Here is a 72,089-nt window from a genome sequence, read left to right on the forward strand (position 1 = left end):
GCACCAAAACAGAGTATGGGTCGAGCCAGGTTCGGTTGCGACACATACTAGTACACAATAAGGAATGCCAAAGTGAGATGAGCCGTACCAGATGTGGCTGCAGTGCCCAAACAGCACAGGTGATAATCAGGGGGAGGAGGCAAAGCTGACAGGGGAACGTGGGCTCCCCTGCTGGACAACTACTTCCATTGGAAAGCGTGAGTCGGGATGGGGGCAGATCAGACTAGGCAGGGCTGTAACACCTGTGGGCCTCATGTGGGCTAGATAAGGGAAGGGCCACGGTGGGCTGACTGTTCCAACTGGTGCAAGCAAAAACTAGAGTGGGTGAGGGTTGGTTGGGCTAGCCACAGTACTAGCTGGTAGAGGCTGGCACTTGGAGCTAATTCTGTCAAGTCAAATGCCAGAACTACCTGGAGAGTGCATAATCTGGGAGTGAGTGTGGCCTAGAAGGGAAATAGTGGGCACCTCCCTTGGGGCCACCACTCTCATTGGACAGCACGAGCACCAGGACAGGGGCAGGGGTGGCTGTACAGAAGGGCACCTGCCAGTAGGTGTGTGGCCTGGATAGTAGATTGGTTGGGTTGAGCTGGGCTTCAATGCCCATCGACATGTACGAGAGCTAAATGGGAGGTGGGACAGACTTGACAAGCCTGCGGTGCATGCTGGCAAGTATGGGAACCAGGGTAGGGGGCAGAACTGGTGGGGGTTATGGAGAGTCGCCCCAACTAGGCTGCAGCTCCAACCGGTTTGCGTGAGGACTGAGTATGAAGTGGGCAGGATCGAACTGGACTACAACACCCGTTGGTTCACGAGGAAGACAGGGCTGGAAGCAGAACGAACCCAGCGATCCCAACGACCAGCATGTGCATAAATTGATTGGTGTGACAGTGTCGGACTCTGTACTAGCAAACTCGCGCCAGAATCAGGCCTGGGATCATCTCAGATGAAGTTTCTTTGGAGATCCCTCCAACTTAACTGCTGATCTCAGAACCCCAACCATGAAGAGACTGTCAGCCAGTGGATTCTGAATAGGTTTCATTGCGATTGGAACTGAGAGATTGGCAGCAATCCAGAATTGATGAACTATCAAAACTGTATGAGCAGGACCCTCAGAGCGCGCCTCCCGTTGGGGATCTGGGATGGGTGGGAGGCTGGGTGGGGCTTTTCCCTTTGTTTTTTTCCCTGACCCCAGATACAGGGAAAAATGATATTGGTGTGGAAACAATGGTATTACCCACTTTCAAAAAAAAAATTCTTCCACAATGAAGAAAATTTAAAAGAATTTGCCTCCTCCAAACTTGTCCTACAAATGATACTTAAAGATGTTCTCTTGATAGAGAAAAGGAATAGCACCCACCAAAACCAAATCTAAATATGAAGAACATTCCAGGAAAATAACAACAGAAGACTAAATCAATGAACAACCCATTGCTAAAATGACAGGACCAAATTACCACCTATTTGTGTTAATCCTGAATGTAAATGGCTTAAACTCATCAATCGAATGTCATAGATTAGTAGACTGGATTAAAAAGCAAAACCCATCTATTTCACCAACAGAGATCAGTGGAAACTATATCTCATGGATTTTGATATTTTTTGCTTCTTTTAGTTTCATCTCTTCAAAACAGTTTTGTTCCCATTAAATTCTTTACTGACTCATAGATCATACAGTAATATCATTTTCTTCAAAAAGGTTGAGTTTTTTTTCATTTCTTCAGTGACACATTAATTATTCAGTAGCATGTTGTTTAACTTCATGGCATTGTGAATTTCTATTTTTCTTCCTGTTATTGATTTTGTATTGTGGCTTTTCATTTAAGGGGATGTATAGTAGCTGTGTAATATCTAGATGTGGGGAGACAATGTAGTATGCATCTCTACTTGCAGAACAAAGATGAACTCCCAATGAAACTGTTTACTGTATCTTAACAATAGGATGCTGGACTCTGCCATTGTCCATGCCCACATGATGGACATCTGACTGTGTCTGAAGAGCTATACTATAGTAATGGTATAGGGGAACTCAGTGAGAGGGCAGGGAATTGGGGAGGGGATAAGGGAAATCCCAGGGCCTACGGAATTGTATCATGACATAATAACATTCATAATAATATAAAGAAGTTACAAATAAAAAGTGTACATATTTAAAATTATATACATGAGTTAGCTTGTTTATTATTATAAAATGTTCCTTATTGTTTCTGTTGCAATGTGTTTTTCTGAGGTCTGCTTTATCTGGTATTAATAGAGTATTGTGGATTTGTCCTGAGTATGTTTACATGGCATAATTTTGTCTTTAACTAATTTTTGTTTTTTACTTAAGACACATTCTTTTTCATAACTAAAATTTTGGACCAGAGTTGCATCATAATGGGTTAAGCTGCCACATATACAATGATCAATGCATCATAGGAGCAATGATTTGAGTCCCAGATATTCATTTCCTATCCATCCCCCAGCGAATCTGCTCAGGAAATAGATGGCTGAGTATTCAGGTCCTTGCTACCGATATGAGAGACCTGGATGCAGCTCCTGGCCCTGGTTTGGACTGACCCAACTCTGGCTGCTGTGGCCATCTGGGGAGTGAACAAGTTCACGGAAGATATTGTCCCTCTCTTCTTCATTTCGTCCTTTTAGGTGAATAAGATAAACCTCTAAAATGATTAAAAATTATTTTTATTCAATCTGCCAATATTTGCCTTTCAGTATTTCCAGTTAGAAATTTCAAATGCAGTTTTAAAATGTTAGAACAGTTTTTGTTTTACAGAAAATTTATTAGGATTGTTCAGAGAGTGTATACATTTTCTTATTTTTAACATGTCATGCTAGGTGTGGATACATTTGCCACATTTTAAAAAAAGATTTATTTATTTTTATTGCAAAGTCAGAGATGTACAGAGAAGAGGAGAGACAGAGAGGAAGATCTTCCGTCTGATGATTCACTCCCAAGGTGACCGCAACGGCTGGTGCGCCAATCCGAAGCCAGGAGCCAGGAACTTCTTCCAGGTCTCCCACATGGGTGCAGGGAGTCACTCATATCAAATTCTGATAAAAATAAATCTGTGTGATGTGGGGACAGAAAAGGACATCCAATGACAGGAAACACATAGAACTCCTAATAGGCATGATCAGAAATGACCTCCTCTATGACACATTTCTGCCAAACAGTCAATAATAAAACATAAAGATTCTAAAATCACAAACACAGGGTTACCTTCAGGTGATTTTCAGACAAATAGTTTATTTCTCATTGGAAATCCTAAAGGTTCAGAGGGAATGGAAAGACACAGTCCATGTCCTAAAGGAAGAAGCTGCTAATCCAGAATATTATATTCAGTGGGGTTGTCATGAAGTTCTTAGACATGAAGACAAAATAAAAACCTCCCAAAACAGACATTTAAAGAATTCCCCACCACCCATTCAGCATTACTAATAATGCTTAAGTTTGTGCTACATACAGAAGTAGAGAATGATAGTCACCACAATGAAAGAATGTTATGGTAGACACTCTCCTAGTAGTAAAGGCACCAAGGAAAGCCAAAGCAAGCAGTGAGAATAGTTACGGAAAAACAGTGGGACAAAGTTGTGGCTTTTTAAGAATAGCCTTGAAATTATATAACCCAACTCTCCTATCAAAAGATACAGACTAGCTGAATGGATGAAAATGGATTAATAAGCCCTTGTTAATCAATATTGTTTCCAAACAAATTATATGTAAGTCTCTTTATTGCCTTTAAAATCTGCCCCTGCCTCATCCTTCTGAAATATATTCTTGGTTTATCATAATCCAGGACATATATATAATCCTTCTGCTCATTTATGATTAATGCATTGGTTTTGAAGAATCTCTTTATTGTTATCCAGATTGATAGCCTAAATTGCTCCTTTATTGGTGATCTTTTATCTCTTTTTACTTGAGTATATGTAAGGCCAAGTGGGAATATATGAAGAGTTTTCTAGCAATTTCCTGTTTCTAACTCCAATGCAAGGTAAAAATAAGATATTATATAAGAAAAATAAATGGGGCCCGGCGGCGTGGCCTAGTGGCTAAAGCCCTTGCCTTGCATGCCCCGGGATCCCATATGAGCGCCGGTTCTAATCCTGGCAGCTCCACTTCCCATCCAGCTCCCTGCTTGTGGCCTGGGAAGGCAGTTGAGGACGGCCCAAGGCTTTGGGACCCTGCACCCGCGTGGGAGACCTGGAAGAGGTTCCTGGTTCCCGGCATCGGACCGGCGCACACTGGCCCGTTGCGGCTCACTTGGGGAGTGAATCATCGGATGGAAGATCTTCCTGTCTGTCTCTCCTCCTCTCTGTATATCCGGCTTTCCAATAATAATAAAAAATCTTAAAAAAAAAAAAAAAAGAAAAAAGAAAAATAAATGAAAGCCTCAGTTAAATGGGAGAAAAAATTATTTCAGCTTCCTTAATTTTGAATATATTAGATAGGAGAAACTACAACTGGTTCCTGACTTACAATGATTTCATTTTTGATTTTTAGCATTATTATGATATAAAAGTGACCCCACATTTAATGGAAATATACTTTAGATTTCAAATATTGATCTTTATTAACAATAATGATGTGTTATGCCAGTCCTTCATGCTCATGCTGCTGTCAGCAGCAGCAGTGAGCCATAGCTCCTGGTCAGTTCTATCATCATTAGGGCCAACAGTTGCCCTAAAGTGTGCTGTGTTGCAAGGCTATGAGACTGGATAGGTTAGGCTTATTAAATGCTCTTTAATTTATGATGAATTTATGACTATGAGTGTCTGGTGGTAACCCTGTTACAAGCAAGAAGCATCTGAAGTGTGTGTGTACAATGTGCTAAGCACAGTACATGGCTTGCTCAATTAATTTTGTTTTCATCAGTGAGAACAGTGAGGCTTGATGATGTAGAAGTGACTTGTGCAAGGTCACTGCTACAGGTAGGGAAGGCTTGCTGGGAGGGAAGGGCGGTGTTCCTGACATTCCCTGAGGAGGCTGGCGTGCGTAGCAATGCAGGACAAGGAAGTGTTGAGTCAGGGTACTGCAAGATCTAGGATGTCATGGAAAGCAGAGTAGGAAGTGAAAAAACTGAGAAAAGAAGAAAGAAATTTCGTGAATTTCAAATTCATTCTCTCTTCAGTGTCAATTTCATATAATAGTATCATTTGAACAAGCTTATGTGCCCATTACTATTAAGCTAACGGAGAGAGCTTTATAACAAAGCTTCCTGTCTCATCAACAAGTAACTCAGAAAAAAAAATCTATCATCTATCTACCTATCCATCCATTCATATCTGTTATGCTTTTTTTTAAAGGATTCATTTATTTTTATTGGAAAGTCAGATAATTCAAAGAGGAGGAAGAGAGACAGAGAGGAAGATCTTCTGTCCGATGATTCATTCCCCAGGCGGCCAAAATGGCTGGAACTGAGCCTATCTGAAGCCAGGAGCAAGGAGCTCCTATAGGTCTCTCTCTTCTGTTGGAAGACGCGACGGATCTCAAAGGCCATGGAAGTCCAAGGAATTACACTTCCATGTTTCTATCATTGTGTCCCTGCCTCCTGTTTTAACCCCTCAGTTCCAGGCATAATATGAGCCTAGCAAAGGACTGCTCTTGCACAAGTAATCTGAATTAGGTAGCTTGTTACAGAGGTAGTAATGGAATTCCAGGGGGGCATTTGTTAAAATATTGCTAATACAGCTGTGAATATACATACATATATATATATATATTCATGTATTCACATATTCACATTTATATGTGATTAGAGGTTTAAAAAGCTCTATTTAGGAAAAAGTAGGTTGATTACTGACCACTGTCCAGGTTATTCAATGGTAAGAGGGAAAATGTTTCCCCTTACCTGCATCTCAGCAAATTTTTTGTTAAAACATGTCCTACAGTGTGTATAAATTATTTCCAAGGTCAATTTTCGTGGCAAAAAACCAACCTGTAAGATACTGTATATTTGAATATGTCACCTGGACTAGAGTGTCAAGGGACTAGAAGCAGAGAGCAGAGCTCAAGCACTTCCTTTCAGCATTGCTTCACTGTCTCATCTGGAAGAGAACAGTTACTGCTCCCCAAAGCTGAAGGTCTACACATTCAGTCCTTCATAGATTTCAATTAAAAACGGACATTTGTTGATCATTTCCCACTGTTTTAACAATATGACATGTTTTACTTTGGTGAGAGCTTTGTAGAACTAAGTTTACATGTATTTTACATAGTTGATAAAACCATTCACCTAATAGCAACTGCTGCTTTGTACTAACTTAGTTTATTCATCTGCAGAATAGGAACATGTGGCTAAGTCCCAGCCGGTGAAGGGGGATCTTTTATTGTTGCTGTTTCGAGGGTCATGAATTCTGGCTCTCAAGATCCTGATTGATTGAATAAACTCTTGGCTGCACCCTTTCTGTCTGCATCATTAAATACAATCTCTCTATTTTTCTAAGGATTTTTTTAAATTGGAAAGACAAATACACAGAGAGAAAGAGATACAGAGAGAAAAATCTTCCATCTGCTGATTCACTTCCCAGGTGGCCACAATGGTTGGAGCTCAGCTGATTTGAAGCCAGGAGCCAGAAGCTCCTTCCTTGTCTCCCAAATTGGTGTAGGGTCCCAAGCTTTGAGTCTTCATCAACTGCTTTCCCAGGCCACAAACAGGGAGCTGGATGGGAGGTGGAGGAGCTGGGACATGAATGGGCACCCAAATGGGATTCTGGTGCATGTAGGTGAGGATCTAGCTACTAGGCTATTCTGCTGGGTCCAATTAAATATAACCTTAAATTTAAAGCAATTGAGGGCCCAGTGCAATAGCGTAGTGGTTAAGGTCCTTGCCTTGAACGCGCCGGGATCCCATATGGGTGCTGGTTCTAATCCCGGCAGCTCCACTTTCCATCCAGCTTCCTGCTTGTGGCCTGGGAAAGCAGTGGAGGATGGCCCAAAGCTTTGGGACCCTGCACCCACATGGGAGACCTGGAAGAGGTTCCTGGTTCCTGGCTTCGGATTGGCTCAGCACCGGCCCGTTGCGGCTCACTTGGGGAGTGAATCATCAGGCGGAAGATCTTCCTTTCTGTCCCTCCTCCTCTCTGTACATCTGCCTTTCCAATAAAAATAAATAAATCTTAAAAAAATTAAAGCAATTGATACAAAGAAAGGAACAAGACCTATACATGGAAGGTACAAATATGTCATTACTGAAAATGTTATAGTTTATTGGTGGTTCCAAAATATGTAAAGGCTCTAAGCATAGAAATATTCAATACACAGAGAAATTGAGAGGAGTCAACATATATGATCCTTTGTGTGTGTGAATCTTGAGTAGTTGATAGTCTGTGTATGGACGAGTCACAATGTTTGATAGCTAATATTGGAAGAAAAGAATTCAGTTATATGTTTTCACCTTAATCCATAATCAGTCATGAGGCTATCTTCCTTCAGAAAGCGTGAGTCTTTTTTTCAGTCTTCTCATGGCGGACTTCATCTCCTGGTTTCTCAGGGTGTAAATCAGGGGGTTCAGGACTGGGATGATGATAGTGAAGGTGACAGATATAACTCTGTCCGTGGGAAGGGCGGTGAAGGGCCTGGCATAGACATAGATGCAGGGAACGAAGTGCAGGGTCACTACAGTGATATGGGCAGTGCAAGTAGACAGGGCTTTTTTCTTGGCCTCCCCAGTGTGTGACCTCAGCATCATTAAGATGACTGTATAAGAGACAAGAATAAGGAAAAACCACAGAGTAGTGACCAAGCCATTGTTGGAAATCATTAGGAGTTCCAGAGTGAAAGTATCAGTGCAGGCAAGTTTGAGGACCTGGGGGACATCACAATAGAATCCATCAACAACATTGGGTCCACAGAAGGGGAGTGGGAGCAACAGACTGATTTGTACAATAGAGTGGACAAAGCCTCCCACCCAGGAGGCCACAATGAGGGCAGTGCATCGTCCCTTACTCATGATAGTAACATAGTGCAAGGGCTTAGAGATTGCCATGTACCGATCAAATGCCATCACCGAGAGAGAAAAAATGTCTGCCCCACCCAGCAGGTGGAAGAAAAACATCTGTGTCATGCAACTGTTGAATGAGATGGTCTTTCTCTTTGAAAGAAGATCGACCAGGACCTTTGGGGCAGTGATAGAGGAGAAGCAGATGTCCAGGACCGAGAGATTGCGAAGCAAGAAGTACATGGGCGTGTGAAGGCGAGACTCAGACGTCACTGTGACCATGATGGCAACATTGGATAGGACAGTTGCTACATAAACCATCGATAAGACAACAAACAAGAGTAAGCTCAGCTCTTGAGACTGAGTAAGTCCACAAAAAATAAATTCAGTCACTTTGGTATAATTTTCCAGGGCCATTGGGTGATGTTTCTTTCTTCATGCACACCTTTGAAGGGAATATTCAATTACCAAGGCAGTGACATCAAGTGAAGGTTGATCTCTTACACAGAAGTTATCGCAAACATGTTTATACCTTGCTGTATAACTCAGGAAATCAATTGATTCTACTTGCCTTAATTCTCTCCCTATTACAAGCTGCGGTTTAGATCATTCATTCTCTTCCTCAGCAGGAGCTCAATGTTCACCTTTAAGAATTTGCTAGGGCCCGGTGGCGTGGCCTAGCGGCCAAAGTCCTCGCCTTGAACGCCCGGGATCCCATATGGGCGCCGGTTCTAATCCCGGCAGCTCCACTTCCCATCCAGCTCCCTGCTTGTGGCCTGGGAAAGCAGTTGAGGACGGCCCAATGCATTGGGACCCTGCACCCTGCGTGGGATCTCCGGAAGGGGTTCCAGGTTCCTGGCTTTGGATTGGCTCAGCACCGGTCCATTGCGGCTCACTTGGGGAGTGAATCATCGGATGGAAGATCTTCCTCTCTGTCTCTCCTCCTCTCTGTATATCTGACTTTGCAATAAAATAAATAAATCTTTAAAAAAAAAAAAGAATTTGCTGAAAAAGAGAGCCTTAAGATATCATGGATGGAGTTCTGGGTTCTTCATTCCGTTTGCATCAAGCCAGCTCTCATTTTATTGATGTTCCTATTTGTTTCTGTGACTTAAAAGCATTGGAATAAACTCATTAGCAACATGATAGGGATCCATTTGTACAGCCTATCACAGTTTTAAAATCTACAGCACATTTATAATAATATGTGTCTTGACATTCTCTGAGGCTAGAGGGGAATGTATTATCATTCTCAATTAATCAATAAATTTAAGAGTAAACTACATTTCCAAACTTATATAAAAAGTCAGTGACAGAGGGAAAGTACAACTATTTCCTTCTGGCAACTCTTACTAGCACTCGTAGCCTCATTTCGCCTGCCAGTTTCAGAATATATAATTCCAAGAATAATTTGTATAAGTGACTTTGTATTGATTTTTTTCAACACTTTAGTTGTGGCTTTCATCATCTCCTCAGCTTCATTTCTATATCAAAATGGAATTTTAGGTAATTGCCCTTCTTTTGCAATTCACTTAAAATGTGTGTGTGTGTTTCATTGCATGGATACTGATAATTGGGGATAAATGATAAGGTTCAATACAAAGAAGATAAGGGAGGAGTCAAAATCACATCATAGAAAATCACATCATAGAAAATAATAATAACAATAAAACAAAACAAAGAGATGACCAAGATGGAAATGGCCCTACTCAGGAAGAAAACAACTGAACTTTGGATTTGTACTTTTAGGGACAGGTCACAAGAGGCCAGGTTACCACAGTGACGTGGGCAGTACAGGTGAAGATGAATATCTTCCCGATTTCTTCCTGTAAATGTCAGCCCGTGCCTGTTCCATTTGGGTCTCACACTTCCCAGCAATGCATAAATCAGCATGTTCACATTCAATCAACTCAATATGGAACTAATGACGATTACTCTCTTCCTCCCTGTAGATGGTAGATTTTCTTACAAAAATTATGATGATGATGAAGTCCTGGTCAAGGAGGAAAGGGAATATCCCAAGAAAAGAATTCTTAATTCATTGCATTTTCCCTGTTAGAGTCAAGTGTGAGATATCTTTGGATGTATGAATGTTAAAGAAAAGTTCCCTCTGTGCTTAAGCTATGTGTAGAAGGCCACACTGCAAGCTTGTGGTCAAGGAGGTCATTGACAGTCCCCACACGTTTTCCATAAGTCATTTCAATAATTTCTGGGAAGACTTACAATGGTGGTAGTGTGACAAAATTAGCTCTCAGAAAAATTCCTCCAGGGCTACGCATCTGTGAGTCGTCTGGCACCATTGCATAGTTATGTGGTCTGCACTTCAGGGTGCAGCTGGGAGGCACTGTGCTGGGGCTGTATAAAAACAACCTTGAAAATTACATGGATAAATATACTGTAGTTGCTGACTTATTTTCACAATTCATCCTATCTCTGTGGGCACAGCTACCTCCACAGGTGGTGCATTGCATGGAAAGACCTGTTCCCAACTACCCACATTCCAAGGAAGCAGTGTCCTGTGCTCAATGAGCTTATTTGGGGGTTCCTCTTTTTCAGTCTTCTAAATTTGTTTCCTCTTTGCATCCTCAACTAAACCCTTGAGACCTCTCTTTGGACTTTGTAAGAGTTCACTAATTGGTCTCTTTTTTTCTTTAATCGACATTATTCCAAATCATCCTAAATGAAATTGTCTTATTACTTTGTTTGCAATTTTCCAAAGGTTCATTATTGCCCAGAGGCTACAAGTTAAACTCCTGCTGTGGCATCGTACTCTCCTACATTCTTGGAATACGTGTGGCCTGTTTCCTTTGGTTGTTTCAGTGGCTCCAATGTTAGGCAAGTTATTGTTGTACTATATCTTTGGATTTGTGTTCCATTTGCCCCTCAAGCTACCACATCCTTCTTGCCTCGGAGTATCCCATCTTTCTGTCTTGGCAAACACTCGTATTTATATACTCAGGTCTGGAGTGTTCATTCCTTTTGTAGGGTCATAACAATCTCTTTATCATTCCTGTTTTAGTGTATGTGTTACCAAAGTAAGCACTGGAGTATTCATTCCTATGAAACTTTGCTAACACCCCAGATAGATCCCATGTTGTGTCTCTGACATTCCCGTCACTCGCTTCTCTTCTGCACCTGTAACGGTTTATTGCACATAATTTCCCCTTTTTTTTATACATCTGCCACTCCTTAGTTCAGTATAATATCAGTACTGAATCCCAAGTTCTTCTGACCTGCTGAGTATTTCATTCAACCTAATGGAATCTTCCTTCTCATAAATAGTTGTTTATGAAGACATTTGCAAAATGTAAAATGTTACCTTGAAAAGAACAACTACTCTTTGAACCAATTGCGTCTCCTTTGCTTCAGTGAACTTGTGTGAGTTAATCAACAGGGGCAGAGGCTTGGGTACTAAGTCGGTGAGTTCCCATATCCTATCTCTGATGTTCCTGGGACATGTGGACGGCCTTCGAGACCTCTGCAGATTTTAAAGGAATTCAGGCAGAAGTCATATGTTTGGAGGCAGAGTATGTTTTATACCAAGGATAAAGCACAGCCTGAAAAATATCCCATCTACTTTTATGCAGCTCCATTTTCTGTGAAATACAAACTTCCCTCTTTTCTTTTTTATCCTACTTGACCCCATGTTTGTGACTCCTTATGATGAAATTTTCTATTTCATAATATTTAGCATTTAAATGCATTCATGCATTTTTTCCTTTCCCAAACGATTTAAATGGTTTTTCAGTGTTTCATGTACCAGTTACCAGTTACATGTTTATGCCGATTGTATTCACATATTAGCCATAATATCACACACTCTGACAGTGCGATGCCCTTTTCTTACCTCAGTCTTTCAGTGTCCGACCATGGATTTATAGTGTCTGAGATTGGGTACTGGATCTTGGTGCATACGATATCTGGGAAGTATTATGACTGAAGGTGAAATCTTTGTGAGGATGAATTGTGCCAGATTTCAGTGTCTTCTTGTCAGCCTTCACACTGGAGAGGGCAGAACCAAGAAGTCACGTTATCTTGGCTCTTCTGCATGTTCCATGGTTTTCTTGCTAGGGACACTAGTCTCTCAGGTCCATGCTTAATGCAAGAATCAGCAAAGGGGATTTTATTGGGTATGAGTGTGGAATAGAATGGACAGTCTCCTGGTAACATACCTCCAATGGGAGTTATTATGCATTTCCCAAGTCACCACTGCATCTGCGTGTGTGTGTATTTGTGTGTATATGTGTGTATAAATGCATACATGTACACACACCCACATACCCCAGTGTTCACATTTATCCCTCTCTCTTTTTTTTAATTCTTGCAAGATAACAGGATATATAACACCATCTAGTCAGTGAATCTCTAAAATTTAAGAAAACATTGAAATGTGAAAACACCTAAAATCATTCATTAATGGAGTCTGTCTATCCAAAGGAGCACCAGTTGGTTCTTGGGGGAGCCAAACATTTGTTTTATTTTAATTATTTATTTATTTTTAAGATTTATTATTATTGGAAATCCGGATATACAGAGAGGAGGAGAGACAGACAGGAAGATCGTCCATCCGATATTTCACTCCCCAAATGAACCGCAACGGGCCGGTGCACGTCGATCAGAAGCCGGGAACCTTCTACACGGGTGCAGGGTCCCAAGGCTTTGGGCCGTCCTCAACTGCTTTCCCAGGCCACAAGCAGGGAGATGGATGGGAAGTGGAGCTGCCGGGATTAGAACCGGCGCCCATATGGGATCCCGGGGCTTTCAAGGCGAGGACTTTGGCCGCTAGGCCATGGCGCCGGGCCCCAAACATTTGTTTTAGATATCATAATGTTTAGTGTCCCTTTGAAGGACCTCAGTACATAAAAAGACATACAGTATATCTTTGGCATTAAATTTTCTTGGGGGGCAGGAAGTTATGAAAAAAATGTCTAAGTAGCCTCCTTGGAGGCAATAATTTTTAAAAACGTTGAGAAGACTGTCAGGCAATCAAGAGTCTTGGCTCAGTGTCTCCTTTGCAGATGTTGATAGGTATGTGTTGCTCTAGAATCTTCTTGGCCAATTGTTAATGCATCATAGCATTAAAAAAAGATATTCAGTTGTTATTCTCTGAGTTCTCTCTCTTCAAGAAAGCCTATTTTAAGTGATTATTGAAGATTAAAAGTGGGATTTGAAGCAACACTACAGGGAAAGGAAATCCATCATCTCTCTACCTATGTACTCTCTTGGAATTCTTCCCTGGGAGAGAGGTAGATTCCAACAATGATCCAGCAGTTATTCCTAAATAATCCCCAAACCAGTTTGTTTTCTTTTCTAATAGGGGCATTGAGGGCATTAAAATATTTCTTAGAAAGTTTTAATTATGATAACTTGTTTTGAATTGGTTGCACACACCTAGACAAAAAGTATACTTTAGCTCCAGTCATAAAAACCCTGGGCATAAAATGGAATGATAAAATAAAGGGAAGAAGGAACTTCAGATTAACAGAATGTAAGTTAATTGTGGGATTTTATGCAGCTATGACCCCAAACTAAAATTCTGAAATTAATTTTAGTGGATAACTCAGGAGAATATGCCAAAGAACAGAAAGTACTTGGTCCATGTTTAGATTTGTCTATGTAGATATATGAAAACACAATTTAAAATATTCTTTGAAAAAGTAATTAGTGAAATATATTTAAGATTCTGTTTCAGTAATTAGCAAAATATACTTAAGATTCTGTAGTCAAAACATAAAATCCACAAATTGTTTTAATCATTGATTGGAGAGAGCGGAGTCACTTAATAAAAAATGAATAAATTAATATATCTATTCTGTATAAATACACTGTTAGGAATTGGGCATAGATAGCAGGAAACAGCAATTGAATAGGATGATGAATCCTAAGGGCAGTGCTAACCTTTGCAAATATCACCCTGACAGTCATGGACATACTTCTGTATGATAACCTTCTAGGAATGTAATTGTAGCTCCATGTAACAAGCGGTTGAACACGAGGTAAGTGTTGCACTAAAAGAACATTAGGTGATTGATTTTGACTTTTTAAAGAAGAAAATTTGGCTGGTTCATTAAGAGTTTTTAAATTTAATTTGAGTGATGTGAAAAAAAATAAGGGGTAGAGAAACTGGTGTTACATACCCTCTGCTTCACTTCCCAAATTCCTACAACAGCTAAGGCTTGGACCTATGAACTTAATCTAGGTCTTCATGTGGGTGGTATGACCCATATATTTGAGCCATCAGTGCTGCCTCCAGGGTATAATGCATTACCAGGAAGCAGGAATTAGAAGCAAAGCTGGGACTTGAATTCAGGCATTTCAATATGAGATGTGGTCATCCCTACTGGGACTTAACTGCTAACCCAAATTCCCACTCCAGATATCAATCTTATACTTCCAGGGGCTCATTGTTTAATTTCATCTCTTCCTTTCATTCTTATATCCCCCGTAATAGAATTGAATGGCCATGAAGATATACAATAAAATGACTGAAGGGGAAAGAGGTAGCTGTGTCTTACTCTTAGACCAGCAGTCTGGGAAAAACAAAATTTGTCTTTCGCGTCTACAGGTCATCTCACTGCTCACCCCAGCTTATTGTGGTCTAAAGGCACGAGCCTCCTCTGCAGTCTCCTCATGGATGATTTCATCTCTTGGTTCCTCAGGCTGTAGATCAGGGGGTTCAGCATTGGGGTGATGACTGTGTTATTGATGGACACGGCTGTGTCCATGGGCAGAGTGGTGAAGGGCCGGCAGTATATGTAAACACAAGGCACAAAGTGGAGTGTCACCACCAGTATGTGGGATGTGCAGGTGGAGAGGATCTTGTTTCTCCCCTCCCCGGAGTGAGAACTCAGCATCACCAGAATGGCAGCATATGAACCAAGGAGGAGGAGGAACCACACCAGTGTCACCAGTCCATTGTTGGAGATCAGCAGGAGCTCCAAAGCAAAGGTGTCAGTGCATGCCAGTTTTACCACCTGGGGTACATCACAATAGAAGGCATCCAGGATGTTGGGGCCACAGAAGGGGAGTGGAAGCATTAAAATTACCTGGACAATTGAATGCAAACCACCACCCACCCAGGAAAACACTACTAAGGCCACCCACACCTCTCTCCTCATAATGGTCACATAATGTAGGGGTTTAGCTATTGCAAGGTACCTGTCATAGGCCATCACAGAGAGGAAAAAAATATCTGCTCCTCCAGCAAAGTGGAAGAAAAAAATCTGTGTCAAACAGCCATTGTAGGAGATGGTTTTTCTCTCTGATAAAAGATCCACCAGGAACTTGGGGACAGTGATAGAAGAAAAAACAATATCCAGGACTGATTTGTTTCGTAACAGAAAGTACATGGGCGTGTGGAGGCGAGACTCAAAGGTGATTGTGATGACAATGAGTGCATTTCCCAAAATGGTTGTTATATACACAAGAAGAAAGATCACAAAGAAGAAGAACTCAAGCTCCCGAAAGTGAGTGAGTTCCAGGAATACAAACTCCCTCACATTGGTGTAGTTGGTTTGGTCCATGATGGGATGACTTCTCTGGGTCCACCTTGGGAAAAGACATGCAGAGATAAGGCATATTGATGTTGTGAGATGGTAGCATTATTTATCATGCATGACTGTTGTTATAAGGCTATGTCAACATTACAATCCAGGTCAACATGTTTACTCAGAACAAATGTGCCAAAGCCTTGCCTTTGTGTTCTGGAAAGTCTTTCCTTTTGTGAGTGCGCCAAATAAACAAGAAGAACGTTTATACTCTGTTATCTTTACTCTGACTAGGGAGAGATGAATGGACTGTGACCATTTTGCCAGTGGTTTGTTTTCTGCCTAGTCAGCCCTAATTAGTACTTTCAAATAATGCTGCATTCAGCATATTGAATAAATCTCCATATACATCTGTGATTTCTTAAAGAAGAATTTCCAGAAACAGACTTACAATATCAAATGACATGTTAGTTTTCTAATCTTTACCTGATGATTGAGGTAATTAAAAAAACAAGTCTGATTCTAAATTGCGCATGCATATTTGATTTCTTTTTATCAGCTAAAACAGGTTGCCATGCCTTTTAATTTCTTATTGAAATGGAATACTGGAGAAGATTTTATCATTCTGACAACATAAATATCAAAGTTTAATACGGTTGAATTGTTAGAATAAAATTTAAGAAATATTTTCATAACTTTTGGAGTGAAAGTGCATTATATAAAATATTTTAATGTTGGGCTTGTATACCTACTTAAAATTTGAAATAAAAGATTTTAATTATTAACTTGAACACTGCCATTACATTTATTGTATTTTTCCTTTTAGTTGCTGTAAAGTTTTCTAAGAAAGCCATTTTAATAAAAAAAAAAAAGAGGTGCATGGATATAATAATCCCAATTTTTCTTTGGTATTGGCTGTGATTTTTTAGTAGAGAGAAGGACAAACCAACTTACGTCTCCAGTAACTGAGATTGTAGCTACGTATTGCCTAGTTAATTTCTGAATTATTATTCCACCTACTCTTCCTGTCAATTACCTTAAAGGTTCTAGACTATCAAGTTCAGTGTCAGATCAGGACACTGGCCTTTCTATTTTCTAACCACTGGGCTGCGTTATTTAGCTTAGGCACAGCTTGTTCCAAAGAGCAACCTCAAAGGTCAGATTTAAGTATTTTTAATTTTCTCTTTGTGGTCCTGAGCAACTGAACTTTTTAGGAATCTCAGGATCTTCTTCTAGAAACTCCAGAATCTCCTATTAAGTGGAAAGCATATGGCTTTTTAAAATACAATTTGCTTTTTATGATCTAGTCCTGCCTTTTAAATGTTAAGCTCTCTGAAGCCAAGACTTCCATTTGTCAGCCGTGTATCTCCAGTTGTCATCTGATATAAATCATTTCCTTAATGATTCATTTGGAATAAATGAACAAATGGATATCAGAGACACTAATAATTTCCCAACAAGCTTTTTTCTCTTCTCTACCCTTAGCCTTGTGTTGATATCTAGATCAGTTTACTGAATCAACACATTGTGAGACTGTATGTCAAAGGATCATGCAAATGTTAGATATGAACTTCATCACCATGTTAACAGAATTTATGTATTTGTATCTCTCTCCCTGCTTCCAGGTAGAGTTTAATTCCTTTCAAGAAAGTGACCATGCCAGCTGATCTCCTACACATTGTAGGTGTTCAGTTAATGTTTATGCAGTGAGATTTTGTTTTTAGAAATCAAATTCTAATTTGAATGTGTATTGAAAATCCCAATATTTTAAGTCAGATGTAGAAGAATCTTAATTGACCTAAGGGTTTTTTTTTGTTGTTGTTGTTCAAATGACATATTCCTCAAGAGCTGAAATGAATAGCTTGTTTTCCAAGGACTGAAGACTGAACAGTGTTAAAATAGCACAACTCTTGGTGTCCTGAGCTCAATTTGTCTTCACCTACCTTTGTGTTAGCAAGCTGAGCCTGCCATTGCCAGTGCTCTGCCTCTCTTCATCCAAACACATGAACGACCTGCACTGTTTCCATAGACTGTGTCAGAAGTCTAATATAACAACCAGCACAGGGAATTGTGTCTGATAGTTGTAGGAAATGTAATTTTCAATGAAGAATTTGCCTGTTGCAGATGCAATGGGATTTATTAAAAAGTTAATAAGGAATGTGTCTATATATATATCTATATATATATATATATATGCCTCTCTCTCTCTTTCTGAAGGAAAGTCAGAGGAATACTCAAAGGCTACTTCCTAGACTCTCAATATGGAATTGACATGAAGTCCTTGTATCATTTGTACCCATTATGGTAGTTTTATCAACAAAATTCAAGAGCCAATTTCATGTGACAAGATTGGATGAAAGGACAAATATGATCCCCACCCTCCTGGAGTTTACTGTCAGCTCGAGAAACCAGGCATGGGTTACATCACATGAATTATGATCTTGATGAGTTCAGGGTACTTGGATTATTTTGATTAGAGGAAGTGGTATTTGATAACAAAAACCTAACATTTAGATCTTATTTTCATTTTTCTAAAATATTCATAAAGAAATTCATTATCTTTATTGGGCTGGTAATAGTATTTGAAGACCCAGGTGTTGGATATGACCTTCCTTATGCAGAGGCCTCAACTTATGCTTGGAGAGTTTCTCCCCTTCCTCCCCAGCTTGGAGATACTCACAGCAGTGTTCCACTAGAATGCACCTCCTAGTACAGAAGTCTGATTATGGAAGGGACTTCAGCTAGGAGTCTCTTAGTGGGTGAGAATTGAGGAACCTCAAATATCTCAGTAAACATGTGAGAACCCACTTCTCTTCCTATGTTTCCCAGGAAGGGCTGAAATAGAATTGACACACTTGCTTTCATGGTCCCCTCTTGCTCAATGCTTTCTAGGAACGTAGAAATGATTTAGATGGCTGGTGAATTTGGGGGAAAAATTAAAACAGCTAAATCCCTGTCTTTTTAACTCTTTCTTTCTTTCTTGTTTTCTCTTTCTTTCCTTTTTCTCTTTTTTCTTTCTTTCTCTCCTTCCTTCCTTCCTTCTTTCCTTCCTCCATTCCTTCCTTCTTTCTTAAAAAAGGTCTGTTTTTTCCCTAAAAGGATTTATTCATTTGAAAGGCAGAGTGATAGAGGGGGACAAGGAGGTAAGGAAGCATGGTGGGAGGCAGGGAGAGATAGAAAGATAAGAGATATCTGTTGGCCATAACAATTGGCTGAGTCAGGCTGAAGCCAGGGGCCAGAAACTCCATCCAGATCTCCCACAAGGTAGGGGTCCAAGTATTTCTGCCATCATCTCCTTCCTTCCTAGGTGTATTAGTAGGGAGCAGGAACATAAGCAGAGCAGATTGGGCTTGAGTAGGTGCTCATATGGGATGCTAGCTTTGCAGGAGATTCAACCTGCTGGACCACTGTGCACTATCAGTAACTAAGCTTCTGACTTTGATCTAGCTGCTCACTGCTGTTCTCTTGGTAGGTCTAAACTTTTTTTAGAGCGTAAGAGGAGATCTATTAGTTTGCTTAAACTTAAAAGATCTCATTTGTCATTATAATAGTTTATATGTGTTTTTCATCTTCATAAGAACAAATCTTCAAGGGTCAGGAACTGCATTTCACTGGCATGCATTTCTAATGATGCACCTTGTAGCCCTCAGTGAATGTAGGTAGGAGTGACGATTGACATTTGAAACCTTGGTAGGGATGTCTTAGCATTCTCTAACTCTTCTGCTTACTGCTTCACTGCAATAAAATAAGAACAGAAAAATAATCTATTTAAGCCAATTTTATTTAAGCTTTATCCTACATCACCTGTTGTTACCACCATACTCACATCCTTATGTTACTTATGTAACTCAATTAAATGACTTCATGCTTAGGTGAATGTATTATGCATTTCTAAATGTTATGTAAATGTGAAGCAGTCACCTCATTGCAATGTGAATATCTTTATATAAGTGTGGCCTCTGCTTCTTTACCTCCAATTGGTAGATGGGCACTGGGAAGACAAAGTAGTAGAGCAAAGGGGAAGGGGAATTATGAAGTGAATCTTTTTTTTTTTAAAGATTTATTTATTTTTATTGGAAAGACAGGTTTACAGAGAGGAGAGACAGAGAGAAAGATCTTCCATCTGCTTGTTCATTCCTCAAGTGACCACAATGGCTAGAACTGAGCTGACCCGAATCTAGGAACAGGAGCTTCTTCCAGCTCTCCTATGCAGGTGTAGGGTCCCAAGGTTTTGGGTCATCCTTTACTGCTTTCCTAGGCCAGTAGCAGGGAGCTGGATGGGAAGTGGAGCAACCAACCAGAACACAAACCGTTGCTCTTATAGGATCCTGGCATTTACCAGATGAGGCTTTAGCCGCTGAGCCAACATGCCAGGCCTGAAGTGAATTTCTTTAGTATTTTCTCTGGATAATATAACTGGGTTGCCACCAACATGTCCACCATTATCCTAATTATGGGCCCACTGTGAGCCAATATAAGACAAGAATGAGCAGCTTAGCTTTGGGAGCCACATGCTTGAATTGGAAGCTAGATTTCACTCACTGGCTGTGTGACTTGGGAGGCAGTGGCCTAACAATCTGAGTCTTCTACTTGGGTAGCTGGGATCCACATCTGCTGCCTTCCCAGGCACATTAACAAGGAACTGGATTCAACTGGGTCAGTTGGGACATGAACCTGCATTCATATGGGATGTAGGTTAATGTGCTGCATTCTAATACCCATCCCAAGATATTTTTCTTGATATTATTTTTGTGGCTAATATAGTTAACAACTAGCAATGTATAATTTACATTATATTAGATGTTATAAATATTCTAAAGATGATGTAAAATACACAAGAAGATGTACATAGGTTATGTACAAATACTATGTTGATTTAAGTTAGGAACATGAGCATTCAGGGATTTTGTTGTTCTTGGGAGTCATGGAATCAGTTCCTAGTGGATCCCAAGGGATGACAATGTGTTATTTTCAGGGATCATTATTCATTTTCTTGGCCTTTTCTGGGGTGTATTTAGACGACAACACAATCCAGGAGATCTGAGTAGAAATCACTCCTCCCACTGTATGCTTATACTCTTTCAGACAAGAAGGAAATAATGAACTTTTTAGTCTGAATAATGAAATAAAATAGCATCTCTGTATATTGAACAGACCTATGTTAATAGGTAAATGAGTGTGTTGGAAGTGTCCATAACCGGAAGGACTGGGAGAGAGGATTTAAGCAGGAATGTTGTGATGGACATTGCTCCATTGGTTCCTTCTGTGAAGGAGAAATGACACTCTTTCAAGATGCAGAAAATAAATAATACCTGAATATGCGGCTACCAGAGTTAACACATTCAGAAGAGGAAACTGGGGTTTTTTAATAAAAGAAATAAAGGAGAATTTTTTAGTATGCAGATCAAAGTAGGCATGCATTTATGAAATGAAGTCAGGTGACAATGAGTGAAAGAATGGGACGGATAAAATCGGATGATGCTAGCCAATTTGTTGACTAAAATTGGAAAGAGAAAGGTACGGGTGTGATCCTATTGGACATGGCCATGCCTTAGCTGAGACAGAGAGAAATGGCAGAGAGAAATGGCAGCAAAAGATAATACCGTTCAGTATTTGTTCAGGAAATGGTTTGGTCACCAAAATGAAAAAGCCCATCAGAGAGATCTTAAAACGAGTGTTTAATGGAATAGGAGGATTGTTTTCATAATTTGCCTCAACTTTATAGAGTGTCTTGTTAAACTCTGCCATATGATAGTCACGAAACTTTTTTGTGTGACTTCAGGGCTGTTTGTTGCTGTATGTGGATAGAACATGGAAATGGAGTGATGAAGATCTACATCTGAATCAGAGTTCTGCCTCCTTATTCTTGCACAGCCATGACCAAGTCAGTTTTCCTGTTGAGACCATGTTTCCTTATATATATATTTTTAACATAAAGATGGTGTAATAGACACTGTAGCAGGGCCTGCCACAGTGGACTAGTGATTAAAGTCCTCGCCTTGAATGTGCTGGGATCCCATATATGTGCCTGTTCTAACTCCCATGGCCCTACTTCCCATCCAGCTCCCTGCCTGTGCCCTGGGAAGAAGTTGAGGACGGCCCAAAGCCTTGGGACCCTGCACCCGCATGGGAGACCTGGAGGGAGTTCCTGGCTCCTGGCTTTGGATCGGTGCAGCTCTGGCCATGGCAGCTACTTAGAGAGTGATCTTCCTCTCTGTCTCTCTTCCTCTCAGTGTATCTGCCTTTGCAATAAAAATAAATAAATCTTAAAAAAAATTAGACACTGTAGCATTGCGAGGTACCTTTTAATTAAAACGCTTTTGTGCTGCTGCATAATAAGTAACCAATAAAGGCTAGTGTTTGTGATTATTATGAGAATTGGGGTATTACGGGGAGAAATTCTGTTTTTGGTTTTTATTTTTCGCTGAAGAGATTTCTTTCTGCTTTTGTTTTCTTTGGTTGGGTCAAGAGAGTGGTGACCATGAAGAACAGTAAGAGGCAGCAGGTGAGGAGTCTCCGTTTTTCAAAGATGAACCCCTCATGTCTTCCTTCTGTACAGCAGAGGTGAAGGTCGCGCCTGGCACCATTTAAGTATCCAGTAATTGGGAAGCTACAGCTCATGACCTGGGGAAATTCCTCTCCAACACCTTCCACAGGGCGTCCTTGATCTCTTTGTTCCTCAAACTGTAAATGAGAGGATTCAACATGGGGATCACGAGCGAATAGAACACAGACACCACCTTGTCCCTACCTAGTGAGTAGCTGGAGCTGGGTCTCAAGTACATGAAAAGGGCTGTCCCAAATAACAATGTCACCACCATTAGGTGTGAGGCACAGGTATTGAAGGCTTTCCATCGGCCGTCCAGGGAGCGGATCTTCAGGACAGCAGACACTATGTAACTGTATGAAATGAGGAGAATGAGGAACGATGTCCCTCCAACAGCAACCACCACCAGGAAATTGATCACTTGACTGAGGAAGATGTCAGAACAAGACAACGCCAGGACTGGTGGGAGGTCACAGAAGAAGTGGTTGATGATGTTGGGACCACAGAAATAAAGCCGGAAGATGGAACAGGTCTGGATCATGGAGCTCAGGAACCCTCCCACATAGGCACCCAGCACCATGCGTGTACAGAGGCTCTGAGACATAATGGTTGTGTAGAGCAAGGGGCTGGAGATAGCAGCATACCGGTCATAGGCCATAGATGTGAGGAGGAAGCACTCAGTCAGACCCATCCCGACAAAGAAGAAAAATTGAGCCGCACAGCCCACGAAGGATATGGTCTTCTGCTTCTGGAAGAAGTCAGCGAGCAGCTTGGGAGCCACAGCGGAAGAGTAGCAGATGTCAATGAAGGACAAGTTGCTAAGAAAGAAGTACATTGGTGAGTGCAGATGAGGGTCATTTCTGATCAGAAAGATGAGGGCCAAGTTCCAGGCCAAAGTCACAAGATAGATGCCCAGGAATGTCACAAAGAGGAAGACCTGGAGTTCTGGATGGTCTGTGAATCCCAGTAGGATGAACATGGTCACTGAGGAACTGTTGTAGGTCTTGGCTGTGTGCATGTTTCTCATGGACCACAAGGACAAGATGTAGACCTGGATAACGAGAATCCTCATGACAGGGAGTGTTAACAAATTATTCCAAATGCAGATGAGGGAGGGAGGAGAATGATAGAGGGTTGCAGTTTCACCCAGAAGCTCTATCTCTACCTTTTCTTCTCTCCTTTTGCACCCTACCCGTCGTTTCCTCAGTTTTTCTCTCTCCAAGGCAATTGCAATTCAGTGTCCCAAATATGTAGGCAGGATGGCGTAGCCAATAGAAGTCTAAATTTAGGATTTAGACTTTCTGAAATCAACTGTTTCTCCACTGTTTATTCATTACATCGTTTTGGATAGCATCTCTTGCTTTAATTAATTTATATTTAAAACTGAAAGATAGTGATTACTTCACAGATTTTTTTAAGCACTGCATTTGCATGTCTTTTTTTGAAGATTTATGTATTATTATTACAAAGTCAGATCTACAGAGAGGAGCAGAGACAGAGAGGAAGATCTTCTGCCCAGTGATTCACTCCCCAAGTGAGCACAACGGCTGGTGCTGTGCCGATCCGGAGCCAGGAGTCAGGAACCTCCTCCAGGTCTCCCACACGGGTGCAGGGTCCCAAAGCATTGGGCCGTCCTCGACTGCCTTCCCAGGCCACAAGCAGGGAGCTGGATGGGAAGTGGAGCTGCCGGGATTAGAACCGGCGCCCATATGGGATCCCGGGGCGTTCAAAGGCGAGGACTTTAGCCGCTAGGCCATGGCGCCGGGCCCCAAACATTTGTATTTCTAAAGTTAATATAAAGGGAACAGATTTCATGTTTCATATATACAATTTTAAGGATACAATGATGCTTCCCCACCCCTCTCCAGCTTTCCCCCCTTCTTTCTTTCTTATTTCTCTTGTAATTTTTTGTGATGACATACTTTCTTTTTTGTGTGTGTGCTTAATGCAGTCATTTTTTTCAAAATATAAATTACATTTACAAAGAAGTCACATTAGTGGATTGTCAAAGCAAGTTAAAGCCAAGAAACAGTATCATTGTACATTTACCACTGTACCAGAAACTTCTTTTTCACTTTCAAACCATGTCTCCTTTGCCTGAGAATATACAGACTGACAGAGTTTCCAAGAGGTACCTAAACAATTACAGGGGCATGTCTGTTCTTCGTTTTCAAATCAAATGATATTTGAAATACACACCAATCACCTAAACCAAGTGTCAATGCAAAGGACGAAGAAGTTTTCTTCGGAAGGGCTGGAACACTTTCTGAGTCACTGCACTACTGAACAAAATGATGTTTGGTAATAAGCCAAAATGACATTCATATAAGATCTGTTTTTATGCTTTTTGTTGAAAAACACAAAACTAGAAAAGCAGTAGCCAAGTGAGGAGTAAAGAACTTTGGACCTGGAATCAGAAGTTATGTAAGTGAGTTCTCGCCCAATGGCTTTGTGGGCAATTTCATGCTTTCAATTTATCTTATAATCACAAACTCAAATGGCTATAGACATAAAAAAAAAATGCTCAGGCTCCCTACCTGTTAGAAAAAAATAAAAACAAAAACAAAACCACAATGAAGTTGCAGGGAGATTGGCCTATGTGCAGAAATCTACAAAGAAAGTGGGAGGACCTGTGAAGAACTTTAGCATGATTGAGTGAAGGTGTGAAATCTCAGAGAATTGCAAGACATGCTTAAGACAGCTTTACCGCAGCTCCCACCCACAGTGTGGAGGGCCCACCTTTTAGCAAGGTCTGTGTTGTGAGTCAGGACCACCTGGCCATACCTGTTCAGGTTAGCAGAAAATAGCGTAAGGTTGAGGTCATAATTTTGACTGTGCTTCAGGCTGAGCCTGATTCTGCTGTGATTTGGCCACTTGTCAGCTGTAGGTAGCTGGACAACTCATTTAGCCTTTCTGAGTTTTAACTTAATTATTTGTAAATAAAAGAGATACTAGTGATTACTTAATTGGAGGATCGTTTATGATAATACATGAAAGATTTATGAGTTCAAGATAGTACTTATTATATGTGCTGCCAAAGCAAGCCCTCAAGATAGCACTTATAAATCTACTGACTTTTTTCCCCCAGAGGAACTGATTTATTGTTATATATAGATTTAGTTCTTACTGAGCAACATTTCCTCCTCATGTGATAGGTTGAAATGTGCTTATCTTACATAATGGGGAGTTCACTGATGTATCATGCAGGTTTATAAAACTTGTTTAGAAGTGTGGCTGAGGTATTTAATTATTTCGGATGGGGTCAATGTGTTAACTATAATCTGTTTGGAATAGTGTCCTAGAAGAAAGAGTTTGCATATTTATTTATTTATGGAAGGATTTTCATAGTTAAAGATGATATTCTAGTCCCAAAATTTAAAAAAAAATTGAAATGAAAGGAAGGAATCGAGGATTGGTGTTGTAATGCAGCAGGTTAGGTAATAACTGGTATTTGCTGATAATCATGCGCATGGACTATTCACTGATGGTCAATAGCCAAAGTTTATTAATGTAAAAGACTTTTAAAGACTGAAGGTCATGTAGGAATGCGGAAGGGGGGTTTGGGACAGGATGTGATTTGTGTGCTAGCAGCAGAGGGCATCAATCAGTAAACAATGCGTCTGGCAGGCACCTCTCTATGATCTGCTGTCTAAACTTGAGGATTAGGAAGTTCCTTTCCTGTACATTTCCCTATCAAATGTTTCAGGACCTTTGCTCTGAATTCCCAGAGCTTTCTCACAGGATTACCATGCTTATGGTTTTACACAAGTGAGATTTCCTGTTGTCCTCTCATAATTAGTTTGTCTTCCTACGACCTGGGAGGTGGGCATCCCATATGAACACTTTTTTTGATTCCTCGCTGCTCCGGTTGCAATCCAGCTTTCTGCTAATGTGCCTGAGAGAGAAGCAGAAGATGGCTCAGTATATGTACCTGTGTCACCCAAAATGGGAGACTTGAATGGAATTCCAGGCTGGCCCATCCTTTCCCGTTGCTGCCATTTTGGGAGTCAACTCTTCTCGCTTCCGCTCCATCTCTGTAACTTTACCTTTCCAATAAGTAACAAAATAAATCTAAAAAAAAAAAGTTTACCTAGAGTCTTATTTCCACATATGAATTCTCCTGACTCTTGTCCTAGAAGTTGAAAAAGAAAGCACTGTGAGTGCTGTGCATGAAGAGATAACTCCTCTTTTTCAAATAGCGAGTCAGCAAGTATTGGAGGCTCAGATTGATCTGAATCTGGGCACCCTATAGTCCTGCTTGTTTAGATGAGGACTGAGTTGCTTAAACTCCTGTTTAAACTTCTTAAAGTTGGAATATGAAGATCTTGAAGAAGAGATGAATGTCTTTTTTTTTTTTTTTTTACAAAACTGGTTGAATTCTCACAAAAAATGCATTTATTCTGATGCGAGTGGTTTGGTATAAAGCAGGCTTACTCTGTTGGCTTATTCCCCTCTGTACCTGCCTGCTTTCCTTTTGTTGTTTCCTACCATGTTATAGGGTGGCTTGAGATCCTTACCACTCACAACCATCCAGTCTTGGACTTCCAACCTCATTGTTGTAAATGACCTATTCTCAGATTTTTCTGCTATCACAACTGAAAAAGGAATAAGGCAGATCCCAGGATTTAGATATGATCAATGCAAGATTATATCAAACAGCTAAAGAAGTAGACCTCATTGATTTCATAGAGGCTGAGTTGCATTGTCATGAATACACATTTTGAAGGTTGTGTAAGATTCAGTTATTTATTAGAATAAGACATCTAGCAAAGTATCTTACATATAGAGTTGATCCGTGAGTTAGTTCACATTTCATTGTATATCTGCAACAGGGTGTTAAATTTTGGGACCAAATGTGTTCAGTTGAGTTCAGCAGACATGGAAAAAACGGTGAAAAGACTCACAGCGGACTTGTGGAGTTCAGAAGATTCTATGGTTGCCCCTGATCAGGGCGCTATCCTTTATCTCGTAGTATTTTACTCTGTCTCCCCTATAAGTACCCAGCTTCCTCAAGATCTCACTTTTCCAGATCTTTTTTCTTCTTTTAAATGAACAAATGGCTGAGAGAACTGAAATAGTCCCTCTCAACGCAAGGAGATAATTAAAAAAGGGTTCAAGGATTAAGATTCCAATGGCATCCAAAGGATCTGATGGAGTGTTTATCTTGGAGCAGGTACTCAGTAATTTAACTGTTGAGGAACCAATGCTTTAGGAACATTTGCTGAGCACCTACTATGCACAGAACCATATCCCAAGCATAAAAAGAAAGTTACCATTTTGTCCTGAGGAACTTACCATTTTCCTATTATTTCCCCTGGGTGGATGGAGGAGGGACAGAACACATTTATTATAAGACCACATATTGCTTCTGACATATAGTTGGTTTCAAAAATCTATAGTCATTTGCCTCAAATTCATTTAGGAACAAGGCATTGCATAATTAAATAAATCACAAAATAACGGGTAGTTTGTCCAGCAGGTCTGTTAAATGTGGCACAGAGCCTACCAGATCACAATTCTCTGTCCCAGCAGGGGAACTCTCACTTATTCAGCCTGCAAATTAAAAAACTGAGATGATATTATGCTAGGAAATTCCTAACACATCAAGAGGACATAATTAGTCCTTTTATAATTTTAAGAAGCTAGCTATAAAGTATAGGGGTAAATAGAGAAGTGATTATGTCTTGAAAAAAGTTGGGAAGTCTTGTCTTCTAGAGATCATTTTTAAGCTGATTGTTGGAAGAATTAGGGACTTGCCAGATGGAAAAGTCCAGGCAGAATGTAACACAAAGTGAAAAGGCCAAAATCTAGGAATGACTGAGTGTGTTCCTAGTTTGTTTGTTTGTTTGATTGTACTGCCTTTGTTTCAGGAAGAATTTAAGGTAATTTATGTTCCAGTCTTTTCATACTGGAGTGGTTAGAGATGAGACTCAAAGATGGCAGGAAGTATATTATCAAGAGTTTTGTAATTGATGCTTGAATATGAATTTTATATAATGGAAAATGAACCCAAGAGGACTGATAATCAGATTTGTTGTGAATTTTCTGTATATTGAATGAATGAAGATAGAAATTGAAGATTAATATGTACATTTACATGATTTTATTTTTGTAAAAGGCAAAAGTGCATTTATGTGTGTTTATATATACTTGTATATACAAAGGAAAATGTTTCAAAGGATATACTTTAACTTGTTCACAGTGATAACCTCTGGGGAATGGGATTAGAGGGAAGGGGATTTATGTGGCTGTCTGTATACTGGGTAGGATATTGTGCTTTTATTTCTGTATTTGAATTTTTAATAAATATGTATTATTAAAAAAGATTCCAATGGCAAAATTCATAGCATGAGTCATAAAAGATAAGGAGGGTTTTGGAGGTGAGGCAGGTTCTGTGAGATGTGGGACAACCTATGATGCAGGCTTGATACAGATCCTCCAGCTTACTTTTCAGTCCATTTATGAATAATTGGGGCTGTATTTAAGGGCACAGAAATCTCTACAGAGATTTAATTTCATCTTAACTCTCATGCTAATTGTGAAAACTCGAACATGTTTCAAGTAATCCTTAAAGGAAGTGAAGGGCAGAACCAAAATTGGGCTTTTATTCCAGCACTAAAGTAGCTTATTCTGCAACCTGTCTCAGAATATCATGATGAACAATTTCTCTATTTAGACAGTTAACTTGGTTTTTTTTTTAAAGGATTGATGTTTTGTTTGTTTTTGCTGTGTTGGTTTCTTACAAAAATTTTTAATGGAAATTCACTATATTTATGAGATGAAGAATTCAGTTCATCGTGACTTTCTGAAGACTTTAAACATGCTACTAAATATTTAATAATCAGCCAGTTGAAGAGGTTGTTTCTTTTAATTATCTGTAATATGGCTCATTTAAGACTTTATGCAGAAGACAGTCCAGATTAGAAGTACCTATCAGCAGATAAATTGTGTACTGAGTAAACTATTCAACTGACAAATCAAAAGCATTGAGATATCTGAGGCAGATAATAGTTTAGTACAAAATTCTGGATTTCTGTGCATTTTCACTTGAAGAATGCTCAATGCTTACAAAAGTATTCCATCTGTAAATCAAACTATGCCATATTCTGCTTAACTAGTTCATAACTGTCAGAAACACTTCAAGAAAATATACCTCAGAATTTTTAGTAGTCTCAAAAGGAATGAGCTATCCAACAAAAAACATTAGGATTCTTAAGTATATACTGCTAAATGAAACAACTCTCTGAAAATGCTGTATGTGTATAATTCCAAATGTATGATATTCCAGGAAAAGTGAAAACTATGGAGTCAATAAAGAGACCAATGATAATGGGGCAGGGAGGGAGAGGGATGCAGGGAGTGCAGAGGATTTTTAAGACAATGGAACTAATCTGTGTGATGCTATATTGTTGACTTCCTAATGTGAGTTATGGACTTCAAGGGATAATGATGTGTCAGTATAGGCCATCAATTTTAACAAAACATTATGGTGGAAGGTGTTGCTATCGGGCGCGGCTGATGTGTGGGGCAGAGAGCATATAGGAAATCTCTATACAATCTGCTCAATCTTGCTGTGAAGCTAAAATTGCTATAAACCATGAAGTCTAACTTTAAAAAAAGTTGAAAAAATTGGGCTGTCTTTAGTTCCTGCACTCGTGTGGGAGACCCAGATGAAGCTTCAGGCTCCTGGCTTTGGATCGGCTCAGCTCTGGTTGTTGCGGCCACTTGGGAAGTGAATCAATGGATGGACGATCTTCCTCTCTGTTTCTCCTCCTCTCTGTATCTCTGATTTTGCAATAAAAATAAATAAATCTTTAAAAAAAATTGGGCTGACTTTGAGAAAATGCAGATAGAAGAGAGAGAGGTACAAGGGTAAAAGCAAATAGAACTCCTTGTTTAACTATATGAACTTGTAGAGCTAGGTGCTCTATAAACCGACATTAATATGGACATGAAGAAAAAGAGTCAAAGAGGAGTTACTGCACTTACCCCCTGCTTCCTGGTCTGTTTGCCTTCAGCTGCCACATGGCTTGGATTGTCCTGTCTTGGAAGAGTTCGATGCTTCCAGTGCCCAAAATATTAGCAAGTTTGGAAAGAGCGTTTGAGGCTGGTATGTTCATCAAGGATCAGAATACCTGTTTGGCAAGTAAGAGTGTGTTTTTGGACACAGTGATGGAAAGGAAAGATAGAGGAGGTTGTAGTTTTTATGAAGCTCTTAAAATATCCACTACGTCTGCATTTGGGGTCATTTTAGAAGACCATTTCACAGCTGAAGTTGGGGTGAATTTGGGAGATATTTTCCTCTTTCCATGGTAGTGTATTATTACATTTGCCCACGAGGGTCTTTTTGAAAGAGCAATAAACACTTCACCCAAACTTCAGAGCTTTGTAGTTAATTGCCCTCTCGGGTTGTTTTGAAGATAAATTTATGTGCTCCAAAGACAATGCTATTAACTCTGTCCCAGTGGCCAGGTCTTCTGATCCCCCAAGAATAATCAGAATATCTTCTGCTAATACATGTTCAAAAGTAGTCCAAAAAAAGCATTGGAACTTAAGGACAAGACAAACAGCCACTCTGCAGAATAAAGGAAGATGGTTTATTTGTACATATTTAGCCTGAAGTACCTATGCTAAAAAGATGGAGCCTTAACCTTGTGGAGTTCCTACTACATGCCAAGCACCTTTCTTTGTGTCTTACATATATTAACTCATTAAATCTTCCAGAATCTCATTGCAGAAGAAGAAACTGAAAGAGCAGTTAATTAAGTCACTACAAATTGTATAGCTTTTATAGCTTTTAAGGGATTGAACCAGTATTATGTCTCATGACTATATGATATCAAACTCTTCCTATGAAGGGATGGCACAGGTATTTATTTTGATGCTTAATTGCATACAAATGTATTGTTATGGTTTCTCATCTCCCTTACATCAAAACTCCAATTTCTTTCCATGGAAATTTACCATCTTTCTCAAAACAGGAGATCTTACATATGGGGTGCTTGATATGTTTACTTTATGTGTATGTACCTGAATATTGCACTGTGCCCCACAAAGGTAAACAATTATGGTATTTTAGCAAAAAAATTCAAAGTATTAAAAACTAAACATATGGCATGATATAGATACAATAATTTTAGAGCTTGAAAATACTTTCATTTGTATTTTTTTCATGTAATTCATAGGTACAGTTTTTTAAAAGATTTATTATTTATTTTTATCGAAAAGGCAGATATACAGAGAGGAGGAAAGACAGAGAAGTAGATCTTTCATCTGATGGTTCACTCCCCAAGCAGCCGCAACAGCCAGAGCTGAGCCAATCCAAAGCCAGGAGCCTGGAGCTTCATCTGGGTCTCCCTCGTGGGTTTAGGGTCCCAAAGCTTTCGGCTGCCCTCTACTGCTTTCCCAGGCCACAAGCAGGGAGCTGGATGGGAAGTGGAACTGCTGGGATTAGAACCAGCATCCATATGGGATCCTGACACGTTCAAGGCAAGGACTTTAACTGCTAAACTATCGCGCCGAACCCCAAAGACATAATTTTAATTCATTCTATAATCACAGGCCCAATTCACCACCAACCACAATATTCAACGAGTAGAAAGTGGGGTGACCACAGTTCCACAGAAGCATAGACAAGGGATAAAAATAACAATTATTTCACGTGATGTCTACTTCATTTCTATATATTTTTTGGTATTCTATATGAATTGCCACATATCAGAGAAAACAGGACTTTTATCTTTTGGGATTGGCTTATTTTCCTAGGCATATGGTTTTAAGTTGCATCGATATTGTTGCAAAAGACAGGATTTCATCTTTTTTTTATGGCTGTCTAGTATTTTGTAGTATTTTTATAACATGTTTCATTTATCCAGGCATTATTTAATGGACATCTGTGTTGAATTTGTATCTTAGCTATTGGTGGGGGGGGGGTACAGAAAACTCTTTCATATGCTGATTTTGTTTAGTTTGGATGAATTCCTAAGAGTGGGATAGTTGAGTAATATGGCAGACCAGTTCTCAGATCTCTGTGAAATCTACATATCATCTTCTTTAATGGTTGTACTAGATTGCATTCCTAGCAGCAGTGTATTAGGGTACCTTTCCCCCTGCATCCTCACCAGCATTGATTACTTGTAGATTTTTGGATGATAGCCATTCTCATTGGGGAGGGGTAAAACCTAAGTGGTTTTTATTTGCGTCTCCCTGATGGTAGAGCCCCTGAGCACTTTTTCATGTGTCTGTTGGTCATTTGAATTTCGTCCTTTATAAAATGTCTGTGCCTGTCCTTTGCCCATTTATTAACTTGCTGGTTTTGTTGTTGACTTTCCTGAGCTTTTTGTAGATTCTGCGTAAGAATCCTTTATCAATTTTGTAGCTTGTATATATTTTCTCCCATTTTGTTGGTTGCCTTTTCACTTGTTAAAGCATTTCCTGGGTCTGGTGTGATAGCCTAGCGACTGAAGTCCTCACCTAGGATGCTCTGGGATCTTATACGGGTGCTGGACTTAACACTGGCTTCCCCACTTCCCATCCAGCTCCTTGCTTGGATGAGAAGGAGATACAAGGACAAAGGTCTTCCATCCCGGTGGTTCAGTCCCAAAGTGGCCGCAACAAACGGTGGAGATGAGCCAATCCGAAACCAGGAGCCAGGAGCTTTTTCTGAATCTTTCATGTGGGTGCAGGGTCCCAAGGCTTTGGGACGTCTCCGACTGCTTTCCCAGGCCACAGGCAGGAAGCTGGATGGGAATTCTTGAATGAGAACTCATGATTTATCTTTTTTTTTAATCATGTTATCCTATCTAAACATATTTTCTTCTTCTTTTTTTAAATCTATTTTATTGTATTGTTGTTGACAATCTTTACATAGTTAATTACATATTTTCTTCTTATTGCTGTTCATCATTTACTCTATGCTCAATACGTTTCCATCTCCTTGGTCTGGTTTCTTTCTCAGAATTGAGTTCAGCTGCTTAAGGAGCACGTGATACAGAACTTGAAACATGGTAGAAAGTGTAATGTGTCCAAGAATGATGGATCACTGTGGCAATGATGGGGTATTATGTGAATTTTAGATCCTGAAGTTCAACTGTTAAAACTGACCTGATGGATAAAGAGTAGTATTAAGATGAAAGCTTACAGCAATAAATTTCTACATTAATAAATTTCTGCATTAAACAGTTAGGAATGTCTCAAGTAAACAGCCTGAACAGTACAACTCAAGGAGCTAGCAAAGACAGGACAAACTAACCCTTAAACTAACGGAAGAAAAGCAAGAAATAACAGTAATCATGAGAGAAATAAGTGAACAGAAAAACATTAACTTTTTAAAAAGAAGATGAATAATTAATTATATACCTGAATAGCTAATGTAAATTTTGAATATTTTCATGCAAAGGCATACTACAGTATATACACATACTGAAATGTCAAAAGCAATAAGCAGGGAGCAGGATGGGAAGTGGAATAGCCAGGACAGAATCTGGTGCTCATATGTGATTTTGGTGCTTGCAGGCAGAGAATTAACCAGTTGAAGCACTGTGCTGGCCCTAAATGTACTTTTATCTTGAATTCCTATAGACTGCCTGGTGAAATGATTTTTAAATTAATACTAGGTTGAAGTTTTTACTAGTCACTAGTGGAGGAAATACTAACCAAGATTACCTTTTAAATGCTTGAGGATCAAGATAACTTCTTACTGGTAAGTACTTGTGGATTTTTTTTCTCTGTGCTTTACTTTGAGATGTTTCAAATAAGCTAATGAAAATAGCTGTGTTGAAGTATTAAATAAACATGAAAGCAAACCATATTTTAGAAGAGCCTGCTAGAGAACTCAGTCTAAGGAGAGTAAAATTCTAGCAAGATAAAATTTGAGTTGACTCTCAAAGCACTGTTTTCTACTTTTAAACATTTCTAAATCTGTGTGGAGTTTACTTACCTGTATATGTAATTTGAATTTACATTTTATGAAAAAAAATATTTTATTTAAGGAAGGTTGGAGGGTGCGCGCGTGAGAAAGAAGTGAGAGAGAGAGAGAAATTTTCTATCTACTGATTCACTCCCCAAATGGCCACATCAACTGGTCTTGCCCAGGTCCAAGCCAGGAGCTTCTTCCAGCTATGCTACATAGGCGCAGGAAGCCAAGCACTTTGATCATCCTTTGCTGTTTTCTCAGGCACATTAATAAGCAATGGAGATGGACTAAGCTAGGTGTGACCAAGGAGCCTGCCATCACTCACAGGTGAAGGGACTGACAACAGTTTGGACTGGTCAAGGCAGCAGCACCCGAATATGCATCCTGAATAGGGTGTGGGGTGGGCCGGGCTGCAATGTTCACCAGCTCATACAAGGCCAAATGGAAGGCCAGATTACACCGGGCACTGGCCTAAAATCCAATGGCATGTATGAGAACTGGGTCTGGGAGTGGATCAAGTGGAGGAACTTGGGAAACTCCCCTGGCAAGTCATAGCTCCTGCTGGTGAACAGGTGGTCCAGACCTGAGGGTCGGACAAGCTGGGCAAAGTAGCTCCAACGGCTGGCCAATGTGTCAGCTGGTAATGGAATGGAGTACACTGGGCAGGACTGAGCAAACTTAGCCCACAAGCAAAATTAGAAACCAGGATGGAGCACAGGTCATGCCAAGCTAGGCTGTTGCACCTACTGGTCTGCGTGTGCCAGGGACGCTAAGCCACAGTGTCTAAGGCAGAGGTCAGCACAGGTGAGGGGCTGAGCCAAGCTGAGTCAGAGCAACCACTGGCATGCATGCGATCTATGGCTGAGAACAGGCCTGGTTGGGGAGCTAAAGAGACACCCCAGCTGGGTTGAGGTTCCCACCAAGGGGTGCGTGGACTGGAATGGGGGCTGCATTCTGATCAGATCCGGTTGTAGTCTCCCTTGGCACAAGTGTGGACTGGGACTGGATGCACCAAGCCAGGCCAGACTCCAACACTGTCTGGTGTTCTGGAGGACTAGGGTAGATGTGGGACAGACTAGGCTAGGTCTCAGCCCCTACCGAGCCATGTGTTAGCTGTATGTGAGTATGGATGAGCCGTGGCTGGGTTGAAACATCCAACAACAAGAACCAGGTGTGGTTGAAGGCCAGGAAAAGCCACTGTTCCTGCTAGGACAGGAGGTGAACTGAATAGGACTGGCTCAAGGACCCTCTGGTATGCGCAAAATCTGGCATTGGGAGAGGTTCTGATGGAGGAGCCTGGGCAACTCCTCTGGCAGGACACAGACCCTGCAGGTAAGCACAAGAAGCATGATAGAAAATAGCCCAGAACATGCCATGGAAAGTTTCCCACTGGCATGCATTTGGCATGGGTTGGGGCAGACCAGGCTGAATCAGTTCACGTCATCCACTGGCAAATACGAGCACCAGAACAGAGTATGGATTGGGCCAGGTTCGGTTGCGACAAAAATCAGTGCACATTATGGAATGTCAAGGTGAGGTTGCCTGTACCAGATGTGACTGCAGCACCCAACCAGCACTCATGAGAACCAGGAAGGGAGGGGGCGGAGCCGGCAGGGGAAATAAGGGGTGGTTCCCCTGCTAGACAGCTACTCCCACTGTAGAGCATGAGCTGGGCTGGGAGCAGACCAGGCCAGGCAGAGCTACAACACCTGTGCGCCTCATGTGGCCTAAATCAGGGAAAAGACAGGCTGGGCTGACTGTTCCTACTGGTGCAAAGTACAATTAGAGTGGGTGAGGGTTGTTTGGGCTTAGCCACAGTATTAGCTCGCAGATGCTGGCACTGGGGGCTAATTCTGTCAAGTCAAACCACAGAACCATCTGGAGAGTGCAAAATCCTGGAGTGGGAGTGGCCTGGGAGGGAAATAGAGGGTTACCACTCCCACTGGAGAGCACGAAAACTAGGACAGGGGCTGGGGTGGCTAGATAGAGAGGCACCCAACAACATCCATGAGGGCTGGATAGTTGAGCTAGTTAGACGGAACTAAGCTTTAATACCCATTGACATGTATTAGAGCTGAATGGGATGTGGGACAGACTGGACTAGTCTGCTGTACATACTGGCAAGCACGGGAACCAGGGCATTGGGCGGGCGTGGTGAGGGTTATTGTGGGTCGCTCCGACTAGGCTGCAGCTCCCATTGGTTTAGGTGAGGGCCGAGTGTGTGCTGGGCAGAGTCAGGCTGGATTGCAAAATCACGTGGAAGTCAGGCTGGATTGCAAAATTCACGTGGAAGTCAAGGCTGGAAACAGAATGAACGCAGCAGTTGCAGCTACCAGCTGATCATGGTGATGGACTGTGCTGGGCCCTGTACTTGCTAGTACATACACGAATCTGGTTTGGGAACATCTTAGACAGTTTGTTTGGGGATCTCCCCAGTTGAACTGCTGGACTCAGAACCCTAACCATGAAAAGTCAGAGGACAGAACAAGTCAAACAACCACCTCAGCCATATGTTGGCAGTGAAAAACTGGGCAAACAGAGACTCTAAGATGGATTATGTCAATCAGTGGATTCTTCAACGACCACATTGTATTTAGAGTGGCGAGATTGGCAGCAAGTCAGAACTGGTGAACTATCAAAACCACTTGAGCAAGACCCTCAGAACATGCCCCACATCTGGGAACTGGGGTGGATGGGAGACTGGGTGGGCTTCTCCCTTAATGTCCCCTTTTACCTCAGATACATGAAGGAAACAATATGGAACTAATAGTCTTACCCATTTTCCTGTAGCCCTTGAACCTTTTTATCCTAATTAACTAGGTAAAGATTGTCAAAAATACAATTAAAAAATGGAAAAAGTTAAAAAAAAGAAGATAAAAAATTAGCAATGGATTGGAAGTGGAACGTCTAGGACTTGAACCGGTACACGTCCCATATGGGATGTCAGGGTTGCAGGCAGCCCCTTTGCCCACTATAACACAGTGCCAGCTCCAGATTCTTATCTACTGAAATTGGGGCTGAGAGGTACGTTATCAGCTCATGCACAAGTTCTTGATTGATGACTGTTTGATGGTTGTGGGTGCTGTGCTCTTTAGGGAATTTACGATGACAAAATGAGTTTCAGTAGGTCTAGGGCTGGTAACTAATACTGGCCTATATTGGCCATCTAGACTCTTATTTGTTGGAGAAGCAAATGACTTCTGGAGTGTGAAGATTAGAACCAGCTGCATCATTCCCTTAAGTCAGTGAATTCCTATTGATAAAGGACAGACAAGGAACCTAGGGCTAAGGGAGATGGATGAGAGGTCGGGTCCTGATTTCACATTTTAGAGGTTCTGTTTCAGTATCCCCATGGGCAAAATGGCAGTACCAAAATTTGAACCCAGGACTCTAGATTGGAGATCTGTTTCTAAGCACTTCATTTTAAGATTTTGTCAGTTTGGATGTGTGGTTTATATACAGCAACAGTTCTCTTAAAGCAGGAGAAAGGTCACTGATACGAAAGGAGGTCTTCCTACACCAAATCGGAAGAAAGCTCAGAGGAGAGGGGGCAGGGGATTGGAAAGAAGCTTCTGGTAATGGGTGAGTCGCTGGCCATTTTCAACATCTCTCCAGAGAATAATTAGCACTTAGAATGGTTGCAAGGTTTTGTACCTTGAATTCTAGAGTAAGTCACAGAAGACAGTCTCTGCCCACAAAAATAATGAACTCCCACGGGCCGTTTTTGAACATGTGTTAACAAAGGAACAGCAACTCCAGAAGCAGATGTTACTATTTATATGAGGCAAAGTATACAAAATTCACTGAACCAGAGTCAGTCATTAGGCAGCAGAAAAAGAAGATGACCTGAAGTTTGCAAAAGGTGTTGTCAGAACAAAGCAACCAGTATTTTTTCTCTTGAAGAACAAGATCTCAGGACCCTTCTGCCTAATGTAGCTCAGTAAGTCCAGTCCACTCCCTCTGACTTCTTCCAGCCAGAAAATGATAACTATAAGCTTGTAGCTTATCCATCCTTTTATCTGTAAAAAGAGGAAGATTACACTACCACTTAGTGAGACTATTAGGAGAATGATACAGGTTTAGAGCAGTATGTGATATACAACATATGCTCGATAAATACTTGTGATTACATTATTTGATGGTGATTATTATTATATTTTAGTTTAATATTTATAATTATACTAAATTATTATGATGTTAAAATAGACCTAATAAAACATTTTAGCAGGCCAAAATTCTGCTAAACACTGAAGATGAAAAATGGAAGCAATTTCATTCTTTTAATAAGTATTGCCTGGGAGGTGCATAGCATGCAGTGTTCTAGGTACTCAGGATACACAAGCAAACAGAACTGACGGAACCCCGACTGTCTGAGGCATTTACATTCTCACAGGGAAGTCTTAGTACGGTAAGAACACCAAATTTATTTTATTTATTTATTTCTAATTTTTTTTTTTGCTGAATTTAATAGATGAACATTATTGTGAAAAGTAGTTTTGGCCCTTCTTGGCTTTCCCTGCCTGATCAGCGACTTAGGATAATTTGTGATTTTTAGAAAGCACATAACCAGGAGCAGTTTTAATTAATTAATTTATTTTTAAAAATTTGAGATGGAGAGAGAGAGAAAGTGATTCATCTCTCAGGTACTTCCAATGGCTGTGGCTGGGACAGGAAATCAGTTCTCCCGAGTGGCGGCAGGGGCCCAACTACTTGATTTATCAACCTATTCCTTCCAGGATGCAATTAGCAAGAAGCTAGAATTAGGAGCCAAAGCCAGGAAACAAACTCCAGCATAGGATACGAGCATCTTAACCACGAGGATAAATGCCTAACTTAGTCTGTCTTTTAAAACTTTTTTTGGTTTATTATTTGTTTTAAAGGATGAGAAACAGTGAGAGAAACAGAGATGCATAGGGAGCGATATCCATTTCTGATTTATTCCCCAAAGCCCACCACAGCCAGGACTGGGTCAGGCTGAAACTAGGGATCCTGAGCTCAATTAGAGTGTCACTTAGGTTCTCATGTGTACATGACAGAGGGAACCAAGTACTTAGATCGTTCTCTGCTACCTCCCGGGGTGTCAATGAACAAGAAGGCATGTGCCAGGATTTAACCAGAACTCACTGATGGGACATGGGTGTCCCATGGTATCTCAAACACTCCACCCAATATAGTCTACCCTCTGTTCTTTCTTAGTCGCCAAATGTGTTCAGACATGTCTGCAAAATGATCACCTGACCTGGCCTGATGACATCAGAGTTGTCCCTGTTGACCTTTGTCTTTAACTCTCCAGGGAACTCACTGTATCCTTGTGCTTTTCTTGTCAGGAAATACTTGTTCTGCCAACCAGTGTCAGTCAACTTTGGTATCGCCCCTCTAACCTCCATTACAGAAGCATAGGACTGCCCTGGTACTCCCATAAGAGTGCTGGCTGGTCTAGTCCAAATTTTTATCTTTCTGAGAATGTTATATGGGGGCTCATATAAAAAATACATCATTAGAAAAATAATTCTAGCATTAAGCATACATATATATACACATTTCTCTTAGTCTTACCACCTAAAAGAATGGATGGTCAGGCTGTGGTTTCAATTTCCTCCCACAAAATGGTATGTCACACTTATATTACATTCAGTTTTCTTTGAATGAGTTTTTATATTCAAGATACATAAAATATAAAAATACCTAATTTTATTCTTGTTAATTAGGTTCATATTTTCAAGTCGGAAAGTCTAAAAAATCAGTTCCAAAGGGACCTTGAACATCTGCTGATTCAGCATTCTCATTTTACATTCGAGAAAATGAGAGGTAATGTGACTTATCCATAGTCCTTCAAGTCAGGAATGAAGCTGAAGCAGGAATCAGGCTTCTTATTCTAACTGGCTGGCTCCTCTGTTAGACTGAATCTACTTTAGTCAACAAGGTAGGTGGCATGCAGATCTCAGAGTGTCAAAAAATGATCACAAGTTGATAAAAACCTTCCTCTGAGGAGGTTTTGCATAGAACGTGGCTGACATTTTAATTGGGTGTTAACTATTAGTATGATCTAATGTCCACTCCTATGATAATAATGCGATCTGTTTGACCACAGGATTGCTTCTTCTTTCTATGCTGCGAGCAGTTCTATGGCTGTAGGAAGGAATAACACAGTTGTGACAAAATTCATCCTTCTGGGATTTTCAGATCATCCTCAAATGAAGATTCTCCTTTTTGCGTTTTTTCTGGGGATCTACCTCCTGACTCTAGCTTGGAACCTGAGCCTGATCATCCTTATCAGGATGGACTGTCACCTGCACACACCCATGTATTTCTTTCTCAGTAATCTTTCCTTCTTGGACATCTGCTATGCCTCCTCCACCACCCCCAAGATGCTTTCTGACATCATCACAGAGCAGAAGGTGATTTCCTTTACTGGGTGTGCCACACAGTACTTTGTGTTCTGTGGAATGGGGTTGACTGAGTGCCTCCTCTTGGCGGCCATGGCCTATGACCGATATGCTGCCATCTGCAACCCATTGTTATATGCAACCCTGATGTCCCAGGCACTTTGTTTAAAGATGGTGGCAGGTGCCTATGCAGGGGGGTTCCTTAGTTCTTTGATTGAAACATTCTCCATCTATCAGCATGACTTTTGTGGGCCCAACATAATCAATCACTTCTTTTGTGACCTGCCACCCATCTTGGCTTTATCATGCTCTGATACCTCCAGCAGCCAGGTGGTAACCTTTCTTGTGGGTGTTGCTGTCGGAGTGGTGTCTGTCCTGGTAATCCTTATCTCTTATGGTTACATTGTTGCTGCTGTTCTGAAGATCAGGTCAGCTCCAGGAAGGAACAAGGCCTTTAACACCTGTGCCACTCATCTGACAGCTGTGACCCTCTTCTATGGTTCTGGCCTCTTCATGTACATGAGACCTAGTTCCAGCTACTCCCTAAACCGGGACAAAGTAGTGTCTATATTCTATGCTGTGTTGATCCCCATGGTAAATCCCATCATCTACAGTTTTAGGAATAAGGAGATTAAAAATTCCCTGTGGAAAGTGATGCGAAAGGACACAGGCTTTCTTGTGGGCATTCCTTTGAGTTGACCCTAGGCAGATGCTCACGTGAAGCTGTGGGCTGGGTCAGTGACACCGACATTCACGTGGGTCTGGATTAATTGATGTATCTGATGATCTCTATGGATCAGAATCACTCCCCCTCTATAAGATTCCATTCGCCAGTTTATTTCTTGGTGAAATAAAACAATGTGACTGTTGTAGGCTTCTAGATTAAATAGTACTATATAGATTGAGATTTTGCAAAATTTAGCACAAAATTTCATTATGTTAAAAAGAAATCCTAGAACATGAAAACAAGATTTAGTATCCATATGAGGAAACTCATTGGATAAGTTAGTTTAACATTTGGGGTGCTGATTCTGAAGGCACCACCCAGCATTTTAACTTTAAGACTGAGATGCTTTCTCTAGACACAGTTGCCTTTCTCTCGTCTGAAGTTCTCGAATAGTTTCTTTGAATGCATAAGGACCCTGCTCTGTTTGAGAATTTTGGCAGGAATTCTGATTTTGTCCTCAATGAAAGAATAACTCTAGACCAGTTAAATTAGATATACTGAAAGTTACTCTGAAGACATTTATATAAAACTAAAGAAGTATTGATTAAGTCCAAAGAAACATTTGTGTAGCCAATACTCAGATTTTCTTTTTTAGCAATCTAAAGAGGAGCAAATTCTCATTTGGGAGGAAAGATCCTGCATTTGTTAGATTTGTGGTGAGTACAGAGTCAGCCAAGCCAAGGAATCGAAGTTGGTGTTTTAAATATTTGGCAAATAGGAAAATCTGAGCGGTAAGCTCACTGACATTAGGGTCTAAGTTTAGGTATTTTCAAAAAATCGTTAAAACCTGTCTTATTCAGTGGCTTTGTCTGTCCTTTGTCTAGAAGACTGAAGACTTTAGGCAATATTTACAGATTTGTGGTGATCCTACATAACCGATACGAAGGCTGCCTTACCCTGACAGCCTCATTGAACCAAAAATGAGTTGAAATCATTGTCCTTGCTATCACCTCCAATGTGATGCCAGGGAGCAAATATTCAGACTATTCAATGTGTCTGGAAATCAAAGTTCCAACTCTCTTTAGCTACTTACTCTTTTTTATCCTTCAGAAGTCTATTGGCAATATAAGAAGAAAATTATGCAATTGAACAATTTAATTTGTTTTAAGTTGAAGTTTTTGGTGAACTGCATCTGTGTACATGAATGATATGTATTTTTTAATATGTTTTTATTTTTTCCACATGTTTAACACTCTAGAAGGTGATGATATAAAAAATGACAAGTAGAAAAGAATAATAACAGAAAAAAATCAACAGAAAAGTTGCAAAACATACTCTTCTTCAGATTTTATATAAGCAAAGGCTGTACATAATAATCAAATTCCAGACTGTCACTTTTGTACCTATATATTACACTTTTTTGTACTGTGAATTATTTGTCACGGATTAAGGAAAACATATGCTGTTTGTCTTTTTGGTTCTCACGTATCTCACTGAGCATAGTGGTTTCCAAATACACCTACTTTGTTGCAAAAAAAGAGTTTTCATTCCTTTTAATGGCTGAGTAGTATTCCATAGTGTATATGTATATTTTCTGTATCCAGTCATCCATTGATGGACTTCTGGGTTGATTCCATTTCTTAGCTGTTGTGAATTGAGCTGCTATAAACATGGGAGTATGGGTAATTTTCTCATATGCTTGTTTCATTCCCACTGGATGAAGCCCCAGAGGTCAGATGGCAGAATCCAGTGGTAGATCTATTTTCAGATATCTTGGGAATCTCCATACTGTCTTCCATTATGGTTACACTATTTTATGTTCCTACCAAAAGTAGATTAGGGTCCTTTCCTCCCACATTCTTTCTGACATTTGTTGTTATTTGATTTTTGGATGATAGCCATTCTAACTAAAGAGAGGTGAAATCTCAGTATGTTTTTTTTTTAAGATTTATTTATTTTTATTACAAAGTCAGATATACAGAGAGGAGGAGAGGCAGAGAGGAAGATCTTCTGTCTGATGATTCACTCCCCAAGTAGCAGCAATGGCCAGTGCGTGCCGATCCAAAACCGGGAACCAGGAAACTTTTCCGAGTCTCTCACGTGGGTGCAGGGTCCCAAAGCTTTGGGCCATCCTCGGAGCTGGATGGGAAGTGGAGCAGCCAGGATTAGAACCGGTGCCCATATGGGGTCCTGGGGCGTTCAAGGCGAGGACTTAAGCCGCTAGGCCATGCCCCATTTCTTAAATTGACTGTTTATTTTGTTGTTGAGTTTCTTGAGCTCGATATAGATCCTGAGTATTAATCCTCTATTAGCTGCACAGTTTGCAAATGTTTTCTTGCATTCTGCTAGTTTCTTCTTCACTTTGTTGGCACTTTCTCTGTGATGAAGAAACTTCCTAGCTTGATAAAATCCCATTTTTAATTTTTGTTCTGATTGCTTTGCTCCTGGGGTCTTTCTGAAGAAGTCTTTGCCTATGTCTATGTCTTGCAGAATGTCCCCAATATTTTCCTCAAGTAATTTGATAGTGTCACATCATAAATATAGATCTTTGATCCATTTAGAGTTGATTTTTGTAGGAGGTGTATGGTAGGATGATGAAGACCAGCTCCAGCTGAGTTGGGAGCTCTGGAAGGATGTGCAGTGTCAGTCAGAAAGGAGACATGGACACAATGACTTGGGGATCATCATTGACATCTCAAGAAGGTTTATTTATATCATCACAAGCTTTTGCACAAGCAATTTTATTTTGGGGTCAAGTGGGCGTTTTCAAAGATAATTCTACAAACCATTTCATGTTTAAAGCAGGCCATTATTCATTCTGATCTTGCAGCCAGGAATTCCTTGTCTGGTAGCACTTGTTAGTAAAACACTCCTGCTACCTTTTTCTTTCTACAACTTATTTTACATTTAGATGAGACAATATGTCATAAAGGGAAAAACATAAAGATCAGAAACAACTTCAAACACAAATCCCCACTACAAATAAGGGCTTTACAACCCCTTAATCAGTTAGAAATTATGTATTTATGTTAGTACAAACATGCTTGAGTTTCTCTAGCCATAGGGGTCATGGGAGTGGCCAAGATAGATACATTTTGTATGCTCAAACAGGTTAATTCTTAAAGTCAATTGTATTCCTGTGTGCATTAATTCTTATAAATTGTTAAAGGCCCACTCACCAAGATGTTATTAATGACTTTAGTTTCCAAGCTCATATCAGTTACAGAGACCATCTCATAAGGGCAAACAACAATGCCTCAACAGATTTCAGAACTTGTTGAAGGGGTGGTTAAGTGTCCATGCAAAGGGGGTGAAACCGAGCTAAGTGGTTTGGAGAGATATCTGCCAGGCCTTGCCCTACAGGTGGGGACTCCTTGCAGCCTTGCCAACAGGGGAGATGTTCTCTTCACACCTTTGTGTAGTTCACTCCAACTTCATAGGCCTCAGCAGTAGGATCTTATTTCGTATTCCTGCAGCTCCACTTTCCAGAGACTGCCCTTTCTCCAAGTATTGATTACATTTTGCTTATCAAAAATTGGTTGGATGTAACTGTGTGCATTAATTTCTCGGATTTCTGCTCTGCTTCACTGATTTCCAGGTCTGTTACTTGTGACAGTTACTGGTTATTTGGATCACAATTGCCTTGTAATACATCTTGAAGTCTGGCGTTGTGTTTTGTTGTTTCAGGTTGCTTTAGCTCTACCAAGTTTCTTGTGTTTTCATATGAAATTTAGCATCCTTTTTCTAGATCTGAGAATGCCATAACTGAGATGATCACATTGAATCTGTGAATTCCTTTTGGCAGTATGGATATTTTGATGACATTAATTCTATTCATCATCCATGAAAATGAATTTTTTCCCATGTTTTTAGGTGTTCTTCTAAATCTTTAATGTTTTGTAATTTTTATCATAGGAGTCCCTCACACCCCTGGTTAAGCTGATTTCAAGAGATTCTTTCTCTCTATATCTGGGGTAAGTGAGGAGAGGAGGGGCGAGAGTCACTCCCAGCAGTTGGTAAAGTCCACGTGTGCAGATGCTCACTGTCAAAGCTTGGATGGGAGAGCTGTCCAATTTGTTCTGCCTTCCATGGTTCCAGATGTCCTCTGCAGGCCTCAACGAACTGGTTGTCATGTGAGTTTTGATATGCATCTTGACATACTGTCCACTGCACAGGGCTGGGCAATTGAGGATACCCAGTTCTGACACGTGTGCTCCATGGTCAAACCACAGAATCTGTAATTTTTCCCCGTGGTTGGAGTTCCAAGTCCAGTGGTCCAGTTGGGAGTGGAGGTCTCCAATAAAACCTCACCAGAGGTGATCTCAGACCTGACTCCTGTGCATGCCAGCCAGTTCAGGGTCTGGCTCAGTCCATTACCCATATAGGCCTATACCCATATAGGCCTATACTGGTGTTTGCAGTCACCTGGTCATTTCTGATCCCAGCTGCATCTCATATGCAAACCAATGGATACTGCAGTCCAGCCCAACCTGCCCACCACACACTCAGCTTCACACACACCAGTGGGAACTGCAGCCTAGTTGGAGTGACCCCAAGGAACTCCCCACAGGTCTGCCCCCAGCCCTGGTTCCTGTGCATGCTGGTATGTGCAGCAGACTGACCCAGTCAGTCCTGCATTGCACTCAGTTCTTACATATGTCCTTATGGAATTGGGAGGAGCTCAGGTTTGGAGGTGTCCACATTTAGAAAATGCTGTGCCAGTTTTACCAGCTACGTAGACTCCCTTCCTTTTCCTTACAGATATTTTAATCTCAACTTTAAAAACATCTATAATAATGCTCACCACTTATCCTTTTATTTATCATATTAAAAATGATAGGTAGTCTTAAGTTCTCCCAATGGCAAAAATAAGCATAGCCTCATAATAATAAATGGACTGGAAAATGCCTTATATTTGGATTTGCATAGCAGGGCAAGATACAGATGTCTCTGGGCAGGGCTTCCTTGCTGGAGAAGGAATTCTCTCTGCTAAAACTTCTGCAGTCCAAGGAATAGCACTCATTTCTGCAAACTCAAAATATCTTTTCCAGATGGACAGAAATTAACCAAGTTTAGAATAGCTAACAGCACCAGCTGGAATGCCATTTTTAGTTTTCAGTGAGGAACAAAACTGCCAAGCTTGTACTTGTGCCAGTGACACAATTCTCCATCTGTTGAGGAAACCACACAGAAAGCCACTCTACAATAGAAAGTTTATTTGGAGAGACAGAGACCATGTGAGAGTGGATGATCTGTGACTGGCTCCTCTGTGCCAGCTACAGGGTCCAGATGGGCTGGACACTACCTAGTTTCTCCTTAAGCATTCCTTTTCCTCTCTTCCAACACAATTATTCTCCCTTTAAAAAAAATCTAAAAATTTTATTTGAAAGGGAAAGAGTGAGGGGGAGAAAGAAGAAGACAGGGAGATTGAGCATGTTAGCACTTCCACTCTCAGGTTCACTTCCCAAATGCTTGCATTTGCTAGGACTAGGCTAGGCTGAAACCATAACCTAGTGCTGCAACCAGCCTCCTCCATGGCTGGGATGGAACCAGCTATTTAAGGCATTATATAATGTTGCTTCAGGTGCACATTATCAGAAAGCTAGATCAGAATCTGAGGAACTGGGCATGAACCAGGCATTGTAGTTTGTGATGTGGGCATCTTAACTGGCAACCTAACCACTGTGCCAAATGCCTCATCTAACCTACCTTCTAACCCATGTTTTAATAGTGTGCTGAATCAATATATCACGTATAGATTGATAAATTGACCATGTTTCTGTTTTTGGTATTACAGTTTTTAACTAATCTATGAGGGCTGCTTGGGTGTTGCTTCAGTATTAGCAAACACTTCCCTGTTCTTTTTATAGGTATATATGCTTATACACATCTAAAATGAGTTAGTGATGTGTTCAATGGGTCCTGATGAAATTTTTGGCTTTTTTTCCTATGGATTATTCATCTTGAAATTCCTTTCTGAAACCCAGACAAACCTAGAATTAATTTGTTCTGTGATCATCAACTTAAGTGAGGAGCCACTTGCATTTCACTTGCTCATGTCCAGACAGCAATGACCGAGCAAGATTTTCTTGCACATTATGAGCTACATCGTGTACCTCGGCATTCCCCTATCAGTTTCAGCTTCGAACTACCTTCCCTAAATTCCTGATGTTTCATCTTCAGGCCTGCAACATTTCCACACCCACTGGAAAAGATGAACCACACTTTTACATCTGACTTTCATTTCTCTCACGTCAGCCTGCTTTTTCTCATGCTTCCTTTCCGTTCCCCTTCTAAGGCTACTCAGGATCTTCTGTGTGCAAATACTGCATGTGGGCTTGGCCAGAGATAGATTTTCCCTTTTGCAAGTAAAGGAGTAGCTATGGCAATTTGTTGCAATCATGGCTTGGGACTTTTGCAAGCTAGATGGCAGCATTTCCCTTAAGAGTTGCCAAGTCAGATGGCTGGCACTGTCTAGTTGGAAGAGGCATGACCTCACACTTCAGAGTGACCATACTTTAGAAATAAATAGGGAACTAATTTCTTTGGAAATAGAACTGTCATATCAGACTGGATTTAAATGTCAGGGTACCCAGGAAAGTCAGCTTGCCAAAGTTATCAGTTTGAGGATGTATAGCATATTGTTGTTTATTCTAATGACGGTCCATGATTGGGAAAACAGAGGATCGATTGCTTGCCTCTGAAGAAATCCTTAAGGCTCAGAAATGATTCCATTTCAGCATGCATTGGAATGAGCAATCCATTTTCTAACAGCTGTACGATAAGTAGGTAGCAAGGCAGGAATCATTTCATCCCACATGTTGATCTTCAACGTGCAATCAGATTGGCAATACGATTCTAGCAGGGGCTGAACAGCAGCTGGGACATATCCCAGGAGCCTAACCAAGAACACAGGAGTTCTGAGGAGCCTCTCCCAGTTGGCCTTGCAACAGGTATCTAAGAACAGAACAGACGTTGGTTATTGCTTGTTGTAATCCTTCTTTTGACCAGAAGGAAAATCAAACCTTTTTTTTTTCTCTGCTGAGTAGCTTTTTTTTTTTTTTTAAATCTAGTTTATTTATACAAAGGGAATGAGTTTCACGTATTTCACAACACAGATTTAAGAGCATAGTGTTACCTCCCACTCTCTCCTTCCTCTTTCCCAATGTCTTTGACTTTCTGGAAGATTCTGGAATTATTTTTCAAGTCATATGTGGCAGATTTCAAACAGAAGCTCATGCATATTTTCCTGCTTTGACCAGTTAGGCAGCTCTTACTGGGACTTTGGTCTTCCCTATTCATTTGATTTATTTATTTTATAATTAGCTATAATTTATTATACTTTTTTTCAGGTAATATTATTTTAAATTGTTGTTTTTATGTAGTACAATCAGATACATATGGTGTAATGTGCCGAGTAAATATTATTTCTTTAAGCGTTTAGCATTCCTGCATGATAAAAACAGCCAATGTCCTATGTTCTAGTTATTTTTATAGATAAGCCCATATTATATGCAATTTAATTCTAAAAACTATGTTCTAATTTTAATTTTGGAATGAAGACAAGATTTTTTTCTCCATTTGTAAGTAAAAAGTTTATATCTGGGTAATTAATTTGATAGTGAAGCCCATTTTCCATACAGTGTGAATAATTTCCTCCTCTACATGACAAGATATTTTTATGTGTTAAATATATACATAAATATATGTGAAGTATATGTATAAATACAAAACAGATGGATATTTAGATAAACAAGTATAGACATATACTCTGATAAATGAACCATATAGTGAATATAGGTTGCATATACATTTCTATTCCTGACTAAAAAAGGACTCCCTGTGAGAGAGTTAAATATAGCTTAATAATATGATCCTGGACTTTCTACCTTTGTCTATACCTAAAGTTCCCTGGTGCACTTAAATAGCAGAATGTTAAACTTATAACTATTAGTAAAGCACTATGCTACTGTAATAATATGGGAGAAAATGGTGGGAGAGGGAAAGGGAGGGAGAGGAGTGAGGGATTCCTATACCTTTAAGGCTGTATCATGGAAAATAGTAAAAAATATTGTTAAACAGAAAACAAAAGACTTGGCTATAATGTATGTGGGGGGGAGTGATTATATATTGTTGACCAGCATATAAATTAGCGCAAAGTAGTAAAGAAAGCTTTCAAAAAACTAAAAATAGAATTAGCATATGAGCTTACTCTTCCATTTTTGGGTATATACTCAAAGAAATTAAAATCAGTGAGTCACAGATTTCCACAATACAGCATTATTCATGATAACCCGAGTCATTATAACCTATGGCTGCAAAAGTGTGGTGTACATACACAATGGGATACTGGTAAATCACTTTGAAGAATGAAATTCTGTCATTTTTGACAATGAACCTTGTGAAAGTTATGTTACGCAAAATAAGCCAGACACAGTAAGTTAAATTGCATGATTTCACTTACGGATGAACTTTTAAAAAATACTTGTTTTTCATTTTACAGTTTTGCTGGCATAGGGCTTCTTTCCTCTCCCCCACCCCATCCCCTTCTTTCTCCCCTCCACCCACATTGTCCCCTGTGTTTTGTAGTAAAATAGTCTATCAGGTGTAGTCTTGGCTCCAACTTTCTGCTCTTTATGCAGTCATGATACTGTTGGTATAGACAATGGTGGAAAGATTAATATTTTGTTGTTTCAGTATATTTGGAATTTTTATTAGGAACCTATTTCTATTCAGCAGTAAAGATGCATTCAATCAATTTTCTTAGATTCCTGATACTCTGGTCTCTATTACATCTTTCATTTGTTAAAGCAACCTGTACTCATGTATTCATTGCAGCACAATCAACAGTCAAAAACATGGAAGCAACCTAGATGACCATTGAAGGAGGACTGGATAAAGAAACCATGGTACATCTACCCTATGGAACACTACTCGGCTATTAAAAAGAATTGAATGTTACCATTTGCAACCAAATGGTCACAAATAGAGACCATAATGCTAAGTGAAATGAGCCAATCCCAAAAGGACAAATATCGCATGTCCTCTCTCATATAAGACAACCTCCATTGAAAATACAAAACAAAACATAAAGGTAGACAAAAACACACTTGTAATCTCACAGGTGAATATTAAGACAGACTCATAGAATGGTTGAGGTTGAATGGTGTCAGAAAGAGAAAATGTTAGTCAAAATGCACAAAATTTCAGCTAGAGGTTAGCAGTAAATGTGGCTATTTACTGCACCATACGTTGACTACATTTAAGTAATAATGCATTGTGTACTTCCAAATTGCTAAAACGCTCTCATTACAAAGGAATGGTAAATGTGTGAAAGGATGTGCAGGTTAATTACCCTGATATACTCATTCCACAATGTCTATTTGCATCAAAATATCACTTTATACACCACTAGTGTATACAGCTATTATTTTTTAGTAAAAATAAAATCAGTAAACTATTTCTGACAGAAATTTAGGTACTATGTATATTTTGTTAGCCAGTTTAAATTCTTTTAATGTCACCTGGCACAAGTATGTTTTCATTCAGTTCCAACTGCTACTATTACCAGATCTGTGTGAGTATAATCCAATTTCTGCAGGTCTAACCATACAGCCCCTTATCTCATAGAGGGATCCTTCATAGAGATCACCCTGTTGATGCTGAGATAACCAGCATCACCCAACTGATATTCATGTATGTTTAATATGCAAACCTTAATAAATGAACAGCGAGACACATCTTTGGCCAATAAGAGTGGGCAACTGAACTATAAAGTAGTTTTCCTTACTTTTCCAGGCACATTATCCAAACCTTCATTTTATGTAGCTTCCCAAAAGACAGTCTTCTGAGACAAAACAAGTGGTTATTTATTGCAGAGGGCAATATGAGTATGTGTTTTTGTGTGCTTCCCCTTTGCTTTCTGCCTGTTTCTCTAAATAGTAAGCGGTTAGTAGGACTCAGACTCTTTTCTGAGAAATCCTTTTTGAAGCAGAACAAGAGCTGCAATATTGAAATTGAAGTAGCAATAACCCAGACAAATAATAGCATTAATATTACCATTGTTAATGAGGCTAAGGTTTGTGTAGGCCATGAGTCATCAGAATACACAATGGCTGTGACTAAATTATGGGGAGACAGACTCCAGCATGGTGGCTCAATAGGCAAACCTCTGCTTCCCATATGGGCACTGGTTCTAGTCCCTGCAGCTTCACTTCTAATCTAGCTCCCTGCTTAGGGAGTGGGAAAGCAGCAGAGGATGGCTCAAGTCCTTGGGCTCCTGCACCCATGTGGAAGACCTGGAAGAAGTTCTGGTTCCTGGCTTCAAAATGGCTCAGTTCTGGACACTGCAGCCATTTGAGGAGTGAACCGGTGAACTGACACACCCCCCCTTCTCTCTCTCAGTCTCTCTGTAAATCTACCTTTCCAATAAAAATGAATGTATTTTAAAAGGTGATGGGAGGCAATGGTAATTATAAAGATTTGTTGAATGGACTCACTTTTCTAAGTGACAATGAAACCATTAGAGAAAAGAAAATAGGACACCAAGGATAGGCAATTAACAGCAGCTATGCTACAGAAGTCCAAGGGCCACTCTGGCTGACTGCATACACACTCTTATCCCTTAGGGAAATCTGTGCAATTAGACCTGGAGTCTAAGTGTTTGGAGTGGCAGGACCACAAAGACAATGAAAAAGCAACCTTGACAAAGCATCCCCCTCAATATCTGAATTCTTTCAGGAATGAGTGGTACATTAAAATAAAATAGAAAAATTATGGATATGAGGCTAATAGTCTTTGGCCATTTTTATTGTTATGATTTTCCATAATTTAGTTTTGTGGTATGGGGATTCTCCTCTTTCCCTTTTTCCTCCTTCCCCACTCTCCCTTCTACCATTTCCCTCCATATAGTAGCGAGGCTAATAGTCTTATCTTCTAGATTTACCTGAATTTTGCCATAAAAGTTGGTCTTTTGTTTTTTAGAAGGGAAGTAACCCTCTGCCTGAAGTTAAGTAATAAATTCACAGCTGCCTTGTGAGATTGCATTTGTTCTTGTTGAGATGTGCTCTGCTGTTTCATCATTGTTGGACAGTTGATAGCCGTAGTCTGCAGTATGTATCACTCAAATGAGGAAATACTGCAGCTTTAGGGGGGAAATAAACTTTATGCAGCTGAACCTGGGACAGGAAGTACCTACACAACAGATATGCCAATCCATTTTATGATGAAAATGGCACATTTGGGAGACCCAGGCAGCTCTAGTCCATGCAAATTTCAAAAGTAAAAAGTCAGAAGTGCTGTGTCACCCTTTTAGCTCTGCATCATGAGGGCTGTTACCTGAGCAGGCAGAAAGATTTACTCGTGGATGGATTGGTATGATGTTTTGGTGCAATAATACGAAATTACATCAGTGCGATTTTTGTATCAGTTGCACTAATTCCATTGCATAATCTTGCTTTTGAATGACTTTGTCCCCATGATTTATTCTGATCTCACTAAAGAGTCTAAGAGACTTTAAGAGTAGCCTGTCATATTTTGAAAACTTCTGCTTAATGATATACTTAGTGAAAGTTGAGGGCTATAAAGATATTTAGATATATTTGTACATATCTCATAGAAATTTGGTATAAATTAATAACTGAAATTATTAATGTTTTATTTATATGCTGATTGCTTACAATAGTGTTAATATGAATATGACATGCTATATTTTTCCCATGGAGTAGCTTTTAATGTTTGTTTTTTTGCAGTTGCTGAACTTTTTCATATAAATTTTATTTTTGAATAATGATTACATGGTTGATCAGGGTTGCAAGGATTAAGGTTTAGGGAAAATTGGGTGAACTCATTGCTTCTAAATTTGCTATTTCTTCTTGTTGTTCCTGGGGGGAGGGGAGTGACAAAGGAGGAAACCACTCATGACTTTCCACACGTTCCAGTACCCAGGGATGAGGAAGTGTCACCTCATATCAACCCAGAGTCTCAGTGTGTACATATTCCAAGGGTTCTGTCCAAGCGGTTTGGATAGTTCTGAAATGCTGCTGATTTCTCCGATCCGAGGATGATGTACCCTGCCAATGTCCATTGGCTCCATTCACTGAGGTTTTTGCTGTCATCGTTTGTTTGGGGTAGTTGTCAAGTTACTTCTGTTCTCTTTCTTCTGCTACAGCACCATATGAGCTGTCATATTTTCCTTTTACAACAGGGCCTGTGTTCACTGCTCCACCTTTTTCATTAAGTAGGACATGCTTTTGTAGGCAAGTACCAAGGCCAGGCCAGGGTTCACAAACCCGACACCCACTTAGGTGGGCCTCTGGACATGGATCAGGTGACCTGAGCCTCACCAGATCTCTCACCCCTGGTGCTCACGAACCTGGCACCCTGGGATCTGGGCCAGCCGGCTGGAGCCCTGCTGGATTCCCCACCCCTGGGGCTCAGGTTTTAATGTTAAGTTCTTATTTTTTTCCTTAAAAATGCTATGAATATCTTAAACATAGAGCATGCTTAAATTTTTCCTATGTTAAGCGTCCAAATCTATGGATATTAACAGGTTTTTGTTTTTTTTTAATTATTTTATAATATAGTTCTATAGGTCCTGGGATTTCCTTTCCCCAGCCCCAAATTTTCTCCCCCTTTTGACTTCTCCTATAAGATTACAATAGTATAGTCCTTCATATGCAGTCAAAAGTCTATCAGTCTGGTATTAAAGCATAACCTGACATTGTAGGTATGGACAGTAGCGAAGAGTCCACCATCCTATGGTCAATTTAATGGTTTCATTGGGAGTCCATTTTTGATTTGGAAGTAGATATGCAAACTGCATTGTATTTTTTGTTTTATTTTATTTTATTGTTGTTATTTTGCTTTATGACCAGACCAGTTAAATAGGTATTGGGATTTGCCATTCCCCCTCCAATGATTTCCCCTCTAGTTTTGCTACGGGTGTCTTTAATGAACATTCATAACTCCGTCATGTTGCCATTGAAGTACCTCAACAATGTAGGCATGAACCATGTCAGAAGGTCCCATATCCTGCTGCCAGCATGTCTTTAGCCATTTCACTGGGAGTCCATCCTAGTTCTGTATGGATAGAAACATACTTTTCTCTGTCTCCACTGCTGAACATATCAGCTTTAGCTACATTTCCATTATGTATTCCCTTAAATACAGAGCCAGTGTACACAGCCCACAATGTGATGAAAAATTGTAAACTTTCACCAGCATGAAGTTAATGAACATGCAACAAAAATACCAATGCATCACTAGAGTGGTGAAAAAAGAATATCAAGGACCTTTATGTAGGAATAGATGCCAGTGTGTGACCCATGTGGTGCTAAAGAAATTACAATAAAAACCAGAACATTGTTACTCATGAGAGGTAGCAATAGCAACGACAAAAAGGACATTAACAATCTCAGATGTTTACACGGAATTAGTCTCTTATGGATGATTGATTAATGAATCACATCACAAAGACTTATTGAGAAATATATGATCATCTACTGCGTGTGAAAAGGTAAAGTTCATGGGAACAGTAATTGGATTTGACACTATATAGCTGTAAACAGAAACATGAAAGAGCTATTCCCTGAGATGACGTGTAAAACTTCCTCTAACCATGTTAGCATTGAGCATTGGCAGGATGCAATCTCTCACAATCAGGTAGGAGTCTACCTTCATTCCTTAGTAGAAATGTATTGCATTGATTGGCCTTGATTCCTAGTAGTCTGGCCTAGGTTACATCTTTTGATGGTGGGGTTACATGTGTTTGTTTTCCTTTTTTGTTGCTATTGTTGTTATTGGCTCATTTCCCTTAGCATAATGGTCTCAAGTTTGGCCCATTTGGCTGCAAACGATTGTATTTCATTCTTTTTAACAGCTGAGTAGTATTCCATAGGGTAGGTGAAGCACAGTTTCTTTACCCAATTCTCTGTTAATGGCTTCTAGGTTACTTCCATGTTTTTGCAATTATTGATTGTGCTGCCATGAACATAGGGGTGCATGTTGCTTTCTTGTGTATCAGGCCTATTGCATATATTCCTAGAAGTGGAATGTGAATTTTATCTTCACTTCTGAATATGATAGTCTCTATTCCAGTTAGTGTACGTTTCCTTAAATTAAAAGCCATAAAGCAAAACCAACAACAGGAAGAAAAATAGAAAATGTACAAGATGAAGTTAAATAACATGCTACTGATGGTCAATGTATTGCTGAAAGTGAAAAATAAAATAAAAAAATTTACTGAAGAAAATGATGTTACTGTATGATCTATATGTCACTAAAGAAATTAATAAGAAAAAACCTTTTATGGACCCGGTGTGATAGCCTAGTGACTAAAGTCCTCGCCTCGCACAGGCCAGCATCATTTTTGGGTGCTGGTTCTGATCCCGGCAACCCCTCTTCCTATCCTGCTCCCTGCTTGTGGCCCGGGATACCAGTTGAGGATGACCCAAGGCCCTGGGACACTGCACCCGCATGGAAGACCTAGGAGTAGCTTCTGGCTTCTGACTTTGAATCGGCTATGTGCCGGCTATTGCACCCACTTGGGGAGTGAACCGGCAAATGGAAGATCTTCTCTGTCTCTCCTCCTCTTTGTATATATGACTTTCCAATAAAAATAAATCTTTTATTAAAAATCCTTTTGAATAAATGAAAGTAAAAAATTAAAATCCATGAGATGCAGCAAAAATAGTGTTGAGAGAGACAGTTATAAAATCAAGTGCTTTCAAAAAATAAAAATACCTCAAGTAAATCATCGAACAATGAGTCTCAAGGACCTACTAAAAAATAATTAGCAGTATACATCACTCCTTTTTCTTTTCCATTATCCTGGATTGTCTTTTTCCATCCTTTCACTTTCAGTTTTTGCATATCTTTGTTAGTAGATGTGTCTCCTGTAGGCAACAGATGGGTTTTGTTTTTCAATCCAGCCCACTAATCTATGATACTTGATTCATGAGTGTAAGCCATTTACATTCAGAGTTAGTGTTGACAGTCATTTGGTCCTGTCATTTTAACAATTGGTTGTTCACTGATTTAGTCTTGTTTTCTTGTTTTACTGGGATGTTCCCTACGTTTGCCTTTAGTTTTTGTAGTGTTATTCCTTTTCTCTGTCAAGAGAACCTCTTTCAGTGTCTCTTGCAGACAAGGCCTGAAGGAGGTAAATTCTTTGAGCGTTTCTTTACTGTTGAAGAATTTTGTTTTATTTTCAGACAAAGGAAAGCTATTTTGGGTACATTATTTTGGGGTAGATTAATAATTAAAATTATTAAATGTAACAAGCATATAGGATAATTATGGACTTAAGGTAGAGAGATTTGCTGAAGAAGAAGTAAAAACCAAAGAGGAAATATTAATAAATGTAGCCACATTTTACTAAGAGCTTGTTCTCAAAGTTTTGAGTGGAAAGAAGTCCTAACTGAAGAAAAGATGAATCACAAGTGAATAACTGACAAAAGATTACTATCTAGAACATAGAACAAATCCTTATGAATAAAAAGATAAATATCTAAATTAAGAATTGGCAAAATAATCAGTAGGAACTTATTGAGGTGGTACAAATTATCCTGAAATATTTTAAGGGATGTTAAATCACCTTAGTTGCAAAGAAGTACAACTTTCTCCTGCACCATTTAGGTAAAGACTAAGATGGAACCTGTCAAATGTTGAACGGAGCATGCAAAGAAAAACAAGTAAATGTTTAAGAATAAGAAAATTATTAACCAAATTCTGTGTTGGCTGACATATATAACTATACAGCCATTGGATTGAATTTTCAAAGTTTTGTATGTTCTTAACATATGAAAAAAGGAGATTAAGGTCACAAAACTCACAAGGGAAGAAGTCAGAATTGAACCCCAACCAAGTATGTCCAGAACTTAATATATAATCAAATTGTGGAGTTGGTGAAGACTTAAAAGGTTGGGGAACCATGAATGCGATGTGCCCACCATGATCCTGTTCATGTCTGTTGTCCTGACATGATTATTAATCATTCTCTAAGTCCAATTTAGATAATGAATTATGGTCACTCTATCTTAAGAATTCCTCCAAGACATCATGATTCTCAAACCTGGAAAGGAAATTTGGAACTTGTTTTTATTAGATCATGAGGGGCATGCGATTATGGTAACATGGAATCCACTGGAGACATTTCTCCATTTGTTTTCTTCAGCCATCACTCTGGAGAATTATTACTTGAAAACTGTTCATTCTGTTAATTATCTTTTCTCTCTCCACACTGGATTTTAAGGAAATACTTAACAGAGTCTTCAGTGGGAAGCAACTCTGTTGCAGCAATGGTCAGGAGTGGCCATAATCCCAAGTATAGAACCTGAAGGGAAGCTGAATGCTTAGGATACTTGTGTGATTTCTGCTTTCTGAAAGAATTCCCCGCAATCTGAAGAATTAAAATACCAGCCAGAAAGACAGCTGTGACTGCAGTATATCTTAGATTTCACCAAGGAACACCTGTTAGGAGGCCGGCACTGCAGGAATGCTTGGGTAGGTGAAGTCGGACGGAGGGCAAAGCAGCCTCTGTGTTTAAAACCCTTCCTTTTTTCTTTCTGTAATCCCGTTATCTTATGCACTGGACCCAAAGATCTCATGTATTCACGTAAATATATTTAATTTCTTTGTAGAGAAAAAATCATACATGCTTTTCTTTCTCACTCCAATGGGATAAATTTAGTAGAACTCAAAGTACCTGAGATGAGAAATTTCTTTAAAGATTTATTTTTATTGAAAAGGCAGATTTAAAAAGAGAAGGACAGACAGAGAAAAAGATCTTCCATCCATTGGTTCACTCCCCAAGTGGGTGCAATGGTTAGAGCTGAGCTGATCCAAAGCCAGGAGACAGGAGCTTCTTCTAGGTCTTCCATGCAGGTGCAGTGTCCCAAGGTTTTGACCTGTCCTCTACTGCTCTCCCAGGCCACAGGCAGGGAGCAGGATGAGAAGTAGAATAGCTGGGAAATGAACCAGCTCCCATATGGGCTCCCGGTGCACGCAAGGCAAGGATTTAGCCACTGAAATACTGTACCAAGCCCCTGGCTTGGAATTTCAAACACTATCATGGTTGAAGAGAGGAACAGAGTCATCAAGCATTCCTGATGGCTTACCAACTGTACCATGGAAGCTAATGTATTTACCACCAAAGACTTTCATATTACTGTGAAATGTTTTGGCTAGGTACATTCCCTTAGATATGTATCTATTATACATATTAATGCAACAGCTTCCATTTTCAAGAGCATACTTGTTACTTTACATATTCTGCATACCATACTTACAAACAAATGCTTGTAAAAATCCTATGAGGTGGTGATGATTCCTTCTTTTCAGAGAAAAAATTGAGGAATATAGAGATGAACAAATTCTCCCCAAATCACACAATTGGTAAATGATGTACCAAATATACTCTGCTACTCTTCATGCCACGATCTGCATGCTTTTTAAATTTAACATCCAGGTTTTATTTACTGAGATAATTAAAACTTTGTTTTGGTTTGAAATTCAGAAGTCAGAGGGTTGGCAATTTTATACCGATGAAAGTTGAAGGCATTATCTTAGAGAAATGTATAATTTTAATATCTTTTGGAGATACCAAAATTGTCCTCTTCTATTATCTTTGCAGACCCCAATGATATTCATTATAATAGTTAATGGAGGGGATGTCGTTATCTATAGTTGATATTGGGCCAATTTTATTCTTTGACTTCACTTACTCTTGTTTTCAAACTTTTGATGATTTAAACATTAATTAAATTAGGTGGTGTAATGCTAATGAATGAGAAATGCTAATGTAATGCTAATTAATGAGAAAACAAAGAGAAAAAGAATAACAACTTTTTATATAAATTGGCAGGACAGTGTCCCAAGTCTATCACTTAGGACACTTCGGACCAAAGGCAAGATATATAACTACCTGTGATTCAAATCAAAATGCTGTTGCTGTGAGGATTAAGTATGTGTGTTAGAAGGATGAGGACAATAAATGTTGAGTGCATAGTACTATAATTATTATCCATAGAGACAAAACAAAGGGTGGGAATTCATGATGCTGAACTCCAAAAGTTCATTTGCTTTATCTGTTTGATGTTCACGGTTTTATCAGAGTACAAATTCTAAACCATTCTTGTTTTGTCCTTCATGAGGCCTGATGGATTAATAACAGAAAGTGGAATGACTCTGTTTTACTTATGGGAAAGCTGATGCATAGAATCACTGGTGGTTATTTAGGGATAAGGTCAACTGGATTATTGTCTCTGAAACAATTCGCTGTCTCAGTTGGTTCTGTGATTTTTAGTGAACAGAGGTGATTTATTTAAATTACAACTGAGTTAACACCTGCATTGGATGCTTATTCTCTTCTGTCTCTATAGCTCCTTGGTCACCAGTGCAATAACTGGAAAAAAGAACAGTACAACGGTTACGAGGTTCATTCTCTTGGGATTCTCTGAGTTTCCAAAGCTCACCTTTGTCCTCTTCTCAGCATTTCTGGGGATCTATCTCATGACAGTGTCCTGGAATGTGAGTCTCATCACGCTGATCAGGATGGACTCCCATCTGCACACACCCATGTACTTTTTCCTCAGCAACCTGTCCTTTCTGGACATCAGCTATATTTCTACTACAGTCCCTAAGATGCTTGCAGACTTCTTACAGAAGCATAAATTCATCTCTTTTATGGGATGCACCCTGCAGTATTTCTTCTTCTCTGGCCTGGGTCTGACTGAATGCTGTCTTCTGGCAGCCATGGCTTACGATCGGTACGTTGCCATTTGTAGTCCTCTGCTCTACACAGCCATCATGTCCCCCACTCTCTGTGTGAAGATGGTAGTAGGAAGTTGGATAACTGGATTTTTGGGGTCATCTGTCCAACTCTGTGCCTTGCTTCAGCTCAATTTCTGTGGACCAAATGTCATCAACCATTTCTTCTGTGACCTGCCCCAACTGCTGATCCTCTCCTGCTCAGGCATCTTTTTTTTTCAGGTACTGATCTTTGTAATGACAGTGATTTTTGGACTTTTATCTTCCTTGGTAATTATGATATCTTATGGTTATATTGTTGCCACCATTCTGAAAATTACTTCAGTAGAAGGTAGATCAAAAGCTTTCAACACTTGTGCTTCTCACCTGACAGCAGTCACCCTTTTCTTTGGCTCAGGTATATTTGTTTATCTGTTTCCTAACTCTGGTGATTCCTTGAGCCAAAATAAGTTAGCATCAATCTTGTATACTGTTTTGATCCCCATGTTAAATCCACTGATCTACAGCTTGAGGAATAAGGAAATCAAAGATGCCCTAAACCGATGGAAGAAGAGAATGTTCTCCTGATGTTACTAAGAGTGGAATTTACTTTAGATGGATAAACATATAGGAAGAATGGTACTTAGATATTTATCGTCAACTCTCCAAATTGTGGAGAAAGTAGCAGTTGCTATACACTTTGAAGATGAACCTGAGACTGGCAAAAAGCCAGACTTAATATTCATTCTTCATCATGTGTGATCTAATAAATCAGTGGACCAAGCCGTTCACAACCAGGCAGTGAATACTGCATAACTGCCTAGAATCAGGCTGTCTTCATAGTCAGAGATAACAGGGCTGGTCAAGGCTTTTAGGAGAGCAACAAGCCTCTCTATGGCTTTTCATTTTAAGTAGCACAGAGATTGTTGGTAGTATAGGAAGATCTTTCAAAAATAGTCTCTTAAGTTAGCTTTAACATTTTATCTATAATTTCACATTTGGAAATTTTGGATTAATTTCTTCATTTATGTATTCCTCTAAAGCAAAACTAACAGGTAGAAGCTTTGTTGATTTCACACAAAGATAGAAATGCATTGTACATGACCAGTTCAAATGTCTGCCACGGTTAAGGTTTGGTTGACCAATTGGCTAGTTATGTGTCACTAGAAAACTTCTTAGTTTTTTTCTTTTTTTTTTTTTTTTTACTAAAAACTCATCTTTGTTTTCCTATCTTAGCTCCACCTGGAATTTGGAAAAGGAATAAAAAAAGCCATCGTTCTCTTGCTTAGGCAGCTGGTCCCTGCTTTTTGTGATTAAAAAAAAAAAAAAAAAAAAAAAAAAACCTAAAAGGATTTGAGCCTCTGTAAGCCTAAAAAAGTTGAATTTAGTTATTTCCCTTGTAACCTTGTTTGGAATTACTGTCAGACATAGAGACATTCTAGAGAATTGAGATTAAAATTATATCAACAAAAGAAAAGAACCAGGGACCCGAATCATATTTTGGTTGTTTTTTTCTCCTAGGAGGATATGGGTTTCCCTTAACTTAGGACAGAAAGATGGAAACTTCTAGGAGACTATTTTGATTTAAAAAAAAAGTATTTTGTGTATCCCTCCAAATTTCATTGAGAAAGGAAAAGTCCAAATCCACATGAGTGTTAGAGTAATAAAAACTTAAGGCGAATCGTTTGGACAACTGTAGACGGTGCTGCTTGGTAAGTCCTGCTTCTGAGGCTCCATAGCCAGGGGACAGAGCTGGCAGGTGAACTGCTGCTAAGGATGATGTCAGGGGAAGTTAGGAGAGGATTTCAGACCTAGACTGTGTCTAAGAGCTTCCCCACTGTCTGCAGTTTCTCCATCCATACTTCCCTTGGCTTCCATTTAAAGCCAAGGATATTACTTGACATCTGTATTCCAGTTGAGAAATAATTCCATCAGTGCCATTCATTTTACTTGATTGTATCCTTAGTGTTTCCAAGGTTTAAGATGATTAACATCTTTGTGGAGAAGAATAGCTTAGAGTAAATACCGTAACTAATCGAAATGCTTGATTATGTGAAATTCAAAACATTTTTAATATTTAAAAAATTCACACAAAATAATGGTATGTTCATTAAACAGGTGAAAGCAATAGGATTATTGAATTTGAAGAAAATGTGACTCCCTTAGGTTGAAGGAAAAAATTGAACATTTGTCTTTTCTAAAGAATTTATTTTTAAAATTGATGTTCTTATTTTTTTTAAAGATTTATTTTATTTTTATTGGAAAGTGAGATATACAGAGAGAAAGATCTTCCGTCCCATGATTCACTCCCCAAGTGAGTGCAACAGCTGGTGCTATGCCGATCCAAAGCCAGGATCCAGGAACTTCTTCTAGGTCTCCCACACGGATGCAGATTCCCAAAGCTTTGGGCTATCCCCGACTGCTTTCCCAGGCCATAGTCAGGGAGCTGGATGGGAAGTGGAGCTGCCGGGATTAGAACCGGTGCCCATATGGGATCCCGGCGCATTCAAGTCGAGGACTTTAGCTGCTAGGTGATGCCACCGGGCCCTATTTTATTATTTTTTATTCTGAATATATTTTGTGACTACTTTCATATGTTTTCTCAGCTGTATACATACATGCGCATTATAAGATAAAACGGTACAAAAAGAATATTGTGCTCAAGATAAATCTCCCATTTTCTCCATCTGCCAGCCTCTCTTTTTTGCATTTTTTGCATTTTACAAACATCTGCCAGGGTACTTCAATAAGTCTTTGGAAAAAGGAATTAAAAGGCAGTGTACATTCTGCACAAGATTTTTCAAGACCTTGTGTGCATGCATGTGTGCATATGTACGCACAACGTGAACAATTGTGGTAAATGTATATTAATAAAAAATTCTGATTTTTTTGCATCACAATAAATTAATCATTTAGTTTCATTTTCAATACGCTTTTGGATAAACAATTAAAATATGAGGAAATCATCGACACACATGTGCCAGATTCAGGGACAAAGTGGGCAGGAGGAAAGAAAGGAGAGATGTGTTTTTGTTTTCAATTTGTGTCTATGGGAAGATTGAGAATGCCCCCTCCTTATTGCCTGTTTTTTTACGAGCCTTCAAAGAGGATGATTATCTAACACTACATCCAAGTTCCAGGGGAAGGGGAGTATATTGTTGAGAAGGTGTCACTTGGTTAACAGGAAGGCAGACAGTATTACATAGAGCAGGGGAGTTATGGCTTCCAGTTTGTGACTCCAAGTTAGCTACCTGCCTGTCCCATTTTATGTGCCCTCAAAGATTTCCTGCCTTTCTTTTTTTTTAATTTTTTATTATTTTTAATTCATTAATTACATTGTATTATGTAACACAGTTTCATAGGTACTTAGATTCTCCCCACCCCTCCCCAAACCCTCCCACCATGGTGGATTCCTCCACCTTGTTGCATAACCACAGCTCAAGTTCAGTTGAGATTCCCCCATTGCAAGCGTATACCAAACATAGAGTCCAGCATCTTATTGTCCAGTCAAGTTCAACGGCTTCTTAGGTATACCCTCTCTGGTCTGAAGACAGAGCCAGCAGAGTATCATCCCGATCAATTAAAAGCTCCAACATACCATCAGCAAAAATTTACATCATTATGGAATTAATTGACATAGTAATGAGTAACCAATATGTTAAAAGTAGATGCGAGTTCTTAACCACCTTCTGTGACCACCTCATTGACATTTCAATTTTAGTTTATACACAGCATATAACAAACCTAACATAACATGTTATACATAACATCGTGTCATCTTAAATTAAGGGATTTCCTGCCTTTCTTAAGAATCGCTGAAGGATGCTACTTCATCTTTGTCTGTAGCTACTTACTGCTAATTAGAAGCATAGGTATTGTGTAGCCTGGGTTCAGAAATCTCTCCCTATTTCATCTAATGGGTCCATCTTATGAGCTGAAGAAATTCCAGCTGGTGCCAATGACTTGTCTCTCACATTGTCATCACCATTCTGAACAATCATTGGCTTCATGGAGATCCCGCACCTGTTGTGGTTTCCACAGATAATTGAGAGAAAAGGTAGGAAGTACAGGTCGGCCTTTTTTCAAGTGTGGTAGCCTAAAAAAGGCAAAAGTAAAGTCTCCCGTTAGCTTTTTGTCTTTCGTAGAGGTAACCAAGGTCTTCAACTGGTTCACAGGAGCAGGCTGACTCATCATGATCCCCTGTATAAGTAAGCACAGAACGTGGCACAACAGGCACTGTGTACTCCGATGCCAGAACACACAATCCCAAGCTCTGGTACCTAAGATTGGAAATCCTGTCATGTCTGAGACCAGCTGGATATGAAGCCTGGACTTCTTGTTGACACCAAAATCCATCAATACCCACTCTCCCCATGGGCTCTGACCTCTGCATGGTGGTGTCCTGCAGTGTTATCACTTAGGATCTGCAGCTCTCAGGCCTATGCAGACATGGTATGCCATGGTGTGACCTGCCTATGACTCACCAGGCCCCTGGTCTACTGCTCCCAGGCCAGTGATTTGTTGCATAGAAGGCGGTCTGCCTGGGATCTGTCAGACACCTGTCCTGCACAGGCCATCATGGGGTTCCTCTCAGGCCCTGGGCCTCAGACCCCTGATCTAATACAGTGGTACACTGTGGATACTTTCTACCCAGGAATCCAGTGTCAGATACTGGACCTGCCACTCCCAGACTGACATGATGATATGCCAAAGGAGTGGTCTACCTTGGATCTCAGCATCAGGCTTTAGGTGAATTCCAACATAAATCCCAAAAGATTTGCAGAGGTGGTAGTGAAAAGCACTTCATAAAGGATGTTAATGTTAAATTTGAAGAATAAATGTCAATAATAATAAAGAATATTGTAAAAGTTTGATAAGGAATATTCAACAATAATCCAGCAATATTAATTACATAATTAATAACTTAAACAGTAACAAAAATGTGGAATAGTGCAAAATAGAACAATGGAAGAAAGACCTACTTGAGAAAATGTTTTATTTTAGATGAAAACTAAAATTTAATAAAGGAAGCACATGCAAATTATTGAGAAAAACATTTATCTATATAATTCCAAGACTAAGCATTTTGGAATACAGAGTAAGTCTGCATTTGTTTGATAATACGTAAAATATAGTTGTCTTGTAAATTGAAGAATAACAAGTAGAACACATTTATGTTACAGGTGTATACTACAAAAAGTGAATACTATTGACAAATATATCTGAGGAATTACAAATGAATGTGATGTGTGAGTGACAGAGTTTAACAAACAAAAATCAGTGAAAGAAATCACAAAGTGAAATATGGTTTCAAAAGACTTATTTTTCATTTTTAAATTTATTTTATTTTTATTGACATAAATAGAACAGACTTTAAGCATTGCATAGGTACATTTCCTAAAAGACAACCACACTCCTTTCCCTCCCTTCAACAGTATGTGCAGAGCGATTATTTTAATTCACTCTATATTCACAGGCTTCATTACCCACTAATCACCATATTCAACAAGCAAAAAGTAAACAAATCACATTTCAACTGTAGTAAAAGTATAGCTAAAAGAGACAGTTCCTATGCCAAAGTGACCATTTCGTTATTATACTTTTTTGTGTATGTAAGCACTTGCACATATTAGATAAAACATAATTGTCTTATTGAGATTAACTTGTTAAGACTGAAAATTGCTCAAAAATGTTCATGCCCATTTTTGTTGAGTTTCTTGAGCTCTTTAGAGATCCTGGATATTAATCCTCAGTCATTTGCATAATTTGCAAGTATTTTCACCCATTCTTTTTCTTCTTATTTTTACATTATTATTATTATCATTTTATGATACAGTTCCATAGGCTCCTGTTATTTTCCTTGTCCAGACCCAATTAAACCCCTCCCACACAGTTCCCCTATATCATTACTAAAGTATAGTTCTTCATACACAGTCATATGTCCATCATTGTGGGCATGGACAATGGCAGAGAGTCCAGCATCCTATTGTCAAGATATAGTGAACAGTTTCATTGTAAGTCCATCTTTGTCTGGAAGTAGAAAAGTATACTACATTGTATCCTCAGATCTGGATATGTTAGTCTCCATTTCACAGCTACTATACATCCCCTCAAATGAAAAGTCATAATATAAAATCACAATAGAAAGAAAAATAGAAATTAACAACACCATGAAGTTAAATAACATGCTCCTAAAGGACTAACGTGTAGCTGAAGGAATGAAAATCAAGAACCTTCTTGAAGAAAATGATGCTACTGTATGATCTATGAGTCATTGAATGATTTAATCAGAAGGAAGTGTTTTGAAGAGATGAAACTAACAGAAAACAACAAAACCCATGCGATATAGTTTCTGCTGATCTTTGTTGGTGAAGTGTGTCTCTTCTAGACAGCAAATAGATGGGTTTTGTTTTATAATCCAGTCTACTAATCTATGACATTTGATTAAGCTTAAGCCATTTACATTCAGGGTTAATATGTATGGGTGGTACTTTGGTGCTGTCATTGTAGGAATGGGTTATTCATTGGTTTAGTCTTCTGTTGTCATTGTACTGGGATGTTCTTCCCATTTGCCTTTGGCTTTGGTGGGTGCTATTCCTCTTCTCTGTCAAGAGAACATCTTGAAGTATCCTTTGTAGGGCAGGTTTGGAAGAAGCAAATTCTTTTAACTTTTCTTTATTGTGGAAAAATTTTATTTCATTTTCAAAGACAAAAGAATGCTTTGCTGGATATGTTATCCTAGGCCAACAATATTTTTTTCTTCTAGGATCTGGAATATGTCACTCCATTCTCTTTTGGCCTATAGAGTTTCCTGTGAGAGATCTCCTGTGAGTTTATTTGGCATTCCTTTATATGTCAATTGAGTTTTTTTTCACATGCACACTTAAGGATCTTTTTCTTATGTTCAAAAGAAGAGAGCTTGATGATCATGTGTCTTGGTGAAGATCACTTTTGATCAAGCCTGTTGGGAGTTCTGTGCCCCTCCTGGATCTTGTTTCCCAATTCTTTCTCCAGGTTAGGGAAATTTTCCTTTATTATTTCATTAAATACATTTGCAAACTCAGCTTCTCTTTCTGCAGCTTCTGGGACTCCTCTAACTGATATAGAACTTACCCTAAGATGTGTAATCTTTTCCTTAAGAAATGGCTTGATAATATGTTAGAAGCAGATGGTATCATGGAGGTATAGTTTATTTACCGCTCAGCCTCAGATTGCTGTAACACATGGAATGAAGGTCTCTATCTCTCTGTAACTCTTTCAAATAACAATAAAATAAATATGTTTAAATTAAATATTATAACACATTGAATAAAATATACAGTAACATTCCATTTATACCAGAACAAAAATGAAAGCTCCATCATGAAGTACAGGTTTCACGTGAGGTGACATGGAAGGTTCATTCCTATTCTAATGATGTGTTGATCTGAAAACATTTTTTTGAACTTGAAATATCCATATCGTAGAAATGTAATCATCAAGGGAGGTCACTTAGGTTATCTTCACCAACACTGTCATTACACTAGAGAATAATTACCCGGACAGTTTAATTAGTCATCCTGTCTCCTCCTTGGAACAAGAAGGCATTCAAGTGAAGCCCAGGCATTTAAGTGCATCTTGTATGGCTGGCCTAGAGATTGTACAGACAAAGCTGAGCTGGGACGACAAAGATCTTGTAGGAATGTTCCTTTGGAAGATAGTTGAAAGTAAGTATTTAATGAACTTCCTCAGGACCAGGAGTCTGACCAGGAGTGGGAAATGGATCACGTTGGGTTTCCCAGACTCCAGTGGGGTAATGGACACTAACAGCCCGCTCTCTCACAAGCACCTAGGTGAGACCTTGAGAAACATAGCACAGCCATGTTGGCACTTCATCATCAGATTTCTGTTGGGGAACCTTTATCAGCCATGCCTTCCAGCATCATCTTATTCTGAGGCAGTTCGCTGTTCATGCCTCATACATGCTTGGAACTCAGGTACTTTTTTTTCTTAAAAAAGTTATTTAGTTTGTGATATAGTTCCATAGGCTCAGGGGTTTTCCTCCTCCCCTCCCCAATTCCCTTTCTCCCTCTGTGATCTCCCGCATAGTATTACAGTAGTATAGCCCTTCCAAAACAGCCTCAAGTCCAACATTCTGCTATTTAACTATATCCTGATATGGTAGGTATAGACAATGGCATACATACAATGTCAGGTACTTTCTATTGGAAAGTAAAAACTTTTTCTTCAGTGGGAGATTTTTAAAGAAATCGAAAGATTTCATTAACCTAATAATACTTTGAATTCAGGAACTTTCCGTGTGTGAGAGAGTTAGCTACGATTTCTATTAATATCCTGTCTTCCCTGGTTAGTGTTATTTTGTTTATTTATATTTTTTTGAAAATCATGATTTTGTTTATTTTCATAAGAAATGGGTTACAGATGCATTATGTAAAAGCTTAAAAGCCACCACGAAACTATGCTAAGGAGCGGAAGACAGTACACGCAGGGGGAAAATCTGTGAAAATTTATCTTTATATCATAAGTTAGAAAAATACTTTTTAAAATAGTCTTATTTATATCTAAGAAAACAGATTTGATCATCTGAACAAATAGACGTTAGCCTCTCTTTATGATGAAATAACAGCGCCATTGAAGGTAGTTTCAAAGAGAAAAACTGCACTGGGAAAATTCTGCTTACAAATATCAGTATTGCTATGAAGATTTTAATTTTACCATGCCATGATTGCATGCTTTCCAAGGTTGTTTCCAGTCACACCTCCCAACCTTTCCAAAAGGTCTCACCAGTCTGCCAATGCAGTTAAAATACTGGCTTGTTGTTTTGTCTATCTTCTCTTTTTGAAAGCAGTACAATAGTAATGAATTTAATGGTGATACATTTGTATCTAATAAAGAACATTTACAAATATCAGAAATATGATTTTGAAATATTTGTGTTACCTTTGAACTGGATCAGCATTCTGTAGGGTTTTTTTTTCTTTTCTAAAGGCAGCAGTTTGACCTACTGTCTTGCTGCTAGACGCATTTCTGTTGAAGAAAGTGGAAGAAAGAATTAATGCAACATCTTCTCATTGGCCTCAAAAGTGCTAATTTCATGAGAGGCTACAGCAGCAAGCATCTGGTGATGGTTTTAAAACCTGTACTGACAAATCACTCTGCATGTGCCTGTACAATTTACCAAGTCATGTTAGAATGGCCTCACATTCAATTCAGTGACCAACCCATATTAAAACAGCAGTAACTGTCTTCATTTTCGGAGAGAGTCCCCTCCCTCCTTTTCTTTCTTTCTCTCTTTTTCCCTTCCTTCCTTCCTTCCTTCCTCTCTTTCTCTTTCTCTCTTTCTTTTTTTCCCTAAAAAAAGTGTTTGGCCTGAAGGATGGCCTTCCTTTCATATTAATTTTATTACTATGTGAAGCAGCAACAGCCACCAATAATTTGGTATTTCCTGTTTTTCAATTTCACAACGCTTTTATTCAGAATTTCAATGAAACAGAAGCAAAAATTCATGATACAAAAGACTTTCTGAAACCAATGTTAAGTCAAAGAAATGTAAAACAGGCACTATACTGACTTTCTGGATCTGGTACACTAAAAAGAATGAAACCTAGGAAAAGTTACCTACTGCTTTATTGAAAAATCAATGGTACTTACATAGTAAGTGTGTGATCTTGACTGAGTTATTTAACCTTTGTGGACTTCAATCTCTTCTTTGGTGAAATAAAGATTTGTAGGGCTATGGTTCTAATAGCAGGAGATCACCCATGTAAAATGCCTTAAACAACTCCAGCCACAGAGTTAGAGGTTTCTTTTGACGGCTACCGATACTATTGCGAAATTATCTGGATTTTCTAAAATCTTTCATTTACCTCCTCCCCATCTCTCAAGATATGCCAGAATTTCAAGAAATTTTATTTTATCTCGTTCTTTTTTTTTTTAAAGATTTATTTTTATTGCAAGTCAGATATACAGAGAGGAGGAGAGACAGAGAGGAAGATCTTCCCTCCGATGATTCACTCCCCAAGTGAGCTGCAACGGGCCGGTGTGTGCCGATCCAATGCCAGGAACCAGGAACCTCTTCTGGGTCTTCAATGCGGGTGCAGGGTCCCAAAGCTTTGGGCCGTCCTCGACTGTTTTCCCAGGCCACAAGCAGGGAGCTGTATGGGAAGTGGAGCTGCTGGGATTAGAACCGGCGCCCATATGGGATCCCGGGGCATTCAAGGCGAGGACTTTAGCCGCTAGGCCACGCCGCCGGGCCCTTATCTCGTTCTTTTAAAAAAAAAAAATCATGTGTGGTGATCTTCCCAGCTAGACTTTAATTTCCTGCAGACTAGACATTTTACACTTCTGATTTAAGCTCCTTCCTTCTGAACCATGAATATTGATCCAAAACAAAGAACACACAGAAATGAATGTGGCTGAATTTTCCTACGATTTTATGATAAAATGATTTCATACCTATAACACAAAAAAAATGACTGATTAGCATTTGAAATGAAGCAGTCATTAACTTACTTGATGTATGAAAAATCCATGTTCCACCAAAAGATGCCTCCTCTGTCCTTTCACTACTCCTGAAACTGGATGAGTTTGGAAGTCTTACTGTCTGGAGGCATCCGCCTAATTACAAGAAGCCAGTCAAAATTTTCTAGCACTGTTCAAGAGGTAGACAAAGTTTATAACAAACTAAAAAAAATACAAGGCAGGTCATAATATTAAAATAATCAATTATTAACCCAAGGATCTTTCTGCAGATTTAAGAAGCTTCAAGATTATGCCTGTGGGAAGGAACAATGCAACTGTCACCAAATTCATCCTTTTGGGATTTTCAGATTTTCCCAAGCTCAAGATCATTCTTTTTCTTGCATTCTTGGGGACTTACATCTTGACGGTGACCTGGAACTTGGGCCTCCTCATTCTGATTAGGATAGACGCCTGCCTGCATACACCCATGTACTTCTTCCTTAGCAACTTATCCTTCTTAGATTTCTGCTATGTCTCCTCCATAACCCCCAAAATGCTTTCATACTTCTTCCAGAAGTCCAAGTCCATCTCTTTTATGGGATGCACCCTGCAGTATTTCTTCTTCTCTAGCCTGGGTCTGACTGAATGCTGTCTTCTGGCAGCCATGGCTTATGACCGCTATGTTGCCATTTGTAACCCTCTGCTCTACACAGCCATCATGTCCCCCACCCTCTGTGTGCAAATGGTGGTTGGAGTCTATATAACTGGTCTCTTTGGCTCATTGATCCAACTCTGTGCCTTGCTTCAGCTCAATTTCTGTGGACCAAACATGATCAATCATTTCTTCTGTGACCTGCCCCAACTACTGGTCCTGTCCTGCTCTGAAACCTTTTTTCTACAAGTCATAAAATTTGTGATAGCAGTAATTTTTGGTGTGGCCTCTGTCTTAATTGTCACAGTATCCTATGGTTCTATTGTTGCTACCATCTTGAAGATGAGCTCTGTTGAAGGTAGGTCCAAGGCCTTCAACACCTGTGCCTCACACCTGGTGGCTGTGACTCTGTTTTTTGGATCTGGGCTCTTTGTCTATATGCATCCCAGCTCCGGTCATTCCTTGGGCTATGACAGGATGGCATCAGTCTTCTATACAGTGGTGATTCCTATGTTGAATCCTTTGATTTACAGCTTGAGGAACAAGGAAATCAAAGATGCCCTGAAGAGATGCAAGAAGAGAGTGCTTTCCCTCTGCCACCATTAAACAAAGGTCTGTTATGCTAGTGGCTCTACTGCATGGAAGTCTCTGTTTCTGCAAGGGAAGGGCACCATTATTCAGCCTCAGTGATGCTCTGACAGGATTGCGAGTCAACCCAGCCAAACGCAGGATGGGCTCAGTGTCATGCAACACATTTTCATTCTTGACTACTGACTTTCCTCTCTTGTATCAGCAACGACCTCACCAAGCAGTTACTCTATCAGTCTTTATGGAGTAGCAACTTTCAGTTCTTCTGTGTTTGACTCTTACATGTTATTTAAGAATTTCAGGTTGCAGGCCAGAGAGAATGGCACTAAACAAGAGGCCAGTGGTTTTTCATAATAAGCAATGTAATGACCGCTTTGTTCCAGACATCAGACCCTCGGGATGTCCAGGCAAATTCCAGTGTTGAGAGAATCATAACTTCAGGCTTTGACCTAACTTCTCTGCCAATAAATTTTCTACAGATTGTTTTGTCTAGATAATTTGTGTTTAGGATTTTATTTTTAGAATTAAACATCATATAATCTGTAAGTGAATGAACTGGTAATTTCCGTTGTGTTATCATGCCTCTGGAAAGCTAAATACAAAGGAAAAGTGGACGTTTGTCCTTTAAAAACTAAAAAGACTACATTTCTTTTATGATGACAAACAGGATAGCATAAATGTAACTACTTCTGTAACAAAGATG

At 39.6% G+C, this 72,089-nt stretch overlaps 6 protein-coding genes across 6 annotated transcripts; 3 read left to right on the plus strand and 3 right to left on the minus strand.

Moving 5' to 3' along the window:
- Positions 1 to 7,418: 7,418 nt before the first annotated feature.
- LOC101518065 (olfactory receptor 4D9-like) lies at positions 7,419 to 8,354 on the minus strand. The gene has a single exon (XM_004585479.2). The coding sequence runs from the start codon at positions 8,352 to 8,354 to the stop codon at positions 7,419 to 7,421; it is 936 nt and encodes a 311-aa protein (XP_004585536.2).
- A 6,161-nt stretch (positions 8,355 to 14,515) lies between these two features.
- Positions 14,516 to 15,460, minus strand: LOC101518299 (olfactory receptor 4D6). The gene has a single exon (XM_004585480.2). The coding sequence runs from the start codon at positions 15,458 to 15,460 to the stop codon at positions 14,516 to 14,518; it is 945 nt and encodes a 314-aa protein (XP_004585537.2).
- A 6,581-nt stretch (positions 15,461 to 22,041) lies between these two features.
- Positions 22,042 to 23,043, minus strand: LOC101518545 (olfactory receptor 5A1). Its single transcript, XM_004585481.3, has one exon. It carries the CDS (start codon positions 23,041 to 23,043, stop codon positions 22,042 to 22,044), a length of 1,002 nt encoding a protein of 333 aa, XP_004585538.3.
- Positions 23,044 to 39,939: 16,896 nt separating this feature from the next.
- LOC101518786 (olfactory receptor 5A2) lies at positions 39,940 to 40,970 on the plus strand. Its single transcript, XM_004585482.2, has one exon. The coding sequence runs from the start codon at positions 40,011 to 40,013 to the stop codon at positions 40,968 to 40,970; it is 960 nt and encodes a 319-aa protein (XP_004585539.2). The 5' UTR covers positions 39,940 to 40,010.
- Positions 40,971 to 59,292: 18,322 nt separating this feature from the next.
- LOC101519028 (olfactory receptor 5AN6) lies at positions 59,293 to 60,273 on the plus strand. Its single transcript, XM_004585483.2, has one exon. The coding sequence runs from the start codon at positions 59,293 to 59,295 to the stop codon at positions 60,271 to 60,273; it is 981 nt and encodes a 326-aa protein (XP_004585540.2).
- A 10,183-nt stretch (positions 60,274 to 70,456) lies between these two features.
- Positions 70,457 to 71,404, plus strand: LOC131479969 (olfactory receptor 5AN6-like). Its single transcript, XM_058662245.1, has one exon. It carries the CDS (start codon positions 70,457 to 70,459, stop codon positions 71,402 to 71,404), a length of 948 nt encoding a protein of 315 aa, XP_058518228.1.
- The last annotated feature ends 685 nt before the right edge of the window (positions 71,405 to 72,089 follow it).

This window comes from Ochotona princeps, chromosome 4 (assembly GCF_030435755.1).
Source record: "Ochotona princeps isolate mOchPri1 chromosome 4, mOchPri1.hap1, whole genome shotgun sequence".
Lineage (NCBI taxonomy): Eukaryota > Metazoa > Chordata > Mammalia > Lagomorpha > Ochotonidae > Ochotona > Ochotona princeps.

Bases quoted from the DNA above. Each gene is read 5' to 3' on its own strand.
- LOC101518065 (XM_004585479.2), bottom strand. From the start codon at position 8,354: ATGGCCCTGGAAAATTATACCAAAGTGACTGAATTTATTTTTTGTGGA.
- LOC101518299 (XM_004585480.2), bottom strand. From the start codon at position 15,460: ATGGACCAAACCAACTACACCAATGTGAGGGAGTTTGTATTCCTGGAA.
- LOC101518545 (XM_004585481.3), bottom strand. From the start codon at position 23,043: ATGAGGATTCTCGTTATCCAGGTCTACATCTTGTCCTTGTGGTCCATG.
- LOC101518786 (XM_004585482.2), top strand. From the start codon at position 40,011: ATGGCTGTAGGAAGGAATAACACAGTTGTGACAAAATTCATCCTTCTG.
- LOC101519028 (XM_004585483.2), top strand. From the start codon at position 59,293: ATGCTTATTCTCTTCTGTCTCTATAGCTCCTTGGTCACCAGTGCAATA.
- LOC131479969 (XM_058662245.1), top strand. From the start codon at position 70,457: ATGCCTGTGGGAAGGAACAATGCAACTGTCACCAAATTCATCCTTTTG.